The following is a 72,089-nucleotide window of genomic DNA, read 5'->3' on the forward strand; positions in this document are numbered from 1 at the left end:
TCCAAAGTAGGAGTTCATAAAATATCGCATTGACTGACTGTCTACAAATAGCATATTTTTTGAGAAAATATAATGCATCTGGAAATACAAACCGGCAAATGAAAATTCATCTTACAGATTAGATGTGTGTGTGCCTCTGTGTGTTTGCGCACACGTGCGTGTGTGTTTGAAAACAAGGTGGAGTGTCTGTGGGAGGGAGAGAGAGTGTGTGTGCGTTTGTGAGAGAGTGAGGGGGGTGTATGTGTGTGTTTGCGACGGAGAGAGGGGGTGTGCGTGCATGTGAGAGATGGGGAATGTGTTTGGTTGCGGGGAGGAGAGGGTGAATTTGCATGGGTGTATTTAAAGGGGAGAGGGAAAGGTTGTATGTCTCCTTGTTAAAACACAGGCAGATTTGCCAGATCCCTTTCCCCACACCCACTCTCTGCTTTCCGAGATTCCTGTCTCTGCAGCCTCTGAACCATTTGTTGTTCATGTTACAGACCCAGATGCTGTAACAACAGTTACCATGACTCATCAAGAGTTGGGTCACCAAATCCTCAGGTCGCCCTGAATATCTGACGCAGCTCACAGCACAACCTTCAGCAAACCATCCCCATCACCTCCACTAACCGTTCCTTAACGGAGTCAGTCAGAAACCCCTCATCTCCAAGTTAGAATCCTGTTTCTTGACAATAATACTCGAGGGGTTTCCTCATGTTATGGACCATATATGCGCAATCATCTGAGAGGGACAAATACAGGCCTTCAGTGGTAAGGCACAGACCAAGTTTCAAAGACGTGTCTCAAAGCTGGTGGGACCCTCTTTCCAACTTGGAGCAACAGCCTGCCACATACCATTTCATTTTTTCTGAGCTTCACAATGCCAGCATTCGATACCCTCGTGATTCAAAAAACAACACCAGGGAAAGGTAAGCAAAAACAAACAATTAATTAACTGATAACATGTTGTGAAAATATGGATAAGGAGACAGGGGAGTGGGAGTAACTGGAGAAGTGAGGCAATGGTGGGTCCAGTCACAAGAATGAGAACATTCAATAAAATTATTGCCAGATCAGTTGAAATGGTTAGTTACATCAAATTGTGAATCTGCCTCACAGAACCATCCCAGCCACCATAAACTGGGACAAGGAACCAGCCAGAATTGAGAGCTATGCAGGCCATGCTAGTGGACTACTCTATAAACTGGACTACCTGCCCACCATGGGGACCATTGCAAACCTATGCCAGTATATTGCAGAAATGTCTTGCACGGGAAGATTTGTAACCCATGCAGCGAGTGACAGTAAATGGGCTCCCACAAATGTATGGCTCTGTTTCTCCACTGCCGAAATATAAGGCAAGAGAGAGAGTGTGTGCGTGTGTGTGTGTGTGTGTGTGTGTGTGTCTGTCTGTCTGTTGGTGGCAGTAGATATGAAAATTATTATTTGAGATAGAATAGACATAGAGGAAATCAACTTAAATGTGAACAACTGACAGGGCTTTCTGTCATTAACAGAGGGAGACTGAGGACCGTGTCATAGACAGAGGTGACGACGTGCTTGTGAATATTAAAGTAAAAGCATTGCCAGACCCAACAACAATATAAAGCAATCCGTACAGGAATGATGGGATTTTGGTCTGCGTTTAGATACAAGCCATGGAATACCGACTCAGATTTGGTTAAGGAGCAGCAGATTATTAGCTTTATTAAGATTGTGTTTCATAGCTGAAGGTTCAAACAGCAGATGAGATGAACCAGTGAAGTATATTCTGCAGTTGTCAATAGTTAAAATTAGGAATGGTCAGGATATGGTGTCAGTAATCAACTTGTGGCCAAAGGGATCACCGTAGTTGTAACTCGTCTGTTTCAGCCTCAGTTATTGGCCAGGGACCGATGGAATCAAAGGAAGGATTTGGAGTTTGCATCCAGAACATAAAACAGTGACCTCCAAGCTTTCAATATTTAAATAGTAAGGGCAGTGATGCAATCCATCCTGGTTCATACCTGAAGGTAAGTAGGTCAACCAACAAGGCACAGTGCCAGAACTAAAGAAGGAGAGAAAGAATGAACAAGTTCACTGTTGTTGTGGTTTGGAGCGTGAATACTTACAGAGTAGAGTAAATGAAAAGAACAGTAATGCAGTCGCACATGGTTAATGCAAATGATAAATCGACAGTGAAACTTACCAGGGACACCAACAATAGCCAGGATAGGATAATAAAAAAACATTGAATAATGTAAAGTGCATATTTGATCCGCGATGATAACGGCCACCAATAATATGTATAAAGAACCAAAAACATAATAGGATAACCTCCCGTCCATTGCTGGAACATTTCAGTCTATTGTTTTCAGATTCTGATCCACTGTTGGAACTGTCCAGTCGAATGTTCTCAGATCCTGATCCATTGTTGTACCATTCCAGTGTAACGTTCTCAGATTCTGATCCACTGTTGGAACTTTCCAGTTTAATGTTCTGAGTTTCTGATCTCTCCTTCTCTCTGGAGCAGCCGATCCCTGATAGTGCTATCGGTGATTCTCCCGCCCATACCATGGGATAACATATTGAATGGAGCCCTTTTATCATTAAAAGATGGATACCCTCCACTGGGATAATTAGAATCCATGGAGACTGACATTGGTCACAGTCACCAAACAAACAGATTCAGTTAACCAGTTCCTTACATCATTTTACGTAACATAATGAAAGGGAACATTTACTCGGTTTGGATAGAATGGATGCGGGTTGCTGAGGAATAGACTATAAATCTTTCAACCTTTTTAATCTGTCTTCCCTGTATGTGAGAGTATTGTCGGAACACTGCACTGTTGTATACGTTTCATCCTGTTTATAAAAGGAGTTAGGAATAAAATAACAGACGAGCTGCATAAAATATTTGGTGGAGAAGTTTCTAAATACCTTTGTGTAATGCTGCTCCAAGTTTGAAATTCCCTGTTATCAAGTCCTTTCTTAAACTTGTGACATCATTCAGAGCATTGAAACTGCTGCTCAGGAACAGGGAGAAACAGGAGGTAGTTACTCAACTACTCGAGATTGGGACACAGAGACAGGAGACAGTCTTTCAACTGTTCGAGACTGGGACACAGAGACAGGAGGTAGGCACTCAACTGAAAGATACTGGAACACAGGAACAGGAGGCAGTCATCAATTGTTCGAGACTGGGATGCAGGGAAATCTGGAGGCTAGTGAGGCCCCAGATTTCTGTTCACCAGCAACAGGAGGACGTGACTCACAACCCACCAATCTAGGATACTGGGAGAAAAGGGAAATTGGCTTGTTACTAACAGAAATATCTGAATAAGTTGCATGAGCGAGCCATTCTATCCTGCTCCAACATTCTTCAAAACCATGACTGATCTGATTGTAATTCCCTCATTCCATTTTACAGAGATTCCCCTCTCTGCAGCCTCTGCTCCATTTGTTGCACATCCAGATGCTGTAACTACAGTCACCATGTTTCATCCAGAGTTGGGTCACCAAAGCCTCTGGTCTTCCCGAATTTCCACAGCAGCTTAAAACACAGCCTCCAGGAAACCATCCCCAGCATTCCCACGAACATTCAAAAAACTAGAATTAAGTCAAATGTCAGTCAAATGCAAGTGAGAAGCCTGGTCTGAATCACTAACATGTTACTGAGCACGAGCAGCAGAGAGTAATTAACACAGGCGTTCAATGGATAGGCACAGAGCAAGTTACAAAGGTGTGCCTCAAAACTGCTAAAACCCCACTATCCAACATGGAGCACAGGGCAGGACACTCGGAAGTCAAAGAAAACACAAGCAATGCTTTTTGAACATTGTTTCTAAGCTTCTTAGGGATGGAAGTTGGTGCTCTTGGGTGAGCAACATTCAAGGGCACGAAAAGATATAGGACAGTTATTCACATTAAAACTAGACAATTAAAATCTGGTTGGCGGGGAAGCAGTTTAAACACTAACAAATGGGAGGGATTTGGGAAATATACAGAGGGAGAGAGACTCTGAGTCAGTGTTATGGAAGGATGTGTTTGCTGGTTTTAGAATGTTGAAATGAAGACATTTCTAACATATCTAGCAACATAGGTTAGTATTTCCGGGAATGATGAATTAATACGATATTGGTGCAAGGTCAGATAGAGTCAGAGTCTCGGAGATGTACAGCACGGAATAAGAAACTTCAGTCTAACTCGTCCATGCAGATGGGATATTCCAAATTAAACTAATCACATTTGCCACCATTTGGCCAATATCGATGTAAACCCATCCTCTTCATGTACCCATCCAAATGCCTTTTAGACGTTGTAATTGTAAAAGCCTCCACCACCTCCTCTAGCAGCTCATTCCACACATGCACCACCCTCTGTGGGAAAAAAAAGTTGCTTCTTAGGTCATTTCTAAATCTTTTCCCTCTCATCGGAAATCCATTCTCTCTAGTTTTGGGGGAAAAGATCTTGGCTATACACCCTATACTTGCGCCTCACGCTACAGGAATAAAGAACCAAACCTACTCGCACGCCCCCTATAGCTCCTATCCGGGCAACATCCTTGTAAATCTGTACTGACTCCCTTCAAGTTTCACAATATATTTCCAAAAGGAAGGAGACAAGAATTGAATGCAGTACTCCAAAAGTAGCCAAGGTAATGTGCTGTACAGCAGCAACACGACCACCCAATTCATATAGTCAAACCACTGGCCAATAAAGGGAAGCATGCTAAATGCCATTTTCACTATCTATTCTACCTGTGACTCTACTTTCAAGAAACTATGAACCTGCATTCCAAGGTCTCTTTGTTCAGCAACACTCCCCAGGACCTTACCATTAATATATATGTCCTGCCCGTATTTGCATTTCCAAAATGCAGCACCTCCCATTTATCTAGATTAAAAACCATCTGCCAATTCTCAGCCCACCTGCCCAACTGATCAAAATCCAATTGTACTCTGAGGTAAACATTCTTTGCTGTCCACTACACCATCATTTTTGGTGTCATCTGCAAACTTAGCAACTATTGCTGCAATGTTCACATCCAAATGATTTATGTGAGTAGTGAAAAGCAGTGGAGCCAGCACCAACCCTTGTAGCACACCAATGGTCACAACCATCCTGTTCGAAAATCAATCCTTCACCACCACCCTCTGTCTCCTGCCTTCGGGCTAATTCTGTATACACATAGCTAGTTCTCCCTGTATTCCATACGAACTAAACTTGTTAACCGATCTACCATGCAGAAAGTTGTCAAATGCCTTACTGAAGTCCATATCAATAATATACACCTCTGGGTCAATGAATCCTCTTTGTTACTTTTTCAAAAATACTCAGTCAGTTTAGTGAGACACAACTTTCCATGCTTCGAGCCATGTTGCCTATCACTATCAGTCCTTGCTTTTCAAAATCCATGCACACCTTGTGCCTCATAATCCTTACCAACAACTTGCCCTCCACTGAAGTCAGACTCACAGGCTTTTCCTTATCATCCTTCTTAAATGTTGTCAGTAATCACACCAAGTTCGCAAGCCTCCTATCTTCCAGCATCTCATCTGTGACAATTGACGATACAAATATCTCAGCAAGGGGACAAGCAATCACTTTACATGCTTCCCATAGAGTTCTAGGGTACATCCGATCAGGTCCTGGAGATTTTCCCACCTTTACAGGCTTTACGAACTCCAGCATCTCCTTCTCTATAATACAGGCACTTTCCAAGATGTCACCGATTATTTCCAAAGTTCTTTAGCTTCCATGTCCTTCTGCACAGTCAATACTGACGCACGATACTCGTTTAGTATCGCCTTCATCTCCTGCGGTTTTGCACATCGGCAACCTTGCTGAGCTTTGAGTGGCACAAAAAGCTCGTGAGTTACTCTTTTCTCCTTAATGTATGTTTCGAGTCCCTTTGAATTCTGCTTAACCATTTTTGCCAGAACTATCTCATGTCCCCTTTATGGCCTTCGCATTTCCCTCTTATGTATACTCCTACTGGCTTTAGAACCTTCTCGACGGTCACTTTAAATCTGGAATTAAGAGCCAAATGAAGATGATGAATCCATTTTCGATTTTTGGAAAACACCCTCTGGTTCGCTGATGGCCTTGAAGGAAGCCAGCTCCCATCTTTACCTGGCCTGGGTTACATGTGACTCCAGACTGACAACAATGTGTTTGACTCGTAACTGCCCTCTGGGCAATTAGTGATGGGTAATGACTGCACGCCCAACCAGTGATACCTTCATCCCGTGAATGAGTACTGAAAAAAACCTTGACTCCTGCTCTCCCTACCTGACATATGCTTCCCTCTTATCCGTGACCAGACACTCAATTTCTCCCGTCCTCCAGCATTCCTTACACCCAGCAGCCTTACCCTTCACCCTAACAGCGACAGGCTGTCTCTGTGATTTTTACATCTCATTTTTGAAGGTTTCCCTCTTCTCAGCTGGCCCCGTAACTGCGAATATCTGTTCCACTCCCGTTTGGAAGTTTTTGCTAATATCATCAAAATTGGCCTTCCTCCAATTTAGAGCGTTATCTTTTAGGCCCAGTTCATCCTTTTCCATATCTATTTTAAAACTAATAGAATTATGATTATGTATCCCCACTGATACCTTAGTCTCCTGTCCTGCTATATTTTCCAAGGAGAAGGTGACGTTTAGCGCCTTCTCTGTGATGGAGAGCATTGGTCAAGCAGCTGCAGCCTTGTAACTGGGAATGGGGTCGACAGTGTCTTCGTCTCATTGGGCTGAATCGAACAATAATTTATCTCAGTGCCATCTTCATTGAGTGTGACAGAGGGATTGTCTGCACAAGGTCGAGCTAGTTTCCTAGTGCTACCTTATCGAACTCACCTCATTAACTACCTACCCCACCCCATGGTGTCCCTCTCATTCAATGCCAGCCCTATTCTCCCACCCATCACGGTTGGAGGTACTCACCATCGCACTGATGCCATTGGATATTATGTGATCCCTGGCACTGGTGCCATCTTTAAAAGGCCAGTGGACACACAGTTGAGTTTTTTTGATTTCGGAGCTGGTCTGTACAGGTTACAATGAGCATGGCAGATAAGGGTCAATTACACCACAGTTTGTCGACAGGGGCACGGAGGGTCTGGTGGATGGGCTAGTACAGAGGGGGACCATTCTCTTCCCAGAGAGGGTCACACTATCAGACCCACCTAGCATGGTCTGAGCTCACCACCCAGCTCAGTGCAGTATCTGCGGTCTGAAGAAATACAGCACAAGCATCAATAACCTTCCCCGCTCTGCCAGGATAAGGGTCACTGTATTCTCTCTGCTCCCTCACACTCACTCTATATCTGTTGCAGCAGCGATCCAGAACAAGGTTCATGCTCCATCACTCTCAATGCTGCTTGCAGCACCTTCCCTCTCTCTCTCTCTCCCCATTATCTCCGCCCCGCCCCCTCCCCCCCCCCCCAACACACACTAATAACATTGCATGGATACGACACTGTGGACTGACTCCCTACAGATATCTCACCATATCTCCCCCTACCTACACCAGCACTAACAGCAGGGATACCCACTCCCAACCTCACTCCCACCCTGCCTTGCTCCCATTTTAGGAGAAACAGCCTGGAATAGGACAGAAAGGACCAAGCCGGGTGGTGGAGTGCCGGATATCCGTTCCCTCCCCCCCCTTCCCCCGCCATGTGTGGAGGACCCTGATACGAGCCGGAGAGGACTGGGACGCCTCGTGTGGAGATTCTGAACTATCCACGTCCCAGCAACTGAGTAAGGAGCAATATTCAGTGAAGGGCAATTCTCACTTTAAACTCACTGGAAGCTTCGTTCCCCCCCAGCACAACTTAGAAGCCGTGGCCCTGATGCCATCTCCCTTTTGTGTCGAGCTGGTACAAATGGAATCCCGACGGTCTCGGTAGGTAGGAGGGTGGGCTCACTCACATCGTCTCCATCACATCCCAGGAAGGGAGCACGGAGGCTCCCTCCTACACCTCCCCCTGTAAACAGCTCAGATGCTGAAACTAATCTGTGAGATTTACTGCTCTCCCCACTTGTCCTGACGTCTTCAATAATCTGGTCCCTCTGTTCCTGCACCTCCTTTATTACTGTACAACCTGTTTTATATTGTCTTTCAATGCCTTTCCAACGAAAGAGCATCACCTCACACTGCGCTGCATTGATCCTCATCTGCCATACACCTGAATACTACACCAACATATAACTTTCCTGTTGGAGTTCCACTCCGTCCTCAACAAACTTTACAATTCCTTCAGCTTTGGTATCTGCAAATATTGAAATTGTCCTACAGTCACACTCCACCCAAAAATACTGACACACACCAGACAGAGCGAGTGAAATATTGACACACTCTCCATGTCTGTATTACAGTCAATGTATAGTGAGTGCCTCTATGTGTCTACATTCGTGTATGTATCTGTGTGGAGCGGGTCTGGCAGTCTCTGTGGTGTTTAAAGTGATGTAATATCCCCAGATATGAGTTCTGAGTAAGGATCACTCGATCCAAAACGTCAACTTCCATTTTTGTCCAAAGATGCTTCCAGAGCTGCTGAGATTTGTATTGTTGTCAATCTCTCTTGCAATCCCAACCCCGATTCCCCATCCCCCACGCAACTATAATCGTGGTGCAGAAGTGTGAAACTATCAGGGATTCAGTCTGGGAGGGAGAGAGGGAGGGCAGCAGCTCACAGCACAATCCAATCTGAATTTTGATTGCACCAACACACACACACACACACACACACACACGCATACATGCGCGCGAACACACACACTCTAAGTTGGTTTGGAGAGGATTGTCGTTTTACTTAGGCCCTCAGAGTGGAACATGTTCGTGTGGAGAAATTTCTGCGCTCCTTCTGCAATGTGGAAATGGTATGTCACTAGGTAGTATTTCCAACACACAGTGTACACATTAAATCATATTTCCATTGCAATTATATCCAAGCAATTCCGAGTGAGCCACTTTCCAAGGCAATGAGATTAATTTTAATGCACTTTATGTAACTTGAATTTTTAACATTTTACTCTGACCTTACATGTGAAAAAGGATTGAAAAGACCTAAACCAGACCAGCAGAGTGTTGGCTTGTATCACTTTAAAGAAAAGAGGGAAAGGGAGAGGAAGGGAGAGTGGTTTTGACCCCGTTTCAGTAAATCACAGCAAAAACAGGAAGAGTTCCCATGTCCCAGGGATGCGCAGACAGAGATGCACACCCTAATGCAGGAACATATGTAACAAGCACAGAGAGATAGACATGCACACAGAGGTTAACAGAGACATATATAGACACACAGGAATAGACAAACACGAACAGAAATATGCAGATACATACTTGGACATACAAACACACATAGACTCATCGAGTTACAGAGGGTATTTTCAGACAGGCCTATCGACCCATACAGTCCATGCTGACCATAATCCCAAACTAAACCAGTCCCACCTGCCTATGCTTGGCCCAGATTTGTCCAAATGTTCTCTTATTCTTGTACTTAACCAAATGCGTTTTAAATGCTATAACTTTACCCACAATCCATCACTTCCTCTGGAAGTTCATTCCCTACACGAACCACATGCTGTGTAAAACAATAATCACTTCACAGGTCCTGATCAGGTGGACCCAAGACATTTGTAGGAAGCTAAGGAAGTGATAGTTGGGTCCCTTGCTGAGATGTTGTCATCATCAATAGTCACAGGTGAGCTGCTGGAAGTTATGAGTTTGCATAATATTTTTGCTATTAACTAAAATGGAAAGAAAAAGCCAAGAACAATAGATTGGGGAGCCTGACATCAGTGGTGGGCACAGTGTTGGAGAGAATCATGAGCTACAGGATTTACATACATTGGAAAGGCAAGGACTGATTCGGGATAGGCAAAAGTGAGGACTGCAGATGCAGGAGATCAGAGTCGAGATGAAAGTGGTACTGGAAAAGCACAGCAAGTCACGCAGCATCTGACGAGCAGGAAAATCGACGTTCTGGGCAAAAGCCCGTTATGTGGACAGTGAAATAGGGTTGTGCGTGGATCATCATGTCTCACTGATTTGATTTTTTTGTTGTTGTTGAGAAGTAACAGAGAGGATTGATGATGGAAGAACGCTGGATGTGGTCTATATGGACTTCAGTTAGGCATTCGACATAGTTCCCCATGGAGACTGGTTAGCAAGGTTAGATCACATGGATACAGTTGGATACAGAACTGACTCAAAGGTAGAGGACAGAGGATGGTGGTGGAGGGTTGTTTTGCAGACTGGAGGTCTGTGACCAGTGGAGTTTCAAACGATCGGTGCTGGGTCCGCTACTTTTCGTCGTTTATATAAATGATTTCGATATGAACATAGGACAGTTAGTAAGTTTGCAGATGACTCCAAAATTGGAGGTGTAGTGGCCAGCAAAGAAGGTTACCTCAGATTACGACGGGATCTTAATCAGATGGGCCAATGGACGGAGGAGTGGCAGACAGAGTTTAATTTAGATAAATGTGAGATGCTGCATATTGGAAAGGCATAACAGGGCAGGGCTTATACACTTACTGGTAAAGTCCTGGGGAGTGTTGCTCAACAACGTGACCTCAGAGTACACGTTTATAGTTCCTTGAAAGTGGATTTGCAGGTAAATAGGACAGTGAAGAAAGTATTTGCTATATTATTTGTCAGTGCATTGTGTATATGCGTTAGGAGACTGGATTGCAGCTGCACAGGACATTGGTTCGACCACTTTTGGAATACTGTATGCAATTCTGATCTCCCTGCTCTGTAGGAAGGATGCTGTCAAACTTGAAAGGGTTCAAGAAGGGTTTACACTGAGGTTTCCATGGTTGGAGGGTTTGAGTTACTGGGAGAGACTGAATAGACTGAGCCTGTTTTCCCTGGAGAATCAGAGGTTGAGGGTTGATGTTAGAGGTTAGTAAAATCATGGATTCAACGGATAGATTGAATAGCCAAGGTTTTTTTCCCTAGGATAGTGCAATCAAAAACTAGATGCAATGGTTTGAGAGTTTGAGTTACAGGGAGAGGCAGAGAATGAGGCTTGACGCTACAGGTTAGTATTGTCATGGGTGCAACGGATAGAGTGAATAGTCAGGGTCTTTTCCCTAGGGTAGAGCAGTCAAAAACCAGATCGCAAAGGTTTAAGGTGGGAGGAGAAAAACAAAAAAGGGCTCTAATGGGCAACATCTTCATGTAGAGGATGATCAGTGTGTAATGAGCTGCCAGCGGAAGGTATTGAGGCTGGCGCAATTACAACATTTAACAGGCATCTGGATGGACAGAAGAATGGGAAGGGTTTAGATGGAAATTGACCAGAGACGGGGAAATGGGAGGAAATTAATTTTGGCTATCTGGTTGGCATGGACACGTTGGACCAAAGGGTCTGTTTCCATGCTATACAGCTCTATGTCGCCATGTATTTTAAGAAACTTCCTCCTCTTATCTTTAAAAAAAATCCCCCACTCAAGGGAAACAACACGTACCATTCAACATTTTCGATACCTCTCATGACATTATAAACCTCTACAAGGTTACCTCTCAGCCTCCTACGCTCCTGTAGAAAATGTCCAAGTCTGTTGAGCCTGTCCTTATAATTCAAACACTCCATTCCCAGCAACATCCTGATAAATCTCTTCTGAACTCTCCCGAACTTGATAATATTCTCTATATAACAGGGCGACCAGAACTGCACACAGTCCTCCAAGACATGCCTCACGAATGTCCTGTGCGACCAGAACATACCGTCCCAACTCCTGTACTCAAAGGACTGTCCACTGCTATTCGTCATTTATATAAATTATTTGGATGTGAACATAGGAGATATAGCTAGTAAATTTTGCAGATTACACCAAAATTGGAGCTGTAGTGAACAGTTAAGAACATTACCACAGAGTAAAATTGAATCTTGATCAGGTGGGCCAATGGACTGAGGAGTGGCAGTTGGAGATATATTTAGATAAATGCGAGGTGCTACATTTTGGAAAAGCAAATCACAACAGGACTTATATATTTAATGATAAAGTCCTGGAGAGTGTTGCTGAACAAAGAAACCTTGGAGTACAGGTTCATATTTCCTTGAAAGTAGAATTGCAGGTAGATAGGATAGTTAAGTAGGTGTTTAATATGCTTTCCTTTATGGTTCAAACCACTGAGTACAAGAGTTGGAAGATCATGTTGTGGCTGTGCAGGATATTGGTTAGGCCACTTTTGGAATATTGCGTACAATTCTGGTTTCATTCCTATAGGAAAGATGTTGTGAAACTTGGAAGAGTTCAGAAAATATTTACAAGGATGTTACCAGGGCTGGAGGATTTGAGCTGTAGGGAGAGTTGGGTCTGTTTTCTCTGAATCATTAGAGGCTGAAAGGAGAATTACAGAGGTTTATAAAATCATGAGAGGCATGCATAGGGTAAATAGACAATGTATTTTTCGCGGAGTGGGCGAGTCCACAACTAGAGGGCATAGGTTTAGGATGAGAGGGGCAACATATAAAAGGGACTTCAGGGGGAAGTTTCATGCGTAGAGGGTGGTCTGTGTATGCAATGAATTGCCAGAGGCTGGTCAAATTAAAGTATTTAAAAAACATCTGGATGAGTATATAAATAGGAAGAGTTCAGAGGGATATGGACAAGTGTTGACAAGATTAGGTTAGGGTATCTGGTCGACATGGACAGGTTGTACCAGAGGGCCTATTTCCGTGCAGTACATCTCTATGACTCTATGTCTCTATAATGAAGGCCAGCAAGTGAAACACCTTCATAACCACCCTGTCTAAAAATGAAGCAAACTTCAAAGACTTATGCCTGATTACCTAGGTTGCTCTGTTCTACAACACTACCAATGGCTCAACATTTAATTGTATATGTGTTTTTTTAGTTTGTTTTACCAAAGTACAATACCTTGCATTTATCAACATTAACCTCCATCTGCAATTCTTTAGCCCAGTGAGTGATAATACTGGGGAAGAAAGGCTGGAAAGTAATCAGTTGCCTTGTTTCATTTAATGGTTTTAGGATGAGGGGAGTCACACATTATAGGTGGGAAACAGTGATCGGTGTTTGAGGTCAGAAAGTATGCGCTTTCTTTGTCTCTGATGTTCAGTATTGATATCTATTCAAAATTCTTCATAGTGCAGTGTGTGTCTGCAGGATTTCATTCCCCCATATTGCAGACTACAGATAATAGCCATTTAAACTGGAAATAATAGCCAAGTATTTAAAGATGTTCATAGTTTATCTGTAAGGCAGAGCAAATAACCTCGACATCCTACAGTTGAGGCAAGTACCTTGCATTTTTTAACAACATTATTATTTTAACTGGGTAATTCAGTAAAGTGAACCAGATTTCAATGAATCCGTACCGATCTGAAATCTGGAATTTAAAGTTAAAAATTTGGGCATGGTTTAGATCTTGTGTAGTCGGTAGCATCCCTGCCACTGAGGCAGAGCTCTGCATTCTATTCCAATTCCTGAACTTGTCTGATAGTGTCCCTAGCTCGAGACCAGATTGTCTGAATTCAGGTGCAGCATGTCAGAACAGGCTGATGAACAAACACACAGGAGAATAATGTTGCAACTTTTGTGGCTATTGTGGAGTGGTGGTAGTGTCCCTACCTCTGGCCCCAAAGGTCTAGTTTCTAATCCTACGAGAGGTGTTTTATAATACGTCTGAACGCGTTGACTAAAATGATTTTAAAATTGTGGTTTGATCAAGATGGAAGAGGTATCAGTATTGAATTTCAGAATTTAAGCCCCTGATGACTGAAAGCACAGACCCTGGGTGGGAGACACATTTGCACATTCTAGAGATTTATAAATTCATGAAGTGCATGATAGGGGGTGAGTAGTCAAGATCTTTCCCCATGCTTGGAAGTTCAAAATTAGAAGGTATAGATTTAATGTGAGAGGGAAAAGATTTTAAAGTGATCTCGAGGCAACCTTTTCACTCAGAAAGTGGAGCGTGTACATAATGAACTGCCAGAAGAAGTGGTGGAGGTTTGTATAATTACAACATTTAAAAGGTATCCAGATGGGTATGTCAATAGGAAGTATTTAGAGTGATACGGGCCAATTGCTGGCAAATAGATTAGATTAGCTACAGTGTAGCACAAGTCCACATCAACCCTCTGAAGAGTTACCCACCCAGAACCATCTACCCATATTTACCCCTGACTAATGCACCTGACATTATGTGTAACTTAGCATGGCTAATTCACCTAACCTGCACAACTTTGGACTGTGGGAGGAAACTCACGCAGACACAGCGAGAATGTGCAAACTCCACACAGTCACCTGAGCCAGCAATCAAACCCAGGTCCCTGGCACTGTGAGGAAGTAGTGCTAACCACTGAGCCACTGCACCGGCCCAAGTAGGCACGATTAATTTCAGAAATCAAGTTGACATGGACGAGTTGGTCAAAAGTGTTTGTTTCCGTGCTGTACAACTCCATGATTCATCAAGCCATTTGATCTAGGTCCCTGTGTAATCTTCACTGTCCACTATATAGCCAAATTTGATTTCATTCACAATATTTCTAACCATGCCTTCTATAATTCTCATCCGAATCATTTGTGTAAATGTCAAACAAAAATGGATTGAGCACAAGTCCCTGTGGAGCACCACTGTGCACAGTGTCACAAAGCTGGTCCCTTTGCTATAAAAGCTTCCTTTTCTCAAAGAGACTGTGAGGTTGATTTTTTTTTCCGAGGGGTCGTAAATAGTTCCTGGCTCCAAGGTGATTGGTTTGGTAGAGAGATTAAACAGTTTTGTGATTAAAGGTGTAATGAAAGGTGATTGGTCAGCTCTCTAGGTGAGCAGTTCAGTCCAGAACCAGTTTGGAGTTCAGCTATGTGGACAAGCTCTCTCTCTCTCTCTCACTCCCCCTCCTTCTGCCCTTCTAACTTCAACCTGTAAGCATTTGTTCCATTTTAACTGTTTTTAAGGGGGTTTGCTTATTGGAATATTTGTGTACTTCCAGAACAACTAATTAAGTCTAGTTTTAATAGATTGCGTTCTGTAGGGGTTCTTTATTCTGTTCTTTGTGTTTCATTGTGTAGTTTTGTGCGAATATTTTTGTCTATTTTCGTCTATTTGTCTATTTTAAAACCTGATAATTTTCACTGTGCACTTACTGAAATAAATTACAAAGTTATGGTCTGCGCTGCCTGACTAAGAATATTTTGAGTGGTTTGGCCTAGTCCATAACAATAAGCCTCCAGTCTGAAAAACAATCTTCCTCGATAATGCTGTCTCCTGATATTAGGTAAACACACATACACACACACACACACCTCCTCTCTCTCTCTCTCTCTCTCTCTCTCTCTCTCACACACACACACACACACACACACACACACACACACACACACAGAGACACATGCACAGTTACACACACGCAAAGACACACACACAGAGACGTCACATGCACACATACACACATCGACCGACAAAAGACATTCACACACTGACATACACACACACACAGTCAGATACACACACAGAGACAGACACGTGCATGTGCGTGCCGCACACACACACACACACACACACACACACATCTAAGCGTCTTGAGAATATAACTCGATAAGTTATGATTAAAGATGGGCTCAAGGCTTGTTGTGAGAGGGTAGTAGAACTGGCTTGAAAAACATGTCAGCCATGATCAATAGTTCAGTAAACTGGATGGGTCAAATGGCCTTTTTTCTTCTCTAATTTTGTACGCTCTATGGTAAGTGCATTTGTCTGTGATAATGGTGTGCATTTGCATGTGAATGAGTGATTGTGTGTCCGTGTTAATGTGTGTCTGTGTTTTTCTGATATTGAGTGTGTCTGTGTGTGCACGTCTGTGTGTGTATGTCTGTGTGTGTGTTTGAGTGTGTCTGTGTATGTTTCTGTGTGTGCGTCGGCATATGTTTGTGTCCCTCATTATTTTTAGAAATGGAAATATCAAAGAACATTTTTGTAATTTCTATACTGTTTGTCAATCATCTTTCCATCATAGCTTGAGGAACGTTGTTTTCGTCATGAATTTCTTATTTTAACAGATGAAGGAAATCTACATGACTTCTTCCTAGGACGAACCGGACCCAATGTGAGACGCATATCATAGGCCATATCATCAAACTGGTTACACCGATAATTTGCTGTGACCAATGGAGGAGTGGCAGTAGAAAAGAAAACAGTTACTCAACAACCCAGAGAACTCTGGATTGGTGAGCCTGACTTCAATGGTGGGTGAGTCTTTGGAGGGGATTCTGAAGGATAGCCAATTGCATGCATTTTCAAAGGCAAGGATTGATTGGGGATAGTCACCATAGCTTTTTGCATGAGAATTCGTGTCACAATAATTTGACTGAGTCTGTTAAAGAGGTGAGAAAACAGATTGATGAAGGCAGTGTTGTAGATGTTTTCCATATAGGCTGGAGCAAGTTCTTCGACAAGATTCTGCATATTAGGCAAGTTAGTAAGATTGGGTCACATGGGAAACAGCGCAACCAAGTCAATGTAATACCAAATTAGATTGAATGGAGGCGACAGAGGTTGGTAGAGGATTGCTTTTCAGACTGGAGGCCTGTGAACAGTAGTGTGCCACAAGGATCAGTGCTGAGCCCACTGCTTTTCGTCATTTATATAAATGATGTGGATGTGACCATAGGTGGTAACGGTAGCAAGTTTACAGATTACACCAAAAATGTTGGTGTTGTGGGTAATGAAGAAAATTATCTCAGAGTGCAATGAAACCCCGATCAGATGGGCCAGTGGGCTGATGAGTGGCAGATGGTGTTTAATTCAGATAAATGTGAAGTGCTGCATTTTGGAAAGCAAATCGGGGTACTTAATGGAAATGTCTTGGAGGATGTTGCTGAGCAATGAGAGGGAGAGATGTAGGTGCAACGCTCCTTCAAAGTGAACAGGATAGTGAACAAGGTGTTTGGCATGTTTGCCTTCATTGGTCAGAGCATTGAGTTTCGGAGTTGGAATGTCATGTTACAGCTGTACAGGCTATCAGTGAGGCCGCATTTTGTAATACTGTGTGCAGTTCTGGTCTCCCTGCTGGTCGAAGGTTGCTGTCAAACTTGAAAGGGTTCAGAAAAGATTTATAAGGATGTTGCCAGGTTTGGAGAGTTTGAGCTATAAGCAGAGGCTGAATAGGCTAAAGCGGTTTTCCCTGTAGAATCACGGACTTAGGGCTGACTATATAGAGGTTTATAAAATCATAAGGGTCATGGATTTTGTAAATAGACAAGGTCTTTTTCCCAGAATAGGGGATTCCAAAAATAGAGGGTATAGGCTTAAGGTGCGGGGGAAATATTTTAGATGGAACTTCGAGGCAATGATTTCATACAGAGGGAGGTGTGCATATGGGATTATCTGCCAGAGGAAGTGGTGGGGTCTGGCATCTTGACAGGTATCTGAATAAGTAGGTATAGAGGAATATGAGTCAAATTGTGGCAAATCAAACTCGATCAGATTGGGATGTCTGATCAGTACAGAAAAATGTGCATGCTATATGACTCTATAAGAGGGATGAGGAGACATTCTAAACAGGCATTTCATGTGGGAATTCTCTTCCCCACAGTTTGAAATGTCTCATTGTTTACATTGATTCAAAGCTGAGTTAGTTTAATATTTGACCGAGAAGTGAGTCATGGATAATGGGATACAGACAGGAAAGTCGGGCCGTGGCCATAACCTGATCTGCCACAATCTTAGTGCCTGGTGAAGAAGGCTCAAAGTGTTTAATGCTCCACTCCTGCTCCTGAGTCCCATGTTTCTGCGTTCCATTCAGTCTCTCAATCCTGCTAGACAGGAGCAGTTAAAGGCTACTTACTGCTATACCCTGGTGCACAGAAACAGAGGAGATCATTCAGCCTCTCAAAACTGTCACACACAATTTGGGCTGGTTTGGAAAATGTAATTGGAAAACCCAGGCTGGGAAGGAAAAAGAAAGCTTCCCCTCTCTGCAACTTATGCTTCATTTGTTGGTCATGTTGTCAACCCAGTTTCACTGTGAATACAGCCCCCATACCTCAACCAGAGATGGTCAAGACAATCTGACAACATTCAATAACAGAGCTTCCAGGAAATTTACACCCTCTACTTTCCAATAATAGTATGTGAGAACGCCACAAACAGAGGTATGTCATTCATCCACACGCCCCCCCTCCCCCAAGCATGTCTTCATCCACAGTAAGATCATAAGGTCTAATATCCTCTTTCATGTCCAATTCTTCACAGCCCTCATCTCTGACTGGTCAAAAAGCTCTCGCTGCCTCCACACTGTGACCAATTGATATGAGCAAAAGACGTGAACACAAGGGCTCAGGGAAGAGTGACCAGCCCTGACATCAAGGCAGCATTTAAGTAAAGTTGGTCCCAAGGAGCCTGAGCAAGATTTCACTTCATGGGAATGAATTGCAAATTGCCCTGATTAGAGTGATTTTAAGCATAAAGCACAATGATTGTGGTTGGTGTACACAAATCTATGCAGTCCTGGACATATCTGCAAAAGATCCTCAAGGTTGCTTCCTCAGCACAAAAATCTTCAGCTGCTTCATAAATGTCTTGTGCACACCATAAGATGAGAATTGGGGGTGTTCACTGAAGATCACACAATATTCAGGGAAAATGTCCCCCTTCAGCTCGTGTATATGTGCAGCAAGACCTAGACAACATCAGGCTTGTGCTGTTGGAAGTATCGGTAACATTCATGTAACAGTGCTGCTGGACACTGCACATTTCCACAGTTAAAATGAAGAGATTATTCAGCGCCTCACGCTAGCTTCACAGGATTATGAGGAAGTCATTCAGCTCAACGAAATTATTGGAGGTAGAGGTAGCCCATTTAGTGCCTCCAACCAAATTCACAGTAAGGGAAGGAGTCACGTGTTATGGATGACAGCAGAGCTCCTCAAAAATATTTGAAGGCGTTGGCCTAGACACTATTAATAATTACGTGTTATGATACAGTAATATCCCATAAACATGTACTTGACAAAAAGGAAAGTTCAGACACAGATTCTCAGATGCAGTTCTCCAATCGAGGAGGGAAAACAAATCAAGTGAAAATTTAGAGAGAGTTACAGCCAGGAGACTTCCACTGAAGCTTCCAACTCTGTGCAGACCCCAATAGCTTCTGATGTTACTGAGAAACCAAAACGCTTCCTGTAATGTGACTGCCAGAACTGCACACAGTATTCTATTTATGGCCTAACCAATGGCATGTTTAACTCATATTATGTCGCCTCGATGAATAAACACTATGCCTACAATCCAGTGTGATTTTTTAACTGGCTATTGCACTGACCAGTCACATTCAGGGATGTGTGGACAAACGCCCTCTGACCTCCCTAGTGTTCTGCTATTCATTGAATTCTTCGCTGTCCGGCTCCTTCTTCCAATGTGCATCACCTCATATTTATCAGGGTTCAATTCCATCTGCCATTGATCTTACCATCTGACCATTCCACCTGTATCTTCCTGTAACATAAGGCCTTCCTCCTCACGGCCAACCACCTGGCCAATCTTTGTTTCAAACACAAAATTACTTATTACGCTCAGTCCCCAACCCCCACCACCCCTCCACATTCACATTTACATCATTTATGAATACCACAAATAATTAGATACACTGCACTGCTCGCTGTGGTACACCACCAAACACTGGTCTATCTCTACCACCTTTCCAGTAACTTGGGACCACATAGCTGTTCTCCAGTTCTCTAGCACCTCCCTTGTGTGGTCAGATTCAACTTAAACATTTAGGTCAGGACAGTTCCTCTCTTGTCTCCAAAAGCATCCTGCGACACAACTCATCTGGACTTTACATCATCCAAAATAATCAATCCCAACTTGCATCTTATATCAATCTGTTCGAGAGCTTCCCAGTCCATCTTCTTGACTTCTGTACCTGCATCTTTCTTCTCCCAACTAAAACAGATGTGAAGCTCTCATGTTACAGTCTATCTATGTTCCCCAGTTTCGCATACTGATTACCCCCTTGGTTTCGAAATGGGTCCTAATTTTTCCCTGGTTATTCTGTTCCGCTTGATGATTTTTGTAGAACATCTTGGGTTCCCCCTAACTTTGGCTGCTGCACTTCTCCATGCCCCTGTGTTAGTCAGTCTGCAGGGGGTGATTTTTCTAAGTTTCCCTGAGATCACCTCTCATTCTTTGAAACAGTACAGAACACAGGTATATTTTCATCCACACTGCATGCAATCTGTGCAGAATGCCTTTACTTCGATATTCCAATTTCCGTTAAATGAAGGCCAACTTCACTTTTACCCTTCCATTTCCAAAAGTCGCCCCTGAACCACGTTGGTTCAACTTTATTTACTATTCACTTTCTGAACTCTTAAACATCCACCTGAATATCTAACTATATCACATCAATAGTTCTCCCCCTGCTGAGCTCTGCACCAGAACCAAGACATAATAATGCATTCACCCTCTCTTTCGTCCGTATTGTTGTAAAATCGGTCGTTTTTGATCTCCAGTATTGCTCTATGCCATTTTAAGTGAGTAAGGTAAATGACTAAGGGAAAAGGACCACGAGGATCACAACCAGCAGGCACTGCAGCAATGGATACGTCTGCGGCTGTGACGTCGGCCTCTGCGAACACCCCAGGGCACTTATCGGTGGAGGAGAACCTGGTCTCGGAGTTCAGAGCCTGCGAGAGAACATTGTTTCAGCGATTGAGGACACCCGAACCAGGCTGGAACTGATTTCAGCCAAGCTGCAGAAGCAGGACCAGGAGACCCAGCGTCTCGGGCCACGCATCATCGAGGTGGAACTGCGGACCGCAGCTATGGAAACCACGGCAGAATCCTCGGTGGGTCGGGTCTAAGCTCTGGAATGGTAGGTAAGGGCCTTAGTAGAGTAGATCGACGACCTCGAAAATCGGGGCCATCAGAAGAACATCAGCCTGGTCGGCCTGCCAGAATGAGAAGAAGGCCAGCTCGTCAGCTTCTTGGAGCAATGGCTCATACAATTTTTGAAGCTGGAAGTCAGGGGCAGACTGGGTGCGGGTCGAGTGGGCCCACTGGGTCGCAGTGTGCAAGACCAGATCAGACCAGCACCCCCACACAGTCCAAGTGCAAGTCCAACACGATAGAAAAAAAAAAGTACTGTAAGCTTCTTGAGCTCTGGGGAAGGATCCATAGGCTCTGATCTACAAAGGATCACGAATTATGTTTCTTGAAGACGTTTTTACGGCTGTGACCCGCAAGAGGCAGGCCTTTAATAAGGTAAAAAGGAGCCTGAGGGATGTGAATATTCTGGTAAGATATCCGGCAATATTATGTTTCAGCCATGGAGGGTCTGTGTTTACTTTTGACTCACCAGAAAACTCAAAGGACTTCCTGTACACATTAAAATAGACTGGCTGGTTCAAATACTGTGGACCATTATGTTCTCTTTGATTTCTTTGGGTTTTGCCTGGTTTACCTCCTTTTTTTAGTATGTGGAAGTCCCATTTTTCCCTTTTCTCTCTCTTCTCCTTTCATCCTCCACTCCCATTATCCTTTGTTTTTCTATCATTTGCTTTTCATTTCTCTCACTTAGCTCGGAATGAGAAAGGGGGTTTGGGGATGATGGGAGTGGTTACATTTTGTTTCACCAGGACTGCCTCGGGTCAAAGTATGTATGGGACGGATTGAATCTTGTTGTAAGACGCGTGCAACTTGTATTAAACTTTGTTTTGCCTGGGTTTGGGGAGAGGCTTCAGCTAGGAGGAGCCATGGGGGATTAATGGGTAATATGAACAGCCTCTGCAGGAATGGGGAAAGTCTCCATTTATTTGTGTTATAAGTTGATTCATTTTAGAAATAGTTGTTAGAAGTTTTGATTTGGTTGTTATTGTAGTTATATTTTCAAGTTTGTATGAACTGTTTACTGCTTTCACTTGACGCGCTATAAATGGCGTTCTTCTCCTAGTGGGTTATGGGCTGCTTCGGATGGCTAAGTGTAACCACTCGTTTAAATGGTGCACGTGGAACGTTACGAAGAGTCACTCGCCGATTAAGAGAAAAAGATACTTTCAAGCCTCAGAAAGGAAGAAACACATCTAACTGATGAGGAGCACTTAAAGTTACAGCAGGAAAGGTTCGGCCCGGTGTTTATTTCATCCTTTAATTCGAAAAGTAGAGGAGTAACTTCACTCATTCATACAAACCTTCCACTTCAGTTGTTTGACCAAATTAACGACGAACGTGACTGGTTTATGATCCTTAATGCTTTAATACATACAGAGGAATATGGGACCTTGTGTAATATTGCCCCCAGCACACCCCATCAAATTTCTAATGGATGCGCTGTCCAGGTTGATGACCATTGGTGAACATTGTACAATTAAAGGGGAGACTTTAACCCTCTTTTGGGCCCCGAAGTGGATAGGATGTCAAGGGGTCTCACGGGTATTTCCCCGCCATCAAGGCAGCTGGTGGACCTGAACAGGGAGCTGCATTGGTCGACGTTTGAGATGTCTTCACCCTGAAGGTAGAGACTTCAACTTTTTTCTAACCCACGTAAGTGCTATACCAGGATTGACATATTTTTTGCCCCATTAGCCTTTTTAAATTTGATGCTGCCCTTCAAAATTCTGATCATGCAGCAGAGTACGTGGATGATAAGGCCGATGGCGATGGGACAGGCTCGCAGCACTAGCGCATGGATCCTTGCCTCCTGACAGATAGCAAATTCATTGAGTACCTTTTGCAGGAATTTAAGTTTTTATTGGACATTAACTTGGGTACGGCCAGTAATCCGTCGGTGTTCTGGAAGACTGCCAAGGCCTATGCAAGGGGTTTGATTATTTCTTACTCGGTGACTCGGTGACTCGGAAGCGGCAGAAGGGAAAGCAGTAGCATATGCTTAAGGCTTAGATGAAGGAAGCTGAGACAGCATACTTTGACAGACTGTCTGTAACTAACTTGCAGCAGATTACAGCCCTCCGGGCAGCTCTGATCACTGCGCTCATCCAGACAGCAAAGGGGAGATTTCCTTTGCGAAACAGAGATTATTCGAGTATGGAGCTAAACTGAGAAGGTACTTGGCGTACTTGGACAGAAAGAAGAGTGCCCCCAATCTATTACATCCATTAGAGAGGGTGCTGGTACTATCACCTGCGATCCGAAAAGGGTTAATGCAGCATTCAGTAACTTCTACTCTGGGCTGCTCCAGTCAGACGATTGTGCGGACAGATTGGTGAAGACGGAGTCCTTTTTAAGACCTTGGACCTCCCAGGTGTAACTTCAGAGCAGGAGTCTCTTTTGAATGCCCCTCTGACAATCCAAGAGATACAGGATGCGGTAAGGCAGCTCCAGAGTGGCAAACCGGCCAGCCCAGATGGCTTGCGGAGTGAGATTTATAAGGAGTTAATAGACATGATTGGATATACGCAATTATTTTTGTAGACAGGACTGCCTCCCATCCTCTCAGACAAAAGCAAATATTTCTCTTATTCTCAAGAGAGGGAAAACCCCAGAGGATTGCCTATTCGTATAGGCCTATACTGTTATTAAAACTGTGGACTTTAAAATTTTGTCGAAAATACTAGCTTTGAGGCTGGAGAAGATCTTGTCCTTCATTGTGAAAGAGGAACAGACAGGTTTTATTAGGAGTCGCAGGTCCCCTATTAATATTAGGAGAGTGCTAAATATGGTTCAGATGTGCCAGCAAGGTCGATTCCAGGCTTGGTAATCTCGCTGGATGCAGAGAAAGCATTTGATTGTGTGGAGTGACCACACCTCTTTTCTGTCTTGGAACCGTTTGGCCTTGGAGGTGTCTTTGCCTGGTCGATGGCAGAATTATACCGTGACGCTAAAGCAGCGGCAGTTCTCACTAATGGTATAAGGTCTAATGGTATAATTTTAGCATCGGCAGAGGCAGCCGACAAGGGTGCCCCTTTCAACGTTATTATTTGTATTGGTGATTATCGGTTGGCAGAGGCCACCCAGAGGGGCCCCAATATAACTGTCCTGGAGGTAGCGTCAGGAAGGCATGACATCATCCTTTACACAGATGACGTTCTTCTCTTTCTAACTAACCCGATGATATCTTTGCCCCGTTTAATAGAAGTGACTGATTTATTTGGATCTTTCGCGGGGTATAACATCAATTTTATGAAATCGGAGTCCATGCCTGTTGGGGTGTTATTCGATTACCTGATCATGGGGGGTGCAATCCGATTCCCTTTTAGATGATCACAAGGAGGTTTTCTCTATTTAGGCGTTTTTATCACACCGGCCTTCGGTCAATTATATAAAGCAAACTTCGTGCAGGTGCTCGAGAAGATAAGACAGGACCTTTGGCTCTGGGAAGATATTCCAATATCCTGGTTGGGTAGAATACGTCCGGTTAAAATGAATGTACTGCCTCGTTTCTTCTATCCCATGCGAATGTTCCTTTTGATGCTCTCCAGGTCGGTGCTATGGAGGCTTTACATTTGGTTAAGCTTGTTTATCTGGCACCACAGGTGGCGTCTTATGAAGCTCGCCAAATTGTAGCTCCTGCAGGAGATGAAGGGTGTGAATTTTCTGGACATTAAGAAATACCAACTAGGTTCCTTGCAATTGTATGTGGCTGATTGAGCTTGCAAAGACCTGCGGTCAGTTTGGCTGGACATTGAGGCATCCCAGGCAAAATGCCCCCTCATTAATCTGTTGTTCATGGACAAGACGAGGACAGTTATGGACCATTGCAGAAATCCAATTGTCCTTAACATAGTTAAAGCCTGGAAAATGATGCGACAAAGTGAGGGAAATTTACAAAAATAAACTTCCCCTTTTACTCCCATTGTAGGATTGGTAGGATCCAGCTGGGATTGATGGATTATGGCTTTCGGCTCTGGGAGTCCAGAGGAGTTTCCTGTTTGGGAGAATTATTTGGTGTGGTGGTCATGATGGTTTTCGAGCACCTGAGCCAGAAATATGAGTTATCTTGGAGGGGCCACTTTCTTTACTTTCAGATGAGGAATTTTATACAGAAAAATCGACTGCATTAATGGTTAGTCCCCATAGGTCGGAAATGGAGGGAAGAGTGCTTCGGTCCACAGGTGCTCTCTCGGTCAGCACCCTCTATCATTTATTAAGAGGTAGTGTCTCAAATGATATAGAGCGGCTGCATGGAATCTGGGCTCAGGAATTGTGGGTGGAGATCTTACCAGAGGAGTGGGAAGATATTTGGGAGACCGTAAGGAAGATTTCAATTTGCAATAGGACGTAGGCTATGCAGTTGAAGGTACTCCACAGGATTTAATTGACACCAGAGCAGCTTGTCAAATTTAAGACAGGAGGGTCCCCAATGTGCCCCAGATGTACAATAGATATTGGTACCCTTACTTATTGCTTGTGATCATGCCACAAGCTTCGTAGGAATTGGTGCACTATAGCAAGTGTTTTGGAAGGGGTCTTGGGAACCGATGTCAAGGCAAATCTGGTGCTCCTCCTCTTGGGTTCGCTGAACCTTCCCTCTTTGGACTAGCATGGGAATAAATTGTTTAGTATTCTTTCATTTTGTGCGAGGAATAACATTCTAATGAACTGGGTTCCAGGAAAACTCCCAAGACTCTGATAGTGGTGTAGATTAGTTATGGAGTCCACCGCCCTGGACTTCCTTACGAGTATGGGCACCAGAAAAAAGAACATTGTTATAGGACGTGGCGGCCCTTTTCAACCATATAGACATGGTTTTATTGGCTTTATTGGTCAGGGCATTTGTGTAACAGTGAGGGCTCTGAGAGGAAGAATTCTGAACAAAAAACGGGTAAGGCAATTCATGCTACTGGTGATGGGGAGCGTTGGTCGGATTGTGCTGGGTGTTGTAACTTCATGTAATTTAATTTAATTTGCTTTGGTTCAGCTTGGTTTAATCTATGTTTTGTTTTGATTTTGTTTTGACGTCAACCCATTGAGTTTGTACACAGGGAAGATAATGAGTCCATTCAGCCACTCATTTTTCTTACACAGCAACCAGAGTAGGTCATTTCACACCATATGTCAATTATACAGGATTGGAGGGAACGAAGAGAATATAGAGAGATGAGAATTCAAGCTTATCACCTTCACGATGGAATATAAAGTAGTGAGAAAGCTGCTAGAATTTAAGAAAATTGTTAAATCGATTATTCAGGAATTAATGAAAGGACATTTGCCGAGTCAAGCCACAATCCATCAGAATCAATATAATTTTACAAAGGATGAATCGTATTTTCATTATTTATTTGAGTCTTTAAGAGTGTAAAAAGCAAGCTGCATAATGGGGATCCTGGAGATGTAAAATCAGGACTTGCAGAAGACATTTAATAAGGTGTGCACAAAAGATTAATCTGCAGAATAAGATCGCATATGGTTAGGAGTAATTTATTCGCTTGGATGTAGGATTGGCGAAACAAAGAATTGCAGTGAGATGGAATAACTGGTTCATTTTCTGTTTCCAAAAATACCAAGGGGCTCATTCCCAGGCCCCAACTATTAGCAATCAATATGAACACTTATTTGGGGGATGGACATGCTATAATCAGTTTTTCAGAAGACACTGACTCAGGTGAGAAATTGTAATGAATGGCTAAGGATAGGTTGAGCCATTATTTGGCAGATGAAATGAAACAATGAAAAGTATGAGGCCGTTTTGGTCGGTGTAACAGAAAGGCAAATTACTATCCAAACAGAGGGAAACTAGAGTGCTTAGGTACAGAGGGATCTGGTATCCGCATCCATATCGCAAAAAAACACAGACGCTGGTATAGCAGACAATGAGAAAGGCAACTGCAAATTTGGAATTTATTTCTGAAAGAATACATGATAAACCGAGGGAGGTGTTGCTGCAATAATGCCAGGCATTTGTGAGATCGCAATTGAGTACTGCGTACAGTTTTGGTGTCCTGATTGCAGGAGGGATGTAATTACCATGGAGGCAGATCAGAAGATGTTTACTAGACTGATTCCAGAGATAAGCTGTTTGTCCTCTGAAGAGAGATTGAGCAATTCAGGCCTATACTCTCTGGAGTTTAGAAAAATGGGAGGAGATATCACTGAGGACTGGACAATGCTTGATTGATATTGATATTGTCTTAATGCATTGGGTATTTCCTCATGTGGGGCAATCTACAACAAGAGATCATAGTTTTAGGATAAGTGGAAAGGAATTAAAACAGTGATGAGAGAACTTCTCTCAAAGGATTGTCAATCTGTGTAATTCACTGTTCCAGAGTGCAGTGGATGCTGGGATATTGAGTAACTGAAGGGATATGGAGAGTGGGCTGGAACGTGGGACTGAGACCGAGATGACATCAGCCATGATTGTATTCAATGTTGGAGCAGGCTGACATCAGCCATGATTGTATTCAATGGTGGAGCAGGCTGACATCAGCCATGAATGTATCCAATGGTGGAGCAGTCTGACATCAGCCCTGATTGTATTCAATGTGGAGCAGGCTGACATCAGAAATGATTATATTCAATGGTGGAGCAGGCTGGAAGGGCTGGATTGCTCTCTGATGTTCCTCGTCCTTCTTCAGCCCTTCGAACATGTTACACAGGAATGGGGGAGGGCTGGTTCTCGGACAGAAAGCAGGCACTCCGGATAAATCAGATTTAATCAGTTTAAAAGAATGTAACCAGTAGGGTCGCACAGTGACCTGTTCAGGGTCCTCAGCTATTTACCATCTATATCAATGATCTAGAGGAGTGGAACAAATGTACAGTAACTAATTTTGCCAATGAAACTAAGATAAACAGGAAAATAAATAATCAATGGAAGTTGTAGAGTCTGTAAATGGATATGGACAAGTTAATCAATGGATAAAAGTTTGGCAGGTGGGATTTAACGTCATATATAGCCTGTCATTTTCTTCCATGAAGAACGGCAGGCAGTATGTTACTGAAATACAGAGGGATTACAGGACTTATTGATACCGTGTGTACTGGAGGGTTCACTCTGAGCCATTCAACCATGGCAAGTGTTTCTCCAACACCCTGGTCGTCTGCTGCCTCATGTTCCCAGCGGGCCTATTGTTCTCATCCACCATACATAAGGTTGAGGAGGCAAGGGTTAGACAGTGCTCGACAAGGTTGCAAGGTAACCAGGGTGGAACTGAAGAATGAACTCAGGAGATATAAACATGTGCATGATAAAGCCTTGCCGGGTAGAATTACGGTAAAACCTAAGACGTTCTACACTTACGTGAGGAAAAAGAGGATGGCCAGAGTGAGTGTAGGGCTGATCAGGTATAGTGGAGGGAACTTGTGCCAGGAGTCGGAGGAGGTAGGGGAGGTTCTTAATGAATGTTTTGCTTCAGTACTCACTAATGAGAGAGACCTTGACGTTTCTAGGGACAGCATGAAACAGGTGGATATCCTAGAACAGGAGGATGTGTTGAAAAATTTGAGAAACACACTGATAGATAAATTTATTTGACCAAACAGTTTATGCCCTAGGATACTAAAGGAAGTGAGAAGAGATTGCTGCGCATTTTGTGATGATGTTTGCATCCTCACTGTCCACTGGAGTCGTGGCAGATGACAGGAGGCTGGCAAAAGTTATTCCCTGGTTCAAGAAAGGGAATAGGGATAATCCTGGGAATTATTGGCTAACCAGTCTTACACCAGTGATGGGCAAAGTATTGGAGAGGATTTGAGAGACAGGATTTATGAATACTTGGAAAATTATAAATGATTAGTGACAGTCAGATTGGCTTTGTGAGGAGCAAGTCAAGCCTCATAGATCTTATTGAATTCCTTAAGGATGTGACAAAACACGTTGATGAATTAGAGCAGTGGATGTGGTATATATGGATTTTAACAAGGCGTTTGATAAAGTTATCCACGCTAAGCTCATTCACAAAATAAGGAGGCATGGCTTGCAGGGAGATTAGTTGACTTGGTGCAGAATTGGCTGGCGCACAGAAGACAGAGGGTGGTGGTAGATGGAACAGATGCAGCCTGGAGCTTGGTGACTAGCTTGGTGATCTGTTCTGGGACCTCTGCTCTTTGTGTTTTTTTTTAATACGAGAGTTTGATGACGAATTGGAAGGGTGGGTTCATAGGTTCGCCAATGTCACGAACTATGGTGGAGTTGGTGATTAGTATGGAGGGCTGTTGTAGGTTGCAGCAGGACATTGACAGAACTGAGCTGATGAGTGACAGATCAAGATAAATCTGGAACAGCGGGATCTTGGGATCCATGTCTATAGATCCTCAAAGTTGCCATCCAGGTTGATGCTATTGTTTAGAAGTCGTATGATGTGTTGGCTTTCACAGCCGGGGAGCTCAGTCTCAGAGCTGTGAGGTTATGCTGCAGCTCTATAATCCCACTGTTTAACCCTCTGTGATGAAGTTGAATGCTGTTCTGTGTTGAGAGCTTGCAAGTACTTGTTATATGACTAGCTAATATTTTCAGAGTGTACTGGACTGAAACTATGTAACATCTGGCTCCGAAACATATATGTTGAGATTTGGTTGCTGTTTTGACAACTACTCGAATTTAAACAGTCAAGTTGAAATTATGACCCACTATACTAAACCCAATCCATTTTAAATTTATTGTTTTGCCAACATCAAACCAAGGAGATGAGCTGATGTTGAGGGGATAAAGAGGCACGCATTTTGAAAGTTAGACAGAGAGTAAATTGCCTTCGTGAGAGTCTGCCATGAACAACATTCTCTGTGCAAGATTCATTTTTTGGACGAAAAACCCCTGCATTAAAAGACAGAACATGACCCAGGGAGATATTCAGTGGAAAGAAGGAGGGCATTGGAGACTACACCACTGTCTGGTTTATGTAATTTTAATACAGTTTTTCTTTAATTGGAAGAGTATATTGTTAAAGGTGGAGGAAGATAACAAACAGTTCAGAGAAAGGGAAGCTTAGAGTTGGGAATAACTGTTGTTGTTCAATGTTCACTTTTAGAATTAAGGAATGCATTGATATTACTTCCTGTTAAGTAGTGGAATTTGCGAGCTCTCTATCACTCGACTTTAACAGACTATGAGTGCAGTGAGCTTTTCTCAGTGTTTGGTTTCATTAGCAGAAGGATTCATTGCCGTGTCATAGCACCACACTTCAGGTGTTCTGGTCACCTCATTAAAGGAAATAGGTTTTACATATAGAGAGGATGCAACGAATTACCTCTGGAACAGCAGAAAGATTGACACAAACCACACAGAGTGAGTGAAATATTGAGAAAGTCACTACGTGAAAAATAAACTCTGGCAGATTCCCGATGTCTATATAAACGTCAGTGTGGCAGTGGGTGCAGTGCGTCTGTATTGATGACTGGGTATCTGTGTGTGCATATGCATCAGTGCATCGGTATTTGTCTATGTGTGCCTGTATTGGTATATGTGCTATTGCATCAGTCTCCGTGTGTGTCTGTACATCTATATTCATTTCTGTGCGTCTCTGCATGTCTGATTTTGTAACTGTGTGTATCTGCGTTTCTGCATTCATCACTGTGTGTATCTGCATGTCTGTATTTGTCTCTGTGTGTATCTGCAGGTCTGTATTTGTCTCTGTGCCTATCTGCGTGCCTGTATTTGTTTCTGTGTGCAGCTGCATGTCTGTATTCGTCTCTGTGCAACTGACTGTCTATATTCACCTCGGTGTGTATCTACGTGTCTATTCATCTCTGTGTCTCTCTGGGTGTCTCTCTTCGTCTCTGTGTGTGTCTGCGTATCTTTGTATCGATTAGCGCGTCTGTTTTTGTCTCTGTGTATATCGGTTTATCTGTATTCATCTCCGTGTGTATACGTGTACCTGTATTTGTCTCTGTTGGTATCTGTGTGACTTTATTCGTCTCTGTGTGTAACTGCGTGAGTATATTTGTCTTTCTGTGTATCTGCCTGTCTATATTTGTCTTTCCGTGTATCTGTATGTCTCTGTGCATCTGCATGTCTGCATTCATCTCTGAATCTGCGTGTCTGTATTCATCTCTATGTGCATTTGCGTGTCTGTATTCATCTCTATGTGCATTTGCGTGCCTGTATTCATCGCTATGTGCATTTGCGTGCCTGTATTCATTTGTGTCATTAAATTCGTCTCTGTGTGTATCTGCGAGTCTCTTTGTGTATCTGCGCGTCTGTATTTGTCTCTGTGTGTATCTGCGTGTCTGTATTCATCTTGCGTGTATCTGTGTGCCTCTATCCATTTCTCTGTCTATCTGCGTGTCTCTGTATGTATCTGCGTGTCCGCAACCATCTCTGTGTGCATCTGCGTGTCTGCATTCATGTCTGTATCTGCGTGTCTGTGTTCTTCTCTATGTCTATCTGCATGCCTACATTCATGTGAGAGTATCTGTGTGTCTGTATTCGTCTCTGTGTGTATCTGCGGGTCTGTGTTTGTCTCTGTATATGTCTGTGTTCATCTCTGTGTGTATCCTTGTGTCTGCATTCATCTGTGTGAGTCTATTCGTCTTTCTGTATATCTGCGTGTCTATATTTGTCTCTGTGTGTATCTGCGTGTCTGTATTCATCTCTGTTGTGTATCTGACTGTCTGTATTTGTCTCTGTGTGTCGCTGCAGGTCTGTATTCGTCTCTCTGTGCGCCTGTGCATCTGTATTCATCTCTGTGTGTCTGTATTTGTCTCTTTGTGTATTTGCGTGTCTGTTTTCATCTCTGCATTTTGTCTGTGGGATTGTATTCGTGTCTGTGTGTATGTGTGTGTCCATGTGCACAGCGGATCTGTCAGCCTCTCTGGTGTTTAAAGTGATGCAATGTCCCCCTCTGCTGGCCTTCACACCCCTCTGCGTTGACAGCACCGCAGGGTGACAACCATCAGGGAATTCAGTCCGGGAGGGAGGGAGAGGGAGGCAGCTCATAGCGCCATCCAAACTAACAGAACCATCTGCACACGCACACACGCACAGTTTGGTTTATGGAGAATTGTAATCGTACTGAGGACCCTGAGAGTGGAGAAAGTACATGTAAAGTTATGTCTATGGTCGCTCTGCAATGTGGAAGTGATTTGTCTTTGAAGATTATTCATGACCCAGAGTGCACAAATTAAAGAGTATTTCCACCGCAAATGCATCCAAGCAAGGTTGACGGAACCATTTGTAAGTCGATGCAGAGATTATATTGCATGTTCATTATCTTGAAATGTTTTACAATATACTCCTACAAATTATAAATGAGAAAAGATTGAAAAGTCCTGAAACTGACAGTGGTGGTGATAATATTTCTGGAACGATATCGCTAGGTATCAGACGAAACTGCTCTGTCCTTCCAAAGACGTTATTTGAAAAAACAAACAGCCATGCAATGTGAGAGATTGACAGTATTTGATGGCCTCTGAAAGAAACAAAAAGCTGACACTAGTGCAAAGGCATGGGGAGGCGAGCAGAGGGTGGCATTGTATAACTATAAACTTAACAGGCCCAGACGTAGCGGTGTGGGGGGCGGTGAGGCGTTGATCTCAATTTCAATGGATTTACTCCAAAAAACGGCAAGACCTCGTCTCACGGAGATACACACAAACATACACAGACACGTTAAACACACAACACATATACATACAGATATGGGCACACAAAAACAAACACACACACTCCTGCACACAGTTTCTTTAAGATAAGTTGAATAAGCTTTTCTTTAAACCGGGAATCAATGATCATTTGGCAAAGGCAGGAGAATGTAGATTTCAGCTTTAGTCCAATGGCACAGCAGATCCAATGGGCAAAGTGGACTGATTCTGTTCCATTTTCCCATTTTCAGGAGAGACTCGCTTTCAAAGGTTGAAATTGAATGCAGATTACATGGTTAAAGGTAGGATTCTTGGCAGTGTGGAGGAACAAAGGGATCTTGGGGTCCACGTCTATAAATTCCTCAAAGTTGCCAAAGCCCACAAGGTGATAGGGCTGTTAAGAATGTGTATGATGTGTTGGCTTTCATAAGCTGGGGGATTGAGTTAAGAGCTGCAAGGTTATGCTGCAGCCCCATAGAGGCCTGATTAGACCACACTTGGAATATTATGTTGAGTTCTGTTCGCCCCATTAAAGGATGTGGAAGCTTTAGAGAAGTTGAAGACGGGAGTTACCAGCACGTTTCCTGGCCTGAAGGGCATGTCTTATGAAGAAGGTTTGAGGGAGCTTTAGCTTTTCTCATTAGAATAAAGAAGAATGAACAGTGGCTTGACAGAGGTGTGCAAGATGATGAGAGACACAGATAGAATGGATAAGTAGAGTCTTTTTCATCGGGTGAAAATGGCTAAAACGAGGAAAACATAATTTTAATGTGATTGGAGGAAGGTTTTGGGGAGATGTCAGAGATAAGTTGTTTGTAGTAGTAGAATCAGCTACATTAGAGATATTCAAGTAACTCTCAGATAGGCACATGGATGATAATAGGATGAAGGCTCTGCAGTTTAGTTTAATCTTAGAGTAGGATAAAAGGTCGGCACACTATTGAGGGCTGAAGGGCTCTTACTGTGCTGTACTGTTCAATGTTCACTGTTCTAATTTCTTGAAATCTTGTGAAAATATTGTACCTGGAATTCCTTTAACGTCAGTGGAGGTTAATCTGGTCAGTATTTGATTGTCGAAGGTTAATGGAAATTTGGGGAGGTTTGAGGGGGCAATGATCTATATCTGTTCGTAACCATTGTGTCAAAAGAATGATGATTGGTTTGAGGGGAACTCATTTTGAGAATAAGGGCATTCCTATTTCAGACTGGGAAAGGGATGCTCTTTTCACTTTAGGATTGTGCGGTCTGTGTTCTTCTCATGCCCAAGGAGCAGTGACGACTGGGTTACTGAAAACACTTAAGGAGGAGTTAAATAGATCGCTGATGAACAAGAGAATCAATGTTTGTTGGGAACAGACAGGAAAAGGATGCTTAGTTACAATCACATCAACAATGTCCATTCTGAATTGTGCAGCAGGCTCGAGGGGCTGAATGGCCACCTGCTGCTCTTACTTCATGTGTTGTTCACTCACTCAACCCCGCGATGCTGTTACAGGAGGTGAGGAAGATCACATTCAGCCATTCAGGATCGATTCAATGTGACATGAGGAGACCTTTCTGTCCCTCTAAGGATTTACAAAGGAATAGGATGAAGCTCTTCAGCCATTTCAGTACATTACGCAGCACAAGAGGAGGTCACACCTACTTTCTCGATTGCTACACAGGAAGAGGGGAGCCCTGCGTAACTATCAGGAAATAGATAGTCGGGAGAAATGTGTATTTTCGGGTTGGAAATCTTTAACTTGGTGAAGTGCCTCAGAGATCAGTGCAACATCAAACGCTATTTAGAATCTGTCAATGATTCGCGTGTGGGAACTGATTGGATGGAACTCAATTGGCTCAACCACGAAGATGTCAAGTGGAGGTAGAGAGTCTGTAATGTGATATAGACAGGGAAGGTTAGTGTGCAAACCTTCAGCAGAAACAGGATAACATGGGCTACCGAAGTTTATGCTTTGGGCGAAGGGTAAAACAACAGTAAACTAATTAAAAGAAGAGAGATCACAAAACTCAATTGTACAAATGCATTTGTTCACCCTGGTACATACATCACACGGGGTTAGTATGCAGATGCAGCAAGTAATTAGGATGGTATATGGAATGATTACTTCATGAAAAGGCTATCACGATGTTTTACTGCATATGTACAGGAAAATTCTGAGTCAGCATCTGATGTATTGTGGGCAGTAATGATTCCATAAACTGAAAATTAAATATACTCAGTAGCTTTAGAAGCTTTGCAAAGATGTTTCACTGTACTTGGTCCTGGAAAGAATACCTTATTCTGTCATACAGCACGGAATCAGACCCTTCTTTGCACCATGTCTATGCCAAACAGATGTCCTAAAATAATCACGTTCCATTTGCTAGCAATTGGCCCATATCCCATAATACCTTCGTGTTCACTCAAATGGCTTCATTCAAATGGCTTTAAATGCTCTAGCTGTCCCAGCCTCCAGCATTTCCTCTGGCAATTCATTCTATACACTCTGTGAAAAGTTACAACTTTTGTCCCTTTTAAATCTTTCTCCCCTCACCTTCAATCTATGTGCTCTCGTTTTGGACTGCCCTAAGCTAAGAAAATGTTCTTGGATCTTCACCATTTCCTTGCTCCTCATGATGTTATAAACCTCTATAAGGCGAGAGCACTTCAGGATTGAGAATTAGAGGCGTTCGTATTGAACCATAAAAGATATTGAGGAGAGTGTATCTGGTGCATAGCCTATGGACATTTTCTCTGGTATGGGAGTCGAGAACTGAGGATTCAAATTTAAAAAAAAAACAACATGTATATGTTATATACTCTTTTCATAGTACAAGAAAACAAGTGCTATGAAGACATGATTTTATTGGACAAAAATAGGAGAACACATACAAATGTATCTTCATTAAAACTCCGACATGGAGCAGAGAATAGAGACAGAGTCATATAGTTCCGAGAATGTTGAAGGAGGCCTCAAGTGGTCCAGTTTTGTGTTCAGATAACATCATTGTATATTTATGCTCCGAGATGGAGAAAATGCAACATGCTGGAGAAGCCACTGCTTATTGCTCCCTCTCTTTCCTTGTTCCTTCTCGCAGAAATGTATGAGAGATGAAAACCGGTCAGTCACCTTTATCACTTCATGTAGGATTACTGTTGAGGAATCATTGGCAGCTCCCTCCTGCCTAAAACGAAAGGTATTTCAGCCAAATCCGACAGTTGCAGGAATAAATCCTGCTTGCGTGAGTAGAACAACCTCAGAGGCAGAATAACATTAAATTATTTTAGTTTTGTCTTTAGTCTAACAAGTGCTTGGACAAAGCTCTTTCAAGCTGATATTATGCAGGGTTATTTTCCTGCTTGTATTTAGGCATGTGTATGTGTGTGCCTGTGTGCACTTGCGTGAGTGGGACATTGTGTATGTCTTCGTGTGTGTGTGTCTGTGTGTATGCACAGACTGCATCTCAGTATGCGTTGAAAGATAAATATTAATGTAAATATTTGTCCAAACTGTTTGCCATGAATTTTTCCATCTTAGCTTTGAGTAACTTTGCTTTGGTGAATTATTTTTGCAAATGTAAGATATTGAGCTGACTTGTCCACAGCAAAGAAACTGACATAGTCTGAGACGTATATCATTGGTCATAACAACAACCGGGTTACATTTAAAATTTATGATGATCAATGGAGGAACGGGACTAGAAAATGAAACAGTGGTCCGTCCAACCTTAGTCTGAACATGGATGAGGAGAATTTCACAAAGGGTTGTTTGAGTTGGAATGCTCTTCCCCAGAGGTTTGTGGTGCCTGTTTGCATTCAGTCAAAGCAGTTACATATTGGACAGTAAAGGACAATGAACTACAGATATGGAAGTGGGGCTGAGAACACATCCAGATCAGCCACGATCTTACTTCATTATTGAGAGTGCTTAAACTGTCTGAAGACACACTCCAACTGCTCAGTCCTACGTGCATATGTTCCATTCAGTTCCTCAAAACTGCAAAACAGGAACATTTGGAGTTCATTTATTCCGATAGCCTAGTGCAGAGAAACATAGGAGACCATTCAGTGAATGAAGACTCGAGAGTGTAGCGCTGTAAAAGCACAGCAGGTCAGGCAGCATCCGAGAAGTAGGAGAATCGCCGTTTCTGAGCATAAGCCCTGTCCGAAACGTGGTTTCAACAGAGTACAAGGACGTCATTCAATCCATTGAAACTATTGGACAAGAGTAGGGTTAACCCATTCAGACCCTCCTGCCTATTACATAAGGAGGGAAGGAGCGTAGTCAGCACATCGAGATGTTAAACAGGAACACCGGAGTCGCCAAGTCAGGTCCTTGAGCTGCTTCCAGATGACCAGGAGGTGGCCATTCCCCATATCGAACCACGTATACAGAAATAGGAAGAGGTCTTTGATGCCCCAACATAACAAAGAGTGAAGCAGAGCCTAAACAGATGGACGGCTCTATCTTGTTCCTCCTGGTACTTTACTCGTGGTACATATGTGTCACTTTAACTTGGTTTGCTGAACGTGAGAAGGAAAAGTGAATGGTTTGTGCCAAGTCTCAAGGAAATGCCTTCTATCTCCGAGAAGACATTACTGCACTCCTATAGAGGTTAGAAGCTGGTGGGAATGGCGAACTATTTCATGAGTAAGGCATTAGAGCTACTGGTAGATTTATGAACAGTGCAGAGACACACATCAACTGCGCATTTAGACGGTGAGAATTCATTCAGAGCCTGGAGCTCCCTCTCAATCAACATGGGGTCTCCACAGTGGTACGTGTGCTACTGGGAATTACATATCATGGGGAAAATGCAATTTCTCTCAAATCACCATCTTTTTTTCTGGACATAATACATGTTAGTCCATCATCCTCAAGTTTAAATGTAATCGCTTGTTATTCTCTCACTGTGCTACGTATTTCGCTGGATTATACTCTCATATCTTTTATCAGTCAATTATCGTTTACACAATGCAATTTAATAATTTGTTTGCAAAGGTGCAAACATCTTATTGCACAGTTTGTATGCCTTTTCTTTTTTAGATTTTTTTGTAGCCTTAGCCAAAAAGTAAATGTTTTGTTTACTGAACAGCTTTGGCCAACTGTCTGTGTGGCGTTTGCACATTGTACCCGTGGCTGCGTGGGCGGGTGCTACGGTTTCCTCCCACAATCCAAAGATATGCAGGTTAGGTGAATTGGCCATGCTAAATTGCCCATAGTGTCAGGGATGAATAGAGGGTAGGGGAATGGGTCTGGGTGGGTTACTCTTCGGAAGTTCGTTGTGGACTTGTTGGGCCGAAGGGCCTGTTTCCATACTGTAAGTAATCTAAAAAAAAGTGACCTGTTTATCGGGATTCAAGGGTCAGACACAGAATGTATTTTTAATGGGCTAAGAAACAGAAAGGAATAGAAGGCAGTGACTGTGGAGACTGACGAGGAGTCAAGTGACATCCCCCCAGTCCCCAATGTCTTCTTGACAGACAGAATAACATCAGACGTAGAGAAAGAAACAGAATATATTCGGAAGAAGGAATTGCAAGTGACAATGTAAATTAAACAGGATAATTGGAAATGGAATGGCCGAATAACGATTGACCAGTGTATGCATCTGTGTGTGTGTGTGTGAGAGAGAGAGAGAGAGCGAGAGAGTGCCTCTGTGTCAGTGAGAGTGTGTGTGTGTCTGTGTGAGGGCGTGTGTGTCTGTGTGTGTGAGTGAGTGTGTGTGTATGAGTGTGTGTGCGTGTGTCTCTGTGTGTGAGTGTGTGTGGGTGTCTGTATGTGTCTCTCTGTGTGTGAGTGTGAATCTGTGTGTGTGGGTCTCTGTGTGTGTGTGTGTGAGAGAGAGTGTGTGTGTGGGTGTCTGTATGTGTGTGTCTGTTTGTTTGAGTGTGTGTCTGTGTGTGTGTGTGCGTGTGTGTGTGCGCGAGCGCGCATGCGTGCAGATACATAAGACTGTTCATATGTGTGCACCATATCCAGAATGAACAAGAGATACATAGTTAACAAAAATGATGCACGTGATGTACAGTATTTATAAAACGTTAACATGTTATTTAGTCTTCAGATGAGATGTAATGTTCCCCTTCTTTAAACGTACCCTCTATCTCCTGCCTCTTCCTTGCATTCCCAGACCTAATCACTAATTCTTGTCAGGATATATGTTATAAATTCCTGCTTCTTGTGTTCCAATTTATTTCAGTTAAACAATTTTCTACTGGGAAACATATACATTGGCCTGCTGGGGTCTGTCAACAACTGTTGCCTGTCATAATGCTGGAGATCAAAGTTCTGGCATTAGACCGACATTTCAACATATAATTCTGTTTGCACATACACTGTACAAAGGACCACAACACACAGGAATTGTCAAACCAAATACAGAAATACATCTACATATATCAGTCATGTAGACTTCTCTATTTTTATATCTCCATGTCGAAATTCTCTCTCTATCTGTCTCTCGATTTCTCTTTTAATCTAAGTGATACATCGTCCAATCGTTCTTTCCGTCCTATGCCTCAGACTTCCCTCCTTCTGTTTACAGCTATTGCTCACTTTTGAATGTGATGTCTTATAATTGAGTAATGTAACTACAAGACATGAGGGAGCAGTTGGCCAGAGTTAGTTGGAACGGAAGCTGAGCACGGGAAGATGGTGAAACAGCAATGGCAGAGGTTCCAGGAGATAATTCAGCAGCACATCAGAAATTCACCCCAATTAAGAAGAACAATATTCATCAGAAGACATGTCAGCCTTGAATGATAACAAATTCAGGGACAGCATAAAAACAAAAGAAAATGCACACAATGTGGTGAAGATTATTGGGAATCCAAAGGATTACGAAGTCTACAAATTCGAGCATGGATAACTAATAACAGCAAATGGGAGGAGAGGGTGAAATATAATATTACGCTTCTTAATCGTGTAAAATAATAATGAAAACGATTTTTTTTAGATATATAACAAGGAAGACGGAGTAAAAAAAAAAGAAACAAAGGACTGTTGGAAAATGAGGCTTGAGTATTTATGGGAAGCAATGGAATGGGAGAGGAATTGAACAGATACATTACGTCAGTCTTCACGGTGGAAGACACCAGTAAAATGCTAGACTTCAAGACAGTCAGGGTATAGAGGTGAGTATACTGACCTCAGTAAGGTGGAGGTGCTGGGGAAGGTGAAGTTGAATCATAGGCGAGACCAGTTGGACAACAGCTCGTAGTGACACGGAAGGCGATTTTTGTGGCATTGCTGGGGATCTTTCAGTAAACGTTGGAGTAAGGGAGGACTGGTAAATGTAACCTCCCCGTTTAAGGAGAGAGGGACAAGAAGACAGGAAATTAAAGAAGGAATTATTGGATCTTTGGGTTTATGAAAAGATGTGTGGAGTATAAGAACAAGGAAGTTGTGAAGTATATTGGAAATGGTGTGATTAAGCTACAGCATAACAAGAGTTACGTTTACAATGCCATTGTGAATAGCAGAGAAGGAAGTCCGGTTAAAACAAAGGAAATCAGTTCGAAGCAGACAGGAGCATTAGTGACAAAAAGAATGTTTCCTAGATCCTGCAGTGAGAATGTTCAGATAAGATTGTCAGTAAACAGACAAAAAGGAATATGAAAAGCACAATAAAATCTGTTGCTGATAAGGTCTCAACGTGCAACTATGTCCCCAATCCATATGGAGCTGAAAAAGCAAAGCAAGTGAGACAGCATCCTAGGAACAGGAAAGTCAACGTTTCAGGCTGAAAGACTTCATCAGGATTGGAGTAAGGGAAGGGGAACCGGGAAGTAAATAGAGGGAGGGGCGTGGAGCTGTTGGAAGGGTAGATGGAATGGCGATAGGGGGATGCACGCAGGGAAATATTGTGATTGGTCAGTGGGAAGGATGCAACAGACATACGGTTGGAAGATGGACAACTTTGGTCAGGTCAGGGAAGAGGACATGGGGCAAGGCTGTGGGTTGAGAGACTTTGAGCCAGTGAAGTCAATATTGAGACCATTGAGCTGTAAGGTCTCCAGCTGAAATATCAAGTTGTGTTCTCCAGTTTCTGTTTGGCTTCACTCTGACAGTGGAGGAGACCAAAGATGGACCTGTTGCCGGATGAACACGGGGAGAGTGATTGAAATGGATGACAACTGGAATGCTGAGTTTGTTAAAGCGTGCATAGAGCAGATACTACATGAATATATCCCTGAGTCTCCCTTTGGTCTCCACAACATGGAGGAGACCATGTTGGAAGTTGGAGACGAGCTCGGTGGGCCAGGATCAGGCTCTGTGTGGAGCATTGGTGCTCTGCACGAAACAACCAACTCGACTTTCCAGTTACCATTCATTTTAATTTCCACTCCCACTCGCCCAGCGACATGACCATCCTTAGCCTGTTCACCGTCAGAGTAACACCACTTGAGAGATTACCTTTGAAACTGATAGCCCATTGTCCTCAATAGTTAGCATTTCATGTCCAGTTTGACCCATTTTCTAATCCTTTTCTATTCTGAAAATGGGTCAAACTGGACATGAAATGCTAACTCTGTTTCTCTCTCTCCGCAGATGCTGCCAGATCTGTTGTGTTTCTCCAGAAATGGAAAAAGCACATTTGCAATTAACCAAATAACTCTGGATACTTGAAATCTGAAACGAGAACAAAAAAGAAACTGCGAGCCTTGAATAATGCTCACTGCACCCAAATGATTAAGTTTGCTTTCACTACACGGATGCTGCCAGACCTGCTTAATTTCTATAGCAATTTCTGCTTTTCACCACGTTTCAAAGACATGTGTCAACTTGGCTCGAACGCCCTGTTCACCCTTTAGCGCCATATGCCTGGCAGTGAAAGACACAATTTCCGTGTCTCTGAAATGGCGTAAAGTTGGCATCACTGACACTACAGAGTTCTTAATGTTAGTCAGGGAGAGAAACAGAGTGACATGCATTCACTCTAAACACAGAAGGTACCACATACTGGAAAGAACATAGAAAGAATATAGAACATAAAAAAGTACAGCGCAGTACAGGCCCTTCGGCCCTCGAGGTTGCCCCGATCCAAGCCCACCTAACCTACACTAGCCCACTTTCCTCCATATGCCTATCCAATGCCCGTTTAAATGGCCGTAAAGAGGGAGAGTCCACCACTGTTACTGGCAGGGCATTCCATGAACTCACGACTCGCTGAATAAAAAATCTATCCCTAACATCAGTCCTATACCTACCACCCCTTGATTTAAAGCTATGCCCCCTCGTAATATCTGACTCCATACGTGGAAAGAGGTTCTCATGGTCAACCTTATCTAAACCCCTAATCATCTTGTACACCTCTATCAAGTCACCTCTCAACCTTCTTTTCTCCAATGACAACAGCCGCAAGTGCCTCAGCCTTTCCTGAGGATTCAGATGATTATGTTAAAGGGTGTTGGGCAATGAGACAAATTGTAAGTGTGATACCATGGAGAGACCCTCAGTAGAATGAGAATATAAAATTGGAAGTGTGCCACATCAGAAATCAGCGTAGGTCACTGAGTACATGGCTGATGGGTGATTGGGACTTGGTGTGAACTGGGGGACAGGGAGCAGGACTGTATTAGAGATATTGCACCTCAAACTGCGTGTTCCATGTGACGCTGTAGACCACAACAGCAACAGAAGCAAAATTATATTCAACCATAATCTGTAACTTTTTGCCTGGGACTGTCCCTCAGTCTACCATTACCAATAAACGAATTTATGCTTCATCGACGAGTGTGGTGAACATGCCAGTGCAGAACTTTGTGTACCTAAAACTGATGGCAAAAAAAAACTACCACACTTGACTGTTTACATTCCAAACAGCATGACTACCATCTCATAGGGAGGGCTGAATAATTGCAAGACCAAACGATCAGTTCAAAGCTCTACAGTCTTGCCACATCCAATCATAAATGAATTAAACAACTCACTGCAGGACAGGGCCCAAAACATGTCCCCTTCCTTAATAATGGAAAAGGCAAGCATGTAGTTATTTGCGACATACTCAGCCAGAAGTGTTGAGTCAATAATTTACCTCACCTCGTCAGTATGCCCACAGAATTACAGATGGCAGTGGAGGGTTGCTTTTCAAACTCAAGGCTTGTGACCAGTGGTATGCTACTCTATGTGACATGAAGAAACATCTGAACACAGTAGACATGACAAAGGCAATGTACAACAAGCCGTGTCCCTGGGGAATCTGTTTCATTTCTGTTCCAAATCTGACATCTATCTGGCAATGTAGAAAATTGCACAACTTTGACAACTCCCTTAAGAAGAGAATAATTACAGTATGACCAACATCACCCCCTCCATTCCATCATGACAGTCAAATGGTTGGGTGTTCTTTTTGACAAAGTTGTCAAGCAGCACAGAAATAAACTGCTCAGCATGGTTTGCGATAGCTGCCTATGTGGCAATGGAAATGTCACTGGATTACTAATCCAGACCAGGCTAATGCTCTGGCAGCTGGTGGGCGTTAATAACAGTTAATAAAATATCGATATCTAAAATCTGGTGTAAGTAATAATGACCTTGAACCCAATTTCAATTGTAAACAGCAATTTGTTTCCCCAATGTACTTTCAAGATGTGAATCTCCCGTGTTTTCCTGGTCTAACCTAAAAGTGACTCCAGACACAGGTTTCAATGGTCTCTGAAACAGCCAAGCAAGGCATTCAATTGTATCAAACTGCTTCGAGGTTTTAAAGGATAAAACCGGACAGAACACTCGGCACCAACTTCTGCATCGGAAAAGGTAAACACAGGCCTGTCAACCCTACAGAGACCCCCTTCCTAACATCTGGGTGCTTGTGATAACACTGATAGAGCTTTCCCACAGACTGCATCCAAACATTGGGAAAGGAGTAGGTAATTCAACACAGTGAGCCTCCCACGTTCTCATCATGCAGTCCTCACTTTCTCCTAATGTAATGGAAGGATGTGATCACAGTTTCCAGAATGCTGAAATGCAGACTTTCCGACAGTATCCTGTAACATGAGCCAGTGCTTCGTGGAATGATGGGGGAACAGGATATTGGTTTGATTTCAGGAGAGTTTTGGATTAATATTTGTTCTGCAGCTTTGTAAATGGGAGTTGGGTCAGAACAGACTTCGACCCATTGGGCTGAATCTAACAATAATTTATCTCACTGGCATTTCCGTTGAGCGTGACAGAGGCATTGTCCACACGAGGCTGAGCTAGTTTCCTGGTGCTAACTTATCTAACTCACTTAATTAACTACCCATCCCACCCCATGGTGTCCCACTCCTTCAATACCAGCCCGATTCTACCAACCATCATGGCTGGAGGTACTTACCATCGTCTAGATGCCCACGGATATTATATGATCCCTGGCATTGGTGCCATCTTTAAAAGGCCAAGAGGCAAGCGGCCGACGTTTCTCAGTTCAGAGCTGCCCTGCACAGTTTACCCCAAGCATGGCAGATAAGAGGCAATTACACCACGGTTTGTCGACAGGTGTATGGAGGTCCTGGTGGATGGGCTAGCACAGAGAAGGAACATTCTCTTCCCAGAGGGGGCCACACAACCAGACCTACCGAGCATGGTCTGAGCTCTCCACCCAGCTCAGTGTAATATCTGCGGTCTGAACAAATGTCCAGCAATACAGGACAAGCATCAATAACTTTCCCTGCTCTGTCAGGATAATGGTCACTGTATTGTCTCTGCTCCCTCACACTCACTATATTTCTGTTATAGCACCGACCCCGAGCAAGGCTCTTGTGCCATCACCCTCAGTATTGCGTGCAACACCTTCCCTCTCTCTGTCTCTCTCTGCTTCTCTCAAATCCAGTATACCCGCTACATTAAGAACGATCCATGTGTACAACAGTGTGGACAGACGCGGACCGAAAACCTCTTCATTCCGTCCGTCCCCCCCCCCCAACCTAGAGCAGTACGATCAGATGGCCCCACACACATTCCCTCCCTCACTTTCTCCCAATCCAGGAGAAAAAGGCTGGAATAGGACAGGAAGGGCCAAGCCGGGTGGTGGAGTGCCAGACATCTGTTCCCTTAGACCCTTCCCCCCGCCATGTGGGGAGGACCCTGGTATGAGTCGGAGAGGATGGGGTGCCTCGTGTGGAGATTCTGAAACATCCACGGCCCACGGACCGAGTAAGGAGCAATGTTCAGTGAAGGGTAATTCTCACGTTAAACCCGCTGGCAGCTCCGTTCTGTTTCCCCCATCACAACTTAGAAACCTTGGCCCTGATGCCATCTCGCTTTTTTATGGAGCTGGTACAAATGGAATACCCACGGTCGTGGTGGGCAGGAGGGTGGGCTCATAACACATCGTCACCACCACCTCCCAGGAAGGGAGCACGGAGGCTCCCTCCTACACTCCTCCTGTCAACAGCTCAGATTCTGAAACTAATCTGTGAAAGTTACTGCTGTCCTCACTTGTCCTGACATCTTCAATAATCTGTGCTCAAATACACCCAGGTCCCTCTGCTCCTGCACCCCATTTATAACTGTACAGCCTGTTTTCCTTCCATTGTACATCACCTTACACTGTCCTGATTTGATTGTCGGATGAAATATACCTGAACTCTACAACAAGTTGGCGTTGTCCTGTTGTTGTTGTACTCTGTCCGCCACACACTTTGCAATTCTTCCAGGTTAGGTGACATCAACAAGCATTGAAGTTGTCATAGTGTCACATTCCAGTCAAAATAACTGAAAGAGAATGTGGCGCTGGAAAAGTAGAGCAGGTCAGAAAGTAATGACTGCAGATGTAGGACATCAAAGCCGACAGTGTGGTGCTGGAAAAGCAAAGCACGCCAGGATAGAATCCGGATTACAGACAGGGCTGATGAAGGTCTTATACCTGTACTGCCAATTCTCCTGGTCTTCGGATGCTGCCTGACCTGCTGTGCTTTTCAGGCACCACACTCTCAGCTTTGATCCCCAACATCTGCCTTCCTTACTTTCTCCTGCAGAACAATTGAAATACTGACAGACTCACTGGTGTGATCAAGGCATAAACTGATATCAAACGAGCGTCAAAAATAACAACACACATCCCAAAGACCCAGAGAAAAAAAAAGTCATGCTGCAAACAGAGCAATAGAAACAATGTGGCACACCTTACTGAGTGGGTGAAATAGTGAGAATTTATCACAGAAAAAGAGAAATACCGATCGACTCCCATGTTTGTCTCGTGTCAGTGTATCTGTGTGTGTGTCTGTGTGTGTGTGTGAGCGCATGCCCATTTATTCGTATGTCTGCATCTGCGTGTATGTATTAGAGTGTGTAACTGTGCGTATTAGCATTTGTGTGTATCTCTGTGTGGGACTGGTCTGATGGTCCCTGCGTTGCTTAATGTGATGTAATTCAACATTCTGTTGCCCTCTCCACTCCACTGCATAGACAGTGATGGAGGGTGAAAACCGTCTGGAATTCAGTCAGACAGGGTGGGCAGCAGGTCACAGCATCATACAAGCTAACAGCAACATCAATAGAAATACACACAGACACACACATAGACACACACATAGACACACACACACATACACACACACACATGCAGTCTCATCTAGAGGGGTGCGGAGAGGATTGCAGCTGTACTGGGGCTTATATAAAGAAACGTCTGGGCCCCCTCTGCCATGTAGAATTAATTTGTCTTTGGGAGGTATTAATGACAAACAGTGCACATATTAAGGAGTGTTTCCACAGCAGTTGTCTTCAGTGAACCATTGATGGAAGGAGACTAGTTAATTTCATTGCACGTTCTGCTACTTGCATTTTATTTGCTCTACACTCTGACAAATGACAAGTGCGAAAGCAATCTCAATGACCCAATGGTGCCAGCAGATCAATGCTAGACATGTCCACCTCCTTCTCTAATATCTCAGAGACAGCACTGCAAGGGATCAGACAAGCTCCTTCCTGTTGCCAAGGCTATTCTGTGAAGCATCGCATAGCCGCACAATGTGAGTGATTCGTAGTAATTGATACATTCTCAAACAAACGATGAGCTCTACACTTTCCTCCTGTGGTCTAAAGATGTGCAGGTTTGGTAGACTGACCATGCTAAATTGCCCATAATGCCCATGGATATGCAGCTTATATGGATTAGCCATGTGAAACACAGGGTTACCGGGATGGAAATGATTGTGTGACATTCTATGGCAGGTCAGTGTGAACTAGATGGACTGAATTCCACACTGATCGGATTCTACGAAACATGTTGGTTGCACAGTGGAGTTGGTGAACCAGCAGTAGTCGATATTACGTCCTTTTAAACAAACGAGGAAACAAGGTATTATCCCCTGTTTCAATTAATCCACTGTTCCCAAAATAAGAGGGATCCCATTACACAGTGTTACAGATGAGATCAGAACTCTGAAAAGTGTTTAAGAAGTTAATCTGGACCCTAACTTTTTCTTATTTTAAAGGTAAATGTAAGGTGTCGTGTTCCAGATCCAATTCAATTGATCAAACGAATTGACATTACGCAAAACACAAATTATTCGAACACGATAGTAAAAGTATAATCAAAGAAAGATGAACGTGGAATAACTTAACTCGATTGGAAAACTGAGCAAAACTTAAAGAATTGTTTTACTACTAAACAGTAACTGTTACAATGTGGGAACAGCTCATAAATACACACTGGGCACAAAATTCAGAAAAAACAAATTGAAGGACAACGCAACTCCTGCAACCCAGAAGGGAAAATTCAGAGAGAGTAGCAGCCAGTGACATGTAGTACAGTTTCCAACCCCGTTGAGATCCCGGCTACAACTGCTGCAAACTACCGACTATATGCCCTGGTTCTATGAGAGCTTGACTGTACTCATTGAGGCTGCTTCTATTGTTCCAACTTTAAGAAAAAAACACTAAGGCCTCACAAACTATTTGCTCTAGTTGCTCTGGAAGATTGCTCGATACCTGTACCTGGAAATAACTTTAAAGAGCCCAGGATAAAATTATTTATCAAGATATTCTGATTTCTCTTCACAGAAGTTGCCAGTTCCGCTGATATTTTCCAAGAGATACTGGTTTTTTGTTCCTGATTTACAGCAGGACGTTGTGAGTAGAGTTTTATTTTGATATTTTTCTTGTGAAACTGAAGCCAATGAGTGCTCCAGGGATCTGTCTATATCCGTTATCAGAAGTTCTTTTGGTTTCCAGGGGGAAAAAAATGATTTAGAAACTTCCAAAGGTACTTCACTTTATTGTTTCTGAGTTGAAGCCCTTGTATTATGAAGGATATGCATTTTAGGTCTCCGTATAAGTGATTTTTCTCCTGTACTAAACAAAATCTTGAAAACCGTGTATCAGGTGAATACCTGATGGACATTCCCTCTTGTATGGGAGACTAAAAGTAGGAAATCCATTTTAAGAATAAGTATTCACTTTGACATAGATATTGGAAAGTCATTAACTTTTTTTTTATAAAAAGCAAAAGAATCATGGTCACAGAGTCGAACAACATGGAAGCACACCTTTTGTCCAACTAATACTACCAACCTAAGTTTGGCCCATATCCCTCCAAACATTTCCTATTCTTGTACCTACCCAAACATCTTTCAAATGTTGTAACTGTACCTGCACCCACCACTTCCTTTGAAAGTGCATTTCTAACACTAATATCTCTATGTAAGAACAAATTTGCCCGCAAGTACTTTTGAAATCTTTCTCTTCTCACTTTAAAATATTCTTGCTGGTTTAGAAATCCTCCGTCCGAGGGAACAGAAACATGCCATTCACCTTATTAATATTCCTCATGATTTTATAATGTTACCCTTGGATCTTCTGCGGTCCGGGGAATCAAACATATGATCCGATCCAATCTATCCTTATACCCCAATCCCTCCATTCTTAGCAACGTTCTGGGAAATATATTTTAACCCTAATCAGCTTAATAATGTCCTTCCTCTGACTGAGTGATCAGAATGGACTCAGTACTCCAAAAGAGGCCTTATCAATGCCCTGCACAACCTCAGTATGAAATACCGACACCTATAAAGAAACGTCTGAGCGACCACGGCAAACGTACTGAATGCCTTCGAAAATCCTTTTTCCACGTTTGATATAAAGTTCAAAGACTTATGTACCAAAATCCCTCGATCTCTCTGGCCTTAAGTACTACCTGGGGCCGTATAATTATGTGTTTTACTTCATGCACTTGTTTATTTTATCACAATGCAGTACCTCACATTTACTTTATCTAATCTCCATCTGTCACTCCTCAATCCATTGACCCAATTGAACAATATCTCTTTGCAATCGCAGACACCTGTCTCACAGCCCAATATAACAGCAATTTTGGTGTCATCTGTAAATGTACCAACCATGCCTTCGATATTATCATCCTAACCTTTTACATCAATGACAAATGAAAGTCCATCCATTACTGATCCCGGTGGAACACTGCTTGTCGCAGTCTTCCAGGCCAAAGCAAAATCCTCTATTCTGTCTCCTTCTGTAAAACCGAATTTACATCGAGTTATGAAGCTTACCCGCAATCCCATGTGCTCTAACTTTATTAATTAGTCTACCATGCAGAACCTAATCAAAGGCTTTGCTAATGTTCATTTAAACAACATCTACCATTCTGCTACAATCAATCTTTCTGTTTACTTCATTTAAAACAAACTAAAATCATGTTTGTAGGACATGATTCCTCTCATACAAAACTTTTCTGACCAATACGAAGCAGCCATTCCCTTTCCAGTCATGTAAATCTTATCTTTCAGAATGTCTTCCAACAATGTATTCGTCACCAATTTCAGACACACAGACTATCGTCTCCACGCTTTTCCTTCCAGCCTTTCTAAAGATGCAGTCTTACCCCCTCTCCAGTCCTCCAGTGAATTACTTGTGTGTATAAATGATTCAACTACATCTGCTGGGTTTCCATAGTTTCAAAGAACAAAGATCAATGAAAAAATAACGAAGAATATTACAGCACAGGAACAGCCAATCACCCCTGCAAGCCTGCGCCGACCCAGTTCTTCTATCAAAGCATATTTTCTAAGGATCTGTATCTCTTTACTCCCTACCCGTTCATATATTTGTCTAGAGAGGTCTTAAATGGCACTATTGTGTCCACCATAATACCATTACTGGCAACGCGTTCCAGGAACCCCCACCCTCTGCATAATGAATTTACCACATATACCTTCCATCAACAGATCCAATCTCATGGCTCCTAGAAATTCAGTTAGCCACTCTGGGAGAAAAAAAATCTTCTTGCTATCCACCCTACCTATACCTCTCATGATTTTGTAGACCTCATTCAGATTCCCCCTCCGCGATCTCTGTCTTTCGAATGATAATAATCCTAATCTACTCAACTTCTCTTCATAGCTTGCACCCTCCATATCAGGTAATATCCTCGTGAACTTATTCTGCACTCTCTCCAAATCATCCAAATCGTGTTGGCAATGTGGACGACCAGAAATGTACCAAATATAATGCTGAACCATCGTCTTATTGAACTGTAATATTACCTGCCAAATACTGTACTCAATACCTCGTTTGATGATGGAAAACATTTCATACGGCTTCTTGACAAATCTACTGACCTGCAATGTCACCTTCAAATGACTTGAACACACAGAAATCTCTCTGTACATTAATTTTCCTCTGACATTTCCACTTACTGTATAATTCGCTCTTGAATTGTATCTTCCAAAAAGCATGACCTCGCATTTGACAGGATTGAACTCCATCTGCAATTTCTCAGCCCAACTCTCCAACCTACATATCTTTCCTTCCACAATGCCCTGGCATACACATGATCCTATTCTGGAAATTGATCAATCCTTATGGTTTCTCAGGACTTGCACGCACACAACACCCAAATCGCTCTGCGCTGGTCTTTTGTTGTCACAGTCTCTCTCCATATAAATAATCATTTGCTTTTTTTTATTATTCATTCTGAAGTGCTAGACCTCACACTTTATTACAATGAACTCTGTCTTCCAATTAAATAGTGCAGATTTCTTACATCCTTATCACACTATGCACTCCAACCTATCTTTACCATCATCACCAAATATGCATTGATTGCATTCCACATCCCCCCCCCCCCCACACACACACACACCGCAAAGAAAACCTTTAATACAGAGAATAAGCAACTGGGAGTCCAAGGGCTGACATTTGTGGTAACCCACTTATTATGGCTCTCTGAACTCACACACACATATTCATCAAGACTCACACCTTTGTGTCTGCACAAATGTTCAATCTCTGAACAATGACCCACAAGGTCCTACCTTGTGCAATACATGCTTTATATGGTAGTTCACAAAATGCTTACCAAATCTAATTACACAATCTAAGGTTTCACTTTTATTATCGCTGCTTCTCCTTTTTAGATAACTCTACTGTGTCTGTTCAATTCCATTAAATTATTGTAAATCACAATTTATTTTCCTGAATAATGGACTCAAGCAGTTTCCCAATAATAGACAGAAGGCTATCTGGCCTTTATTTCCATGCTTTATGCCTTCCTCCTTCCTTGAAAACAGGCATCACAGTAAGACCTTTGAATGCACTGAAATCCCCTTGGACTGTAGTGATATTTCAACAAATGCCAGGAATATGTCTGGAGCACATTGTTTCGAAATCTGACTACTAGATTTTGGTGGATAGTTTATCCATAATCATACCCTTTATCAAACGAGTTGTCCTGACGAAAAGGCCTGCCATCCTTTGGGATATTGTCTGTCAAAACAGTGTCACAACCAATATAAAATAGTTGTTTGAGTTATTTGAGAGTTTCTGTTTTTCCTGTGTGGAATTTTACGATGTCATCTTCCAATTGTTCCAAAAAATATTTTCGCTATTTTTTTCTTTTTCTTATTTTTATTTCCACATGGAGCCTCATGTCATTTTTTTTAATACTTTGCAACAATTGACCTTCCTAAATCAATTGTCTCCAACTTGATTCGCTTTACAGCTTTCAACTGGTGGCCTCTAAAAAAAAGTCCCAAACTTCTGGTCTAGCAGCAGTTTTCATCATTTGTGCGCCTGTGTTGTCATTAGGTACTCACCCTGACTATATTTGCTAATCATACAAAGTTTACAATCTCATCAATTCCTTTTTGATGTTTTAATTTTTTTTCACGAAATCATTGGCTAGGTCAGCATTAATTGCCTATCCCTAATTGCACAGTAGACAGTTCTGAGAGAACCATATTGCTGTGGGACTAGAGTCGCATGTAGGCCAGACCAGGTAAGGATGGCAGATTCCTTCCGTAAAGAACTTTACTGAATCAGAGAGGTTTGCCCAACAATTGACAATGGAGTCATGGTCATCATGAGATTCTTCACTCGAGATAGTTTTCATGGAAATAGATTTTCACCATCTGCCGTGGCAGGATTTGAACTCGGGTCCTAGAACATTATCGGAGCCTAGTAATTCAACAATATAGCGATAATACCACAAGGCCATCGTCTCCCAATCATGCTTGATGGTTGTGAAATGTTAATTTAAATATCTGCCAATTTTATCAACTGAACTTCCTTTCAGGCTATTTTCAAGTTCATTGTTAGCAACAAGTGCTTGAGCTGCTGATAATAACATAAGAACTAGGAGCAGGAGTAGGTCGTCCAGCCCTTCGACCCTGCTCCGTCATTCAATAAGGTTATGGCTGATCTTTTTGTGGACTCAGCTCCATTTACCCAACCTCTCACTGTATCCGTTATTTTCTTCCATTGTTAGAAAAAAAATACCTTATTTTAAAACACTTTTCTGAATAGCGTTAATTGCTTCCCGGGAAAGGAATTCCACAGATTAATAACCCTCTGGGTGAAGACATTCTTTCTCAATTCAGTCCTAAATCTGATTCTTCTAATCTTGCAGCTATGCCCTCTTATCCGAGCTTCACCTGTCAGTGGAAACATCCTCTTTATTTCTATCTGATACATTCCCTTCATTGTTTTATATGTTTCTCAAATTCTCATTGTTCTGAATTCCAATCAATATAATCCCAATCTACTCGGTCTCTCCTCATAGATCAACCCCCGCCCCCCCCCCAACGCCGGAATGAACCTCCTCTGAACTCCCTTCAGTGCCAGTACATCCTTTCTCAAGTATGGAGACGAAATCTGCACACAATACTGCAGATGTGATCTCACCAGCAGCTTTGTACAGCTGCAACATTACTTTTCTGCTTATAAACTCAACCCCTTGAGCAATGAAGGAGAAAATTGCATTTGCCTTCCTAACCGCTTCTTGTACCTGCAGACCAAAAGTCAGTAATTCATGCCTGATTCTTCTCAAACTTCCAAGGGGTTTCCCCATGTGGATTCAAGTATGATCAGTTGACGATGACTAACATGGAGTTTCAATGGATTGATAGATTGTGAAAGTTATGAGTCAAAGTTGCTGATATCCCTGTCTGACAGGGAGCTTCAGGTGTGACGATTTGGGAAGTGATTGAAAATACAAGCAATGACACAGTACCACCAACTGTACAGGGGCTTCAACCATGGTCAACGAGGGAAACAGAGAGAAACACATTCATTTTAAGCAGAAATCTGGAAGGGAAAATACATTTGAAGGTCTATGAGAAATGATTTGACGAATGAGACTAATTGGAGAAGTGATGCCAGAGAGAGACACTGATAAGAATGAGAACTTTATAATGAGATATTCCCACACCAGAAGCAACTGTAGGTCAACAATTATAGGGGTGGTAAATGAATTAAACTCCGTGCGTTGATGGACAAGCAGCAGACTTGAGGATAAACTGAGGTTCTTGGAGAATATAAAGTGAGACGCCAATAAGACGATTATTAGAACAGTTGAAACTGAAGCAGACAGAGACATGGATGAATGTTTTCAGAAGCAGAGTGTCTGAGGCAGGGATACAGATCGAGGCTGCAATAGAGCTGAGAAATGGGGACAGTTTTGGTGACAGATACGAAAATTAGGAAGAAACTCAATTCATTTTAAAATAGAATGCTGAAATTGTACACAAACTTGTTCAGGCTCAGGTAAAAGCTGGGAGAGGAATAAAGTCAGTGCATGTGGGAGATCACAGCAGAGTTTGATGATACGGGCTCCTCTGTTATAAGAGAACAGTCAGTATTGGTTAATTCAGGAATAATCTATGAAGCAGAAGGCAGAAATAGAAATGAATTTATTTACAAAATAGAGCATGCCACTAATTCTATCATTGATATGATACTTAGAATAAAGACTTCACTATTTAGACAATGTTATTGTTTCCAAAAGATTGATCACCAAAACAAAAGCATGGCCTGTGTAAGATAGAGAGCACAACTCCCTCATTGTCTGTGTGGAGGGAGATGGGGGTGGGTGGAGTGGTATTGGACATTTCAGTAAGAATGCTGGACTACAGTTATGTAGGAATTCGTGAGTGTACATCTTGTATCCTATTTGCAGGTTTGGTCAGTCGTTTTTGTATGTAGGGGTAAAAACAATGACTGCAGATGCCTGTATTCCTGCTGAAGGGCTTTTGCTGCTCCTTGGATTCTGCCAGAACTGCAGTACTTTTCCAGCACCTCTCTAATCTAGTATTTGCAAGTATGCAAATACCTTGTATGCTGTCCAGAAAAAGTTTAATAATTTGTAGCTTCAGATATTCAGATTATCTTTGAGAAAAGGTGATAAGCTGGCCTTGTTAACATGAGTGTGCTCAGGAGAGAGGAATGAACTTATAAAGTGCTGTATAATATCCACATAGTGCATATGAAAATGATTATGTAAATTATTGGTGGGTCCACCTACAGTTTTAAAATCGTTATTTATCTTTTGATATCATAAATGATTTGTGTACATGTCAAAGAATGTGCAAAGGTAGGCAGCCGAACTGGCTTGTGTTTACCCTGATTTAATTAGATCACGCTGAGCTGATTATTTCATTGAACCTGCATTCCCAACTATTCTGCAAATGTTTTCAGCCCTTTCCTGACCTAGAACCTATCTACTTCTGCCTTTAAAAGGTGTTTAGGGTCTCTGCATTCACTAAATTTTCAGGTAGAGAAATCCAAAATAAAACCACCTGCCGAAAGGAAAGTTAATTGATGTTTTGAATGGGTGATCCCTCATGTTGAACAAATGAACTATAAGTTTGCATGTTACATGTAAGTCGAAGCATTCTATCCACAGCTAATCTGTCAGGATCCAATAAAATGTCTATCAGATCGTGTGCCAACATTGTCTATTCATCAAATCAAGTCTGCTCCACAATTCAGTACAATCATGGCTGATTGATAATCCTCAAATCCCGTCTCCTTGTTTTATCCCCATAGCTCTTTATTCCCTTACTGCTTAGAAATCTGTCCACCATCTGCATTGATTAGATTTAGCAACAGGGTTTCAACAGGCCAATCATTAAATAACCCAATGAGAGAGAAGTACTTCTCATCTCCATCTTAAAAAATATGCTACCTTTGATTGAGACTATACTCCCTGGTCCTGGACTCTCCCACAAATTGAGACAACCTTGTTGGCAATGAGCCTGTCAAGCCTACTGACAATCTGATTTTGTTTCCATTAAGATCTCCTCACATTCTTCCAAATTCCAATGAATTTTGACTAAGCTACTCAAACTCACTCTATAAGAAAATATCACAATTCTCAGGATTAATTCTGTGGACCTTCTCCCATCTGCTACCAACACGTCTATTATCTCCTCCACATATTTCCTTAGAAAATTAGACCAGAACTGTTCACATTTGTGCAGATTCAGGCAGCGTAGAAACGTGTACATGCCAACGTTTTGACTGTCAAGCTGAGGGCCTGAAATTCCTGAGTCCTTTCTTTTGTAAATTAGATTCAACTCTTCTATTTTGCCTGACAATGTTAATCGGTACTAACTTTCCAATGTTATATGTCAGATGTGAACTTTGTGAGCACACCATATTTTTTTCTATCTCATGTTAAACTCCTTGCATCATCCTCACCATTTGCCCTCCCACTTCTGTTTGTGTTACTCACAGATATGGAGATAGTACTTTCATTTCTAACACCCAAGTGATTGTGCAGTTAATAATTCTGGCCCCAGCATTGATCCCTGTGGCACCGTACTGGTTAAATGTCATCATCCCAAAAATAGTTCCTAGATGCTTCTCTTTCAGCGGATCCTCTCTGCAGACATGTTATATTCAATTAAATTATCAATTTCCTCAATGAGAGCAGGAATTAAACCCATGCTCTTAGTATCGTTCTGTTTGATAAACTAGCTGTCTCGGCAACCTAACTCACCAACACCCAATCCCTGACACAACAGAAACATTAACATCTACATTTCTATTCAATCTTGCTCACAATAACTGATAAAATTCTGTGACGATGCCCCATTACTTATTCTACCTGCATAAAACGTTTTGCAAATAAAGCAAAAGGGCGCCAGATTGCATTGAATAATATAACTCTTTCAGCTCTCATCTTATTTTCTTTCTTCTAATGGGCGATATCGCAAATGTTCGTCTCATACGTTTGCTTCATCTTCTTCATCTGACTTATCATTACGTTTTTCAAACCATAAAAATGTGATGGAAATTAATTATTTGCATATTTTAAGGGTGGGGGTGCATGTTTTCATAATCCTGTTAAGAGGGGGATCAAGAATTTTGAGGGTAGAGGAGAATGTTGGACAGAAATCAGAAAGGAGTCAATCACGATGTTGTTGAATGTCATCAAGCGAGGGGCCAAATAGCCCTCATCAGCTTCTAGTATCTATGCATATTCCTGTACAATTACTTTCTGCATGACCTCCTTTTCATCAATATTACCTAGAACATTACGGCACAGTAGAGACCCTTTGGCCCTCGATGACGTGCCGACCTACAGAGCCAACTTACGAAAACACCATCTAACCTACACTATTGCATTTTCATCCTTACGTCTATCAAAAGGTCATCTTAATGTCCTAAAAGTTTGCATGTCTACTTTTGCTGCAGGCAGGTCATTCTACACCCCCACAACGCTCTGAGTACCGAAATAATCTCGGACATCTGTCCTATATCTACCTGCCTTAATGTAAAATGATGTACCTTCGTGCTCGCGATCATCATCCGTGCAAAAAAAAACTGTCCACCGTTTCCAACCGTCTGATTACCTCTCAGCGTTCTTCTCTCTAACGAAAATAGCCTCAAGTCCCTCAGCCTTTCCACATAAGACCTTCCCTCCATATTGAGCATCATCTAAGTAAATCTGCTCTGAACACTTTCCGAAACTTCCACATCCTTTATATAATGTGGTGATGTGTGCAGCCACACCAGATGTTTATACAGTTGTGGAATGACCTGATGGCTCCGAAACTCAATCTCTCTACTAATAAAGGCTAACACATCGTATGTCTTCTTAATAACCCTATCAAGGTGGGTTGGAACTTTCAGGGACCTACGTACATGGACACTGAGATCTCTCTAATCATCTGCCTTGCAAAGAATCTTGCCATTAACCCAGTTCTCTGAATTCGTGTTACTCCATCCAATGTGAATTACCTCACACTTTTCCGCATTAAACTCTTTTTGCCATCTCTCAGCACAGCTCTGCATTTTATCTATGTCCCTCTGCAAACGACAATATCCTTCGGCTCGATCCACAACTATACTGACCTTAGTATTATCTGCAAATTTACTAACCAATCTTTCTACACCCTCATCCAGCTAATTTTTTTAAAATGACAAAGAACAATGGACCAAAATAAATTCTTGAAGTACCCCAGTGATAACTGAACCCCTGGATGAACATTTCCCATTAACTATCACCCTCTGTCTTCTGTCAACTAGACAACCTCTGATAAAAACCACTAAACAACCCTCAAACCCATGGCTCCGTATTTTGTGAAATATGCTACCGTGTGGAACCTTATAAAATGCTTTACTGAAATCCACATACACCACATCAACCGCTTTACCCTCATCCAGCTGTTTGGCCACCTTGCAAATAATTCCATCGGGTTTCTGAAGCACGACCTACCCTTCATAAAACCATGTTTACTAGCCCTATCAACTTATTCCTTTCTAGATGATGTTAAATCATATAACTCATAATCTTTTCCAATGCTTTATCCACAAATAAAGCAAGGCTCAGTGGTCTATCATTCACAGGGTTGTCTCCACTCCCCTTCTGGAACAAGAGAACAGCATTTGCTATCTCTAGTCTTCTAGCACGATTCCACATTCCAATTGTGCACAATCCCTGCAGTTTCCTTCCCCATCCTATACATTCTAAATTTTGCCGCATTGCATCCCATTTAAGCTTTCTCTCAGCTACTACTCTTGCCCTGCCGTATATACCTATCCCTTTCCATCGCTAAAGTAAACATAATCAAATTGTAGTCGCAATCACCAATTTGTCCACTTACCTCCAAATCTAAAATCGTGTCCAATTCATTACCCAGTATCAAATTCAATGTGGCATCGCTCCTTTTTAGTCTGTCTACATATCGTGTACACATTGGACAAAAACTTACACATCTAAAGCACTTGCTCCCAGACAATATTTGGAAAATTAAAGTCCCCCATGACAATTACACTGTCACTCTCGCTCGTATCTAGAATCATTTTTGCTATCTTTTCCACTACATCTTTGGAACTATTCGGAGGCCTATAGAAAACTCCCAACAGGGTTACCTCTCCTTCCCTGTTTCTAACATCATCTCTTACTACCTCAGCAGACGAACACTCAGACGTCCTTTCTGCCACTATAATACTGTCCTTGATTAACAATGTCACACCATCTTCCCCAACGCCGCTATCTCTTACAGTCTTCCCTCTTCTTACTGAAACATCTAAATCCAGAAACCTGCAATAACCTTTCCTATCACTGCTCCACAATGTCTCTGAAATGGCCACAATATCGAACTCCCACCTTCTAACCCATGATGCAAGTTCACCCAAGTCATTCCGCATGCTCCTTGCATTAATGTAGACACACTGTAAATCAGCTTATTGCTTGGTGGTGCCCTCTGGCGACGTTGAAACCATTTTTCTTATCTCACTGTTCTCAACCTCCTGTATGTTGGAACTACAATTTTGGTTCCTATACCCCTGCGAAATTAGCTTAAACTGTTCCAGAGAGTATTAGCAAATTCTCCCTTACACAAGGCTATTTGTACCCCTCTGGTTCAGGTGAAGAGCATCCTGTTTGGAGATGTTCCATCTACCTCAGAAAGAGACCCAATTATCCAGGAATCCAAAACCTCTATCTTGCATCTTCCCTTTAGCCATGTGTTCAGCTCCTCTGGTTCCCTATTCCTCACCTATTAATTTCATGCAATTCTTTGTCATTATTTGTCATGAAATCTGCAATATGCCTCAGAGTAAATCATTAAATTTCCTTAGCCAGCACCTTCAAAACCGACAAACAAATCCACCCCGAGGGACCAGTGCAGCAAGTAGGTGGGAACACTACATTGACAAGTTTCTACGCAAGTCACTTGCTCATCCTGCCCTGGAAACATATTGTTCATTCAGAGATTGTGTGTCGAAACTCTCGAATTCCCTCTGAATGTCATTTTGGTTCTATCTACACAAAATAGCCTTCAGCAGACCAAGAAACAATCAATTACAAGATAACCTGCGAAGAACAATAAACAATGGCTACATAGACATATTCAACTCAATACAAGTTATTCGGTTCACTGGTACTTCTGAGATTATTTTCTGTCATCCACCCGGAAAACAGAAACAATGTGTACACTTCGCATGGAGTAGGTTCTCTCCATCAGCTAATGGATACATCAATGGACAGCATTGTGGGAGATGATGTAATTTACATCTACTCCTGCCTGGGAAGTTCTGGATCATAGGAACTCAATAAAACTGTGACCTTCATGGTTAATGTGAGCCCAGACATCACCTGGTGTAAGACTAAATAATTTGTTGAAAGAGATTGGATGACACAGCTGTGACGCAACCTCTTCTTTGAACAAGATTTGCCTCACTCTGTGCTCCTGCTTTCACAATTTGTTGAGGAAGTGTTCCTGGAAAACTCAGGATGCATTGGTCATATCCAAACTGCCTCAACTCCCTGCCCTAGCCCAACATCAGCCTCCGACCTCTTTACATGGCTTTCCCCATTCGAAAATGTTTTCTCAGTTTGCCAGTCACATTGAATATCCTAAGTGAATCTGTGCTGCAGCTCAAGCACAACTGAGGAAACCTCTCCAATTACTTTCCACAGAGTTAAGTATGTTACTTCCCACAAATACACAGCATTGCCACTTATTGGTGATTACAATAGTTTCGTTCCCTGATCTCTTCTATTCATTTCCCTTTCTTTGGAGACAGTGTCAGATGTTCCAGTACTCTCAACAATTTGAATATTGGGACACTCCATCTCTCCAGCGAAATGAATGACTGTGTATATTGTACCATTTTCTGATGGTCAGCATCTTGAACACCAACACCAGTAGTGCCTTTGGATGTAACATTGAAACATAGAAAACGTAGAAATACAGACGATAGGAGGAGGCCATTCGGCCCTTCGATCCGGTCGCATCATTCATCGCAACATTGCTGATCATCCACCTCAGTAGGCCTAATGCTGCTTTCTCCCCATAACCTTCGATCCAATTGCCCAAAGTGCAATAACGACCCAACTCTTCACAACGTTCAATGTTTTGGCATCAACTACTTCCTGTGATAATGATTCCCAAAGGCTCACCACACTTTGGGTGAAGGAATGGCTCCTCATTTCTGATATTAATTGCCCACCCTAAATCCTTGGACACTGACAGGTCTGGACACACTCACCATCGGGAATATCCTCCTGCACCTACTCTGTCTAGTTCTGTTAGAATTCTATTAGTCAATCTGAGATCCCCGCACCGCATTCGTCTGAACTACAGTGAAAACAATCCCTATCCTAGTCAAACACTGCTCATACATCAGTTCTGCCAAACCCGGAATCAGTCTGGTAAACCTTCGCTGTTATCCCTCAAGAGCAGCAAAATCGTTCCTCAGAAAAGGAGACGAAAACTGCACACAGAATTCTAGGTGCGGCCTCATCAATGCCCTGGAAACCTGCAACAACACATCCCTACTCCTATACTCGAAATCTCCCACAATGAAGGCCAACATACCTTTTGCTTTCTTTACCGCCTGTTGCACCTGCATGACAAATTTCAGAGGCTGGTTAGGCAGGACACCAAGGTCCCGCTGAGAAATCCCGTCTCCCAATTTATAGCCATTCAGACAGTAATATACTTTCTTAGTTTGCTTTCATAGTGAATAACCTCGCATTTATTCAAATTATACTGCATGTGCCATCGATTTGCTCGACTCACCCAGATTATGCTGAAGAATCTCTGCATCTTCATCACTGTTCACCCGCCCAGCCAACTTGGTTGCATTTGCATTTGAGATGATACATTTTGTCTCCTTCATCCAAATCATGAATATGTATTTTGAATAGCTGGGGTCCCATCAGCGTCCGCTGTGGCAACCAATCACTACTTGACATCACTTGGCCTGAATCCCTGTTTACCCTTCCTAGTCAGAGATTCATCGAGATGCTTTTATAATGTTGTACTTGTAAGAGGCATCACTATTTCTTTTGGCAGTTCATTCCATATTCGTACCACCCTGTGCATGAATAAGTTGAATCTTACATCTCTTTTAAGTCTTTCCCCTCTCACCCTAAACAAATGTCCTCTAGTTCGAGACATGCCCACTCCAGGGAAAAATACCTTTTCTATTAACACTATCCATGTTCCTCGTGATTTTATAAACCTCTAAAAAGTCAGCCAGCAGCCTCCGGAGGTTCAGGAAAAAGAGCTCCAGTCTATTCAACCTCTCCCTATAGCTCGAATCCTCCAACCCTGGCAACATTATTGTCAATCTTTTCTGAACTGTTTCAGCTTTCAAAACATCCTTCCGATAAGAGGAAGACCAGAACAGCAAACAATATAACAAATATGGCCAAACCATTCCTGTAATGCCCCATATTGACCTCCTAATTACCAACTCAATTCTCTGCCCAATAAAACAAAGCATAACAAAAGTCTTCTTCACTTTCCTCTTTACCTGCGACTTCAATTGCAAGGAACTATGAAGGTGCACTCCAAGGTCCCTGTTCTGCGACACAGCCCCAAGACATTTCCATTGACTGTAGAAATCCTGCTATGATTTGCCTTTCCAAAATGCAGCACCTCACATTTATCTGAATTGAACTCCATCTGCCAGTTCTCGGGACTTTTTATTCTGAGATAGCGATCTTTGCTGTCCACAAGATCTCCAATTTTGGTGTCATCTGCAGATAAATATACTTCCAAACTATCCATATAAATGATGAAAAGTTATGGAAACAACACTGATCATCGAGGCACACCACTGGTCACACGCCTCCAGTTTTAATGGCATGCCTCCACCACCACCACACTCGGTGTTCTACCTTTGAGCCAGTTCTGTAGCTAAATGGCTAGTTCTCCCTGTATTCCATGTGGTCTAACCTTGCTAATCAGTCTAGCATCAGGAACCTTATCGAATCCTTAGTGAAATACATATCGATCATACATACCACTCGGCCCTCATCAATCCTTTTCACCACTTCTTCAAAAAAACTCAAACAAGTTCGTAAGACATTAGTTTGCACAAACAAAGCCATGTTGTTTAAACAAAATCAGTCATTGTCTTTCCAAATACATATAAATCCTATCCCTCAGGATTCCCTACAACAACTTGCCCACCACTGATGTCTGGTTCACTGGTCAATTCTTCTCTGGCTTTTCCTTACCAACTTTCTGAAACAGTGGCACTATGTTAGCCAACCTCCAGTTTCCTGGCCCCTCACTTGTGACGAAGGATGATGCAAATATCTCAGCAAGGGACCCAGCAACCAGTTGCCGAACTTCCTATAGAGTTACAGGGTCAGGTCCTGGGAATATATCCACCTATATGCATTTAATACATCCAGCACCTCCTCCTCTGTAATATGAACTTTAAAAAAAAAGATTTCCCCATCTACTTCCCACATTCTATAATCTTCTATGTCCTTCTTCACAGTCAATATTAATGCAAAATTTTCAATTATGTCTCCCCATCTTCTGCAGTTCCACATGTAGGCTGCCTTGCTGATCTTTGTTTTTCGCTTAAACTTGTTTGATAAGAGTTAAAGCTAACGAATAGATATTATGACACGTTTCAATCCTTTTAGAATTTAAAAAAAAGGACAGTAAGTCTGTGCAACACGCCTGATACAGTAAATAGTATGATAGAGACAATTACCAGGGACACCAATGATAGCGAGGATGGGATAATAACCAGCTTGGATCACCCAAAGTGCACACATGATCCGTGTTGACAAGGTTGGCCACTCCTGAGAAAGCCAGGAAAGACCAACGGATAAACCCCTGCCCATTGTCATTACATGCCAGTTTAATGCTATAAAACTATGATTCATTGCTGGAACATTCCAGTTTAATGTTGCTATATTCTGATCCATTGCTGTAACATTCCAGTCTAATGTTCCCAGTCTCTTATCTCTTCTCTCCTTTTCTGTGGAGCTGCTGATCCCTGTTAGTGTCGAGATGATGTTTCTACAGATGCTATAGGCTAGGTCATTGAAAGGACTCTGGTATTAATAGAAGAGAGAAACTCTCCAGCGATAATGTTAGAATCCATGGAGATTTGCATTAATTACAGTCAGTGAACACAGAGCTCCAGTTAACTTCTTTCAATCTAACACCTTTTCTATCACAATGAAGCAGCACATTTAAGAGTCTAAACAGAAGACTTTGCGATCATTGAGGGAAGAATGGCTGGAAATAGTGGGGGGAATGACCAGAATCATTCTAAATTCCACCAAGTTGCCTTCAAAATATGCAGATTACGAAATCTGGAACAAAATAAGCTGTTGATTAGAAAGCATATTGTGTTTGTGTGTGTGTGCATATATATATATATATATATACACACACATATATAATACAAAGAGAGAGAGAGAAAAAAATAGAACAATCTGGAAATGTGAGTGGAAAATTGTGCATACCGAGTTCCATTCTTTCCTTTGACACAATGGGCTGAAGGGCCCATTTATGATTTCGAGATGTTTATGATACATTGTGCATCAGAACGAAATATGTTCAAATGTTATTGAATTAAATTAGTTTAGGAATTATAATCCTATTGATTAAAAGTGAGTGAGAGTCTGCATATGCCATTGATCAAAAGAAAAAAAACACAAAACAGTGGGAATGCTATTTATATAATGTTCCCCAGTCATCCGTGTTTGAGCAGTGCATTTTTGGAATCATGTCAAATAAACTCAATGCAGAGTCGAGTGATGGATTCTTGAGGAATGAGGAACGAGTTCTGACAATATACACAAAAAAAGAAAATTTGAAACAGTGAGCATCAACAGTACAATTTGATGAGAATGATTATAACTGCATTTGAAGCATTTTCAGAGCCAGTTCACTTGTTTCATTTGTGGGATAATGTGTTCCTCATCAGTGGGAATGGTGAGAGTTGGGCCTATACACACGGGAGTTTATGTGAAGAAGCAGTGATCTTATTCAGATGGAAATGTTACAGACTTTATTTGACAGGTAGCTGCTAAGATCATGCTTCCCCATTCCCGGGTGTCAGAAGTAGGCTGCACAGTTTATAGTCTGGGGCCCACAAATCTTACGTGAAAATAAGCAGGTATGTATTATCGCAAAGGTGTTATATTTCAAGAATGCAGTCTGGACACTAACGTTTTCTTAGTTTAAAGTCAGATGTGAGGTTGATATTCCAGAAGGGTTGGAGCTGGTCAAGTCACTTGGTTTCACGCAAGCAGAAACAACAAAAAAGAATTTAGAACGACTTTACCATTGATAAAGTTAACTGACGTGATACAACAACATTACTGCTGCATTGTTCCAATCATGTCACATCCCATAAACACATTCCTTAGCAAAAAGGCAAATTCAAACACAGATTCTTCGAGGTAGGAGAGAACATCATCCAGAGAGATATCAGAGACAAAGTCAGTTAGGAATCATTTTCTGAAGTTTGCAAGCTTCCTGGTCTCCAGCAACTTGTGACTGCCAGAGCTAAACCAACATGAGAATCAACCTGAACTCGGAGAAGTGGCCACTCACGTGCCACTGCTTAACTAGGTTCTTCCCTCGAAATCTCTGTTTTTAAGACTTTTCTTTAAAAAACGACAAAATCACCTCATTAAAATGGCAGCAGCGTCACCCTCGTTCCTTAAAAGAAGAAACACCAAAGTATAAAGTTGAGTTCATTTGATACTCTTTAGTCTTAATTTGTTAATACACTAAAGCATATATACATCACATTGACAATAATCATGCGCACATTCACTAATACAGGTGATTTCAGTCAGTTCGCTCCTGCCATGAGGGCGGTGCCGAGTTGGAACGTTGGGTTATGGCTCAGAGTATATCTCCGGGATGAATGCATGAATCAGTCCCTCCGCCCTATGGCCAAACTCTTTAACTCCCCTTCTCACTGTTCCGAGGTCATGCAGGTCATGGGTCTCTTCCAACGCCGATCGCTATTCAACCGACGCCCGGAGGAAGAACGCCTCACCTTTCACCTTGGGACCCTCCACCACACGGCATTAATGCAGTTGCCTCCTTTTTCCTTAGTTCCGCTCCCCCCATCTTAACCCAGATCCAATCACCAGCTTGGCACCAAACCACTTGACCTGTCCCAGATGTCTATCTGCCTTCCCACCTCTCCGCTGATCCTTCTCTCCTACCTACTTCCTTCACCTCCACTTCATCTACCTAATGCACTCTCAGCTACATTACCCCCAGCCCCACTCCACCCTCACCAACCCCCCCATTTATCTCCCAGCCAATGAACCTACAAGCCTCATTCCTGATAAAGGGCTTATGATCAAAACTTTGATTACCCTGCTGCTCGAATGCTGTCTGATCTGCTGTGTTTTTCCAGCACCACACACTCGAACAAGGAACATTATTGGCCACACCAAGACTTAATTGGCGATACCAAGTTCAAAGTCTCCTTCTCAATTGATGTACATTTCTGTTGATGAATTTTCAATTTCCCGGAGAAGCATCTTATAGTTCTTTCTATCTTTTAGTTTTCGTCTTGTAAGAGTACAGCATTTACACCCACATCACTCACACCTATAGTCATCTTGAAATACTTCGCATAATTAGGTGTGGCTAATACAGCAGCAGTGAGTAACACAGCTTGCAGGCTGTCAAATGCTTTCTGACAGGGTGTTGTTCAATGAATTTTCCTGCATTACTTCAATAATTCAGTGAGTGGAGCAGCTACACTTATAATTTTCGGAATGAATTTCCAAAATATCCCCCTCAGTCCAGGCAATCCCTTTTTTACAAGGTGTGGGAATTTCTGGAATAATTCTGTGTTTCACATTCCGTGAGGTCCGATAACATGACCCACGTACATGACTTTGTGTTTGACGAATTCACTCTTAGCCAGGTTTATCACCCAGCCTCTCTTCTGAAGTCGTTCGAACAATTTGCTTAATTCTGCAAAACTGTGACTGACAAAGAAGTGAATCTGCACAGCTACAGCCTTTTCTGCTTGAGTTCATAGATCTCTGGACATCGGAGTGCATCTAGGAAAAATTAACAAACAGTGAAATTCACAGCTGACCATGGAGGAAACTGTTTGGGAGACTCACAGCACAGAAACAATAAGTTATAGTTTTAACATGTAACCTTACTTTATGTTTACGGTAGTAGGTAGAAGTAGTGAGTTTTTTTTCTTGATTGCATGATTTATTGAAATCATTTTGTTCATTAAATGTTAAAAATGTAAAACACAAGTACTATGTTAGGCCGAAGAACGTTTTTAGAGCAAAAGACAGTCCTATTTTTTTCCGTCCATAAACTGTGAAGGAGAAAAGATGATCTTTAGTAGACTGATAGGTTCTTCTTATCGGGTGTAGGAGTTTAGGGGGATTTTACATGTTACTTATAAAACATCAGATCGTTCCATTAGTTTTCATTTTATCAAAGTACTAACTTCAAATTTTATTAGATTCTAGCATATTGGGGCATAATTCAAACTGCTTGGGCAAATTTGAAATATTTTTCCACAGCAAAAGAGCTGTACAATTGGTTTTGACCTAGTACGACATTTTTACCTCGTTCAGAACAGTTGTACTGTGTTAGGAAGTCCTTACTGGCTCTTCAAATTTCCTAAAGGTACAGTACACTTGCACTTTCATAACAGGATAAATAGACAAAGTATTAAATGGATATTTGACCGTTGCTTGCAAATGGGACGAGACTAGTTTAGGATAACTGATTGGCATGGATGAGTTGGACTGAACGTTCTGTTTCTGTGCATCACATCTCTCTGACTCAATCACTCTAAATGTTCTCACTATGTATGCCTAAAAATCACCAGGTTATCCATACATAACAAACAACTGAGTAATATTGAAATGACTTTATTGGTTCCTACTTTGAAATGTGGCTGGTGTATTTTTCATAACAAATAACATAACTCTAAATTATATTGTCTATTCGGTGTTTCAAAAACCAAAATTGTTTCTGCTCTTTTAGGTAAGGTACATGCGAGCAAATATATGTGTGTCCCAATTCTCAATACAGTCTTCCAAATGTGGAATCAGGTGTGAATCAGATTTTGTGTCGGTACTGACATAAACGTTGTGTACCATCTGGTTTTGAAACCATTATCATGGGTGAGCTCCACTCACTACAAATCAATTTGATTATGTTGTCCTGGACCATGCGTTCAATCTCAGTTGTTAACAAGTGAGCCAACGTCAGAGGGCCGGTATGTGGCCCTCTAACCACCTGTTGAAGGAGCAGTGCTCCAAAGGCTAGTGCCTCCAGATGCACCTGTTGGACTTCCAACTTATGTAGTGTTGTTTTTATCATTAGACTATTAAGTCTACAAGGACGTTGCTTAAGTGGAACAGCACTTCATCATTTTCCTACATCATGCATAATTCGATTATTACTTCCCCGTTTATTCAAATATATTTCCCCATGCGATACTACTAACTGTTTCTGGTCATGTTGATTTTCTTCTGGAAGGTAATGCAATAATTTAATACAATTTTGACAATATTCTCATTGAACAGTCTAATCTGAGGAATGCCACTTGAGAATCCTCTGAATTGTGTTCTTCATTATGTGCTGTACCCAGTAACTTAGTCTCTTTTTTTGCTTTCCTGCCAAAATATATTTTGAGCATATTAACATGACGCACTCAATGAGACTACATTCTGCCTGGAGACCTTGTCAAATAGTTCACCTCACTCAATCTCCCTTCGACTCGATAAAGTCAATGAAACGTTGCTTTTAAGTTTCATTGGAAGCAATATTAACACCTTATCTCTGACAGTACAATTGTGAGTTTTTGATTTTTTTCTGCTTCCTGTTTCATCTCATAATCTGATATTTTTAAACATCAGTGTTGTGAATTCCCCCACTCTATTTACCAATTCGCAAAAAAATGACACATAGTCCAGAGATGTGGTCTCTAAACTTTGTCTCAGCAATTTCTCCTTCACCAGTTTTAGTGACGCTCTCACCTCGTGCCCAAAATCCTCATCCAAATGGACGAATTTGATCGATCTATTTATTGCAGCTCTAATGGCAAAAAGGACAAACAGAATTCCTTCATCGCCGTCATCTGGATTCTCTTCATAAAACACCCTTAACATCGTCGTTAACGTCTGATTCCAACTTTCTCGTGCTCCCTGCGATTCTGGATGATCGGCAGTTTATTTGATTTGTTTTATTCCTGAACTATTCATACGTTTCATGAATAACTTTTATATAAATTTTGACGCTTGATCTGGTGTTAACTCTGTAGGTAGTCCCTATCTAGTCAAAAATTTGAGCAGCTCTCCTACAATACTTTAACCGGTATTATTGCTTAAAGAAATGGCCTCTGCAACTCTTGTAGACACATCTATGATTGTTAACAAATACTGATTCCTACATATTGATTGAGGCAGGGGTCCTACACAATCAATTAAGAGACTTTTTAAAGGTTTCCCAAATGCAGGAGTGGTGCGGATTTAATTACTGCCGTGGTTTTCCAATTACTTGACATGAATCATATATCTGATAAAATTCAATTACATTGTTACGCAGTCCAAGCCAGTAAAAATGTTTTTGTCTTTTTTAGCTTGAGTTTCATAGCCTCTAAACGACCACCTGCTGGTCATTTATGTTCTCCCAGCAACACCAACACTGTGACCTCATATGGCCTACTTTATTGCAGTGAAAACACCGGAGCTTTTAACTTTTCTTTCCACTTCATTGGTTTCCATTTTACCCTGTGGTAAGTTATCTTTATTATCTTTACCGTTATCGATCTTTCCCTCACTGAGAGAGGCTTTCTCTATTCCCCAAATTCCACCCCCCATGGATTGATATTGACTTTGGAAGCTCAATTTTGGTTTACGAACCAAGTCATAATCATCAGACATTTCAGTACTCATCTTGCTAATTTAACTCTCTGATCTTCCACTTGAGATCTCATTATCTCAGGAATTTTTGAACTCCTTCGAAATAATTGTCCCTCTAAGAGTGTCACATGTTTTTTTTTAATTCCCTTATTCACCAATCATAATTCCTTACTTTGATTCTTCCAAACTCAATGTGCATTTGACCACAGTCCCTCCTTCGACTTCTGTATTGCTATCTGTAGGATGCTGGCACAAGCTCTTATGCATTTAAGATGGATTTCTTCATCTCCTCTTATGCCTCAGATATCTCCTCTGACAGTGATGTGAGTACCTCACGAACTCTACCTTCCAGCTTTACTTTGATCAACAAAACCAATATGGTCACTGGCCACTTAATTGTTTAGTCACTTACTCAATTAAGTTGAAAACGTTTCTACATTCTTATCATCAAATTTAGCAATACTTATGTATATTTGAAGAGATCCTCAACAGGACTTTGGCAACGATGAGGTTGGTCATCCGCTACTCATTAAGCTGACCTCCTACTTTCACCTCCATCCTCTTACAGCGACTTTAGTAAGTACCAATTTCAGAACTTTAATCACCTGCCATTGTATTCTAGCCATTTCCAAACACTCCATTGGCATTTCCACCAAAGTTAGTGCCGAGCTATTGCTGTAATTACCTCTCCTTTTCTCACAGACAAATGCAAATCCAAAGAAAGACAAGCAGGAATCATTTGCTAAAGCTTACAACCTTCCTGGTCTCCAGTATCTTGTGACTGCCCGAGGGAGAGCAAACGAGAGGAAAACTGAACTGGGAGAACTGGCCATTCTCCAGCCATTGTTAAACTAAGCTCAAGAGATTAAATTAAGCTCTTCTTAGACCGCTCAGCATCTCTGTCTTTAGAAACTCTCCTTACAAAAAGGACAAACTCACCTTGTTAAAGTAAAGCATCATCACAAATGTAATTTCTACTTTAAACAGATCTTTCCAGGGAGCAATAGAGACTTTTGATTCCTGTTTGAATACTGAATTAAAGGTTGTGTGGAATAGGGTTGATCAACTGAATGACCTGCATATGTTCCTATATTTGCACTTGTATCACATAGCTCTTAAATTTGTGTGAAGGAAAACAATTACTAAATAAGGACTCTCCTTTTTCAGATTGACAAAAGGATATTCTTTTCTCCTGAGGACAGTGCTGACTGTAAAATTCTCATTCCAGGAAGCAGGACTGTCTGGCTTATGGAAAGTATTTGAGTTTGAGCTTCATAGGATGGACAAAGGAGCCAATGTTATTTAGAACAGTGGGATGTTCAACCACAATCAGATCAGCAATGATCTCTCAATAGTACAGCAGGTTCGAGGGACACAATAGCCAATTGCTGCTCTTAACGTGTGTAGCTTTCTTAGCCAGTCCTTCGAAGCTGCTATTGTGCCCGAGGAAGACGATTCAACCACCCAGAATTGTTACCCTCGAATAGAAGATTCATCTTCTCTAAAATGCTAAGCAGAGTCAGGATTACGTAATTGAGCACAGAATGAGCCCTTTAAAGCTTCAATACTAAGGTAGTAAAAAGTCGGGATAAATGTGTAAATGGAAGGTTTGAAAAGCATTACTTGTTGGAGAGCCAAAGATATCAGTGTACCTGAATGATTTGGATGATGGTAGTGAATTTATAGGTGTTCAATTAACTCATGCATCAAGATGGTCATTGAATAATTTTTCAAGTGAAGTATGAGACTCTCCAGTGGGACATAGGCAGGGGAAGTGAGTGAACAAGCATTCGTCAGAAACAGTAGCACTGCGTATGTTATGGGAACTAGCATATTATGGCACAAAGGATAAAATAACAGGAAAAGATTGAAATGGAGAAACATCCCCGAACTTGGTGATCCAGAGAGATTTGTCTGTCCAAGTTCACGAATCTCAAAAGACGTTATCATGCAGGTAAAGGAAGTGCCAGAAGATAATGAAACGATGCTTTGTTTCTGCAAAAGCTTTGAACTTTCAAACAGTCGTTTTCTTCGTGCATTGTAGTTTGATCTCCGTAACTGTAGTAATTCCCAGGGATATCGACCTTCACTCATTCCTGGAATGAAGAGTGTATGATATCAAAGTTTAGTTGGTGAGATCTGAGAATGAGCGGTGATTTTATTGAATCATATAAGACCTTCAGCAGTGTGTTTTGTGTGTTTATCCAATGGATACTTCTGCTTGTGAAGGAAACTCAATGTTGGGGAAATAGTCATTGAATAAAATCTTTTCATTTTAACATATTATAAAAATATGAATCATAAAAATATAATCTCTTGACCGACATAATAATAAGTAACACTGCTAAAGATGGCAGATATTTCAGTCTGGAAACATTCACAGAGAGTTCATGACATTCAGTCTGGGGTTGGGGTAAAACTATTGCATGTTGGAACTCAGAGAAGGAGAGAATTTATGCTGCCTGTGAAGCATGATCTCACAACCCTCTGTCTCTCTATACAGCAGCATGGAGAAGCTGAGAAACCCAACGTCATCTTTCCCACTTGTGGTGAATTTCTGTGGGGTATGCGTTGTTAAAAAAAACCAGGCAGCTGCAGCAAAGGTCATTCAGCCAAATACAACTGGTCAAGGACTGGAGTCCAGCACCAGCAGCCTGTGTGAGCAGAACCGCATCGCAACACTCTCTAGTATTATCTGTTATTTCTTCTTGGTCATGAGTTTAACTATCATTTGTTCGAAGTGTTTGAAAGTAAAAATGTGTGGCACTGAAAGAGCACAGCAGGTCAGGCAGTATTCGAGGAGCAGCAGTCAAAATTTCGGTCAGAAGCCCTTCATCAGGCATTCATAATGAGGAGATTATGCCTGAAGCGTTGATCCTCCTGATTCTGGGATGCTGCCTGACCTGCTGTGTTTTTCCAGCGCCACACTTTTTGACTCTGATCTCCAGCATCTGCAGTCCTCACTTATTCCTCCAAAGTGTTTCAAAGATAACACTTTGAAGAGCTTTACATTTCCTCATTGTAGCTTTGGGGAGTTTTAGCTTGAAAATAACCACAATGTTTTTACTTAATATGTAAACTTGGCAAACTTGTTAACGCTGAACTAAATAAAGTCTGAAACCTGTATTTATTTTTAATGTTACCAACGCAGTTATATTTTAAATGTAGTGATTGGTGAAGATATGTGACAAAAAGTGAAACAGGGATTCCTCTGAATTCAAACACGGAATCATCAAGACTGGGTGGAAAAATCCAGCATTAATCAGTTTAAAAGTGCTCCCCTATCCAATACGATTATATTATCAATACCA

Source organism: Hemiscyllium ocellatum, chromosome 14 (genome assembly GCF_020745735.1).
Source record: "Hemiscyllium ocellatum isolate sHemOce1 chromosome 14, sHemOce1.pat.X.cur, whole genome shotgun sequence".
In the NCBI taxonomy this organism is placed as follows: domain Eukaryota; kingdom Metazoa; phylum Chordata; class Chondrichthyes; order Orectolobiformes; family Hemiscylliidae; genus Hemiscyllium; species Hemiscyllium ocellatum.